The sequence below is a fragment of the Vanellus vanellus genome (genome assembly GCF_965231255.1).
Source record: "Vanellus vanellus genome assembly, chromosome: 7".
NCBI classification, from domain to species: Eukaryota; Metazoa; Chordata; class Aves; order Charadriiformes; family Charadriidae; genus Vanellus; species Vanellus vanellus.
This window is the reverse complement of record NC_138912.1, coordinates 1,766,645-1,837,696: the sequence shown is the minus strand read 5'-3', so window position 1 is coordinate 1,837,696 and position 71,052 is coordinate 1,766,645. Positions and strand designations below refer to the sequence as shown.

The 71,052-nt window shown below is 43.6% G+C and overlaps 2 protein-coding genes and 1 long non-coding RNA gene across 4 annotated transcripts; 2 read left to right on the top strand and 1 right to left on the bottom strand.

Moving 5' to 3' along the window:
- Positions 1–16,773: 16,773 nt before the first annotated feature.
- LOC309674262 (uncharacterized protein C10orf143) lies at positions 16,774–27,147 on the bottom strand. Its single transcript, XM_082486264.1, has 4 exons — positions 27,034–27,147; positions 21,363–21,503; positions 21,166–21,231; positions 16,774–17,419 (listed from the first exon to the last, which is right to left on the bottom strand). The coding sequence occupies exons 1-4, from the start codon at positions 27,097–27,099 to the stop codon at positions 17,390–17,392; spliced, it is 303 nt and encodes a 100-aa protein (XP_082342390.1). The 5' UTR covers positions 27,100–27,147; the 3' UTR covers positions 16,774–17,389.
- A 198-nt stretch (positions 27,148–27,345) lies between these two features.
- Positions 27,346–33,055, top strand: LOC309674083. 2 transcript variants are annotated; one of them, XR_014269360.1, is made up of 4 exons: positions 27,346–27,445; positions 30,469–30,740; positions 32,114–32,183; positions 33,015–33,055. It is a non-coding gene; the product is annotated as an uncharacterized lncRNA (long non-coding RNA). The 2 variants fall into 2 exon arrangements; XR_014269361.1 differs by lacking the exon at positions 27,346–27,445 and having other exon boundaries at positions 30,306–30,740.
- Positions 33,056–36,708: 3,653 nt separating this feature from the next.
- GLRX3 (glutaredoxin 3) lies at positions 36,709–62,201 on the top strand. Its single transcript, XM_082486498.1, has 11 exons — positions 36,709–36,811; positions 42,215–42,323; positions 45,312–45,386; positions 46,007–46,208; positions 53,280–53,452; positions 53,545–53,606; positions 56,166–56,223; positions 58,937–58,989; positions 60,149–60,188; positions 60,271–60,363; positions 61,825–62,201. The coding sequence occupies exons 1-11, from the start codon at positions 36,741–36,743 to the stop codon at positions 61,873–61,875; spliced, it is 987 nt and encodes a 328-aa protein (XP_082342624.1). The 5' UTR covers positions 36,709–36,740; the 3' UTR covers positions 61,876–62,201.
- The last annotated feature ends 8,851 nt before the right edge of the window (positions 62,202–71,052 follow it).

Here is a 71,052-nt window from a genome sequence, read left to right as displayed (position 1 = left end):
AAAAGCAGTCCCGCGGGGACGCTTTCTCATCTGTGACACAGATGGGTTATTGATGATATTCTCTCTTCTTATTTAACTGCTTGAGATCATCTGAGAGAGATGGTGTGGATTGATTTAAATCAGCGAGTCAAGTAACTGCTTTTAATCATGATTTAAATCAAAAAGTGAGAAACCTTGGTTTAAGTAATTGATTTTTTAATTTGCTTTGCATTTGTGCTTTTTCAGTTTCCTAAATAAAGGTCTGTCCCCTTTAGCGATGTAGTGGAACTAAAATTCTCTTTGTAACAAGCCGGGTGAGAAATTTTTTGCCGAAGACTGCAGAGTATCTGCTTATGTATTTTGCGAACATACTTTTATTCAAATTTTATTTTTACATAAAAACCATTTCTCTGCTTTATTTTTATTCCTTCTTGGTTGCATGTGTTTTACACTTCATTGCACCAAGCTACAGCAGGAGAGGCGACTGGAACACAGCAGAGGGACAGAGCAGCATTTTTCTTGTAGACAGTGGGGTTTGTTAGATGCATACCCGAGAAAAGATGCTAAAATATATCGGGTGGTAGCACATAAGGCTGAACTGATCGCGGTTAGTTCTGGGGAAGGCTTTTGGGGTTGCTCACGTGCACCCGGCAATTTGTTCAGGGCTGAGGGGGCTCCGTGCGGCTCCGCAGCCACAGACCCCCACCGCCACCCACCCCTCAGCCTTTGCTGTGCAGAGCTGGGGGGTACCGACCTCTCGCACAGACGTACTCTTTGGAGCAAAGGAAAGAAGCATTACTTTTAAACTCCAACTATTTTCTCAATTTCGGGGGAACTAGTGAAGCTAAAGAAAACCTTTTGGCACTTCCAGGTGGTCCAAAATCACACGTAATTGAAAGGCTGAGGGCCATGGGGCTGTTCAGTCTGGAGAAGAGAAGGCTGAGGGGGGGTCTCATCAACGCTTATCAATACTGACAGGGCGGGTGCCGGGGGGGGAACAGTCTGTGTGCAGTGGTGCCCCGTGACAGGACAAGAGGGAACGGGCACAAACGTGACCGTGGGCAGTTCCATCTCAACCCGAGCAGTGGCACAGCTGCCCAGAGAGGGGGGAGTCTCCCCCTCTGGAGCCATTCCAAACCCGCCTGGAGGTGTCCTGTGCCACTGCTGGAGGTGCCCCCGCTCTGGCGGGGGGTGGCACTGGGGAGCTCCAGAGGGCCCTTCCAACCCTCACCAGTCTGGGATTCGGTGATTAGTGTTGAAGTTTTGCAGCACAGCGGAGACGTATGTGGATTTGAGCACACGTAACTATGGGCATTTGCTCTGCCGAGAGCCCGGGAAGACTCCCGCGCTGCAGAGCCCGTTGTGACAGCGATGCTGATGTGGCCACCAGAGCTGCGCACGGTCCCCCCTGGACCCCCTTAGTTTTGAGCACCTGCGTTTCCTTGGTGGGTCATAGGACTTTTATCTCCTGGGTTGACAGGTTTGTACAGGTCGACAGGTTTAATAGGTTACAGCGAGTTTAAGCCTCAGCTCAGGTGTTTGTGCTTCCAGGTGATCCTGGGCAGCCTGAGAGGTGTATAACGTACATTTTCTAAATGTGTTTCTTATCAGCTCAGAAGAAGGAATACAACCTGAATATCAATGTATTATGTAAATTGTGAGAGGACGGTACGCTGCACCAGCGGTGAGTTGGCGCGAGCGGCTGGAAACCCTTTCATCACCGGGCGGGAGAGCAGTGATGCTCAGCTCCACCTTTGCCACCGGACCCACCAGGAGGGGAACGCTGCAGATTTTATTCCCTCGCATGTTCTGCTGAATATTTATGGGCAGCTTGTTGGGAAAAAAGTGGAAATTCTACGGACTTAATTCCTGGCAAGGATAGATGCACGCTGTCGTTCCCGACTCGTAATCAGCGAGCTGCCGCTGCCTGGCTGGGGAAGCCAGCATCAAATTGAGGAAACACAGGTGGAAAGAAAATCCAGGAAAGACAGAGGTTACGCTGCTGGGGAAGCGGGAGAGCTTCCCCACAAAACGCTCGCTCCGTTCATAAATTATCCACTCGGACCACTTTCTGGTTGTTTTTCTACTTCAGGTGCTCGTCTCCCACGTAATTGCATATCCAGGAGGGGTGCAGCGCCGCTGGCCTGGGATTTATTCATCCCCGCTAATGATGCACCGACAGCAAATTTATGTGCATTTGCTGCCTCCTCACTGGCTTTACTGGTTTATTGTGTTGGGAAACATCGGTTCTTAAAAATGAAAGGGTAACTGGGACGGCTGCAGCGGTGTGATCTCCCCGGGATACAGAACCAGGAGCACATCGCTCCTTGGGGCTGCCTTTGCTGGTGGCCCATGCCCGTCTGTTCAAAGCTTTGAATTTAGGGGGGGGGGGGGCAGAGGGGCAGAGACACTGCCTCGGCCCTGGTGTCTGCCTCTCTGCCCAGGAGGAGTGGAGCCCCTCCACCAGTGCCCACCCTTGCTGGGAACCCCCTTAACAACCTGTCCAGCTCCTCTCCGTGGGGTTTAGGCCCCTGAAAGAGGGCAAAATGGGAAACTGTGAGTGACAGGGAGGGGGAGCACAGGGAGACCAATGTCACAAAACTGGGAGGGGTGGCTGACACACTGGAAGGCTGTGCCACCATTCAGCGTGACCTGGACAGGCCGGAGAGTTGGGTGGAGAGGAACCTGATGAAGTTCAACAAGGGCAAGTGTAGGGTCCTGCTCCTGGGGAGGGATAACCCCATGTACCGGTACAGGTCAGGGGCTGACCTGCTGGAGAGCAGCTCTGTGGAAAAGGACCTGGGAGTCCTGGGGGACAACAGGATGCCTGCGAGCCAGCAATGTGCCGTGGTGGCCCAGAAGGCCAGTGGCATCCTGGGGGGCGTCAAGCAGAGTGTGGGCAGCAGGTGGAGGGAGGTCATCCTCCCCCTCTGCTCTGCCCTGGGGAGGCCACATCTGGAGCACTGTGTCCAGTTTGGGGCTCCCCGGGTCAAGAAGGACAGGGAACTGCTGGAGAGGGTCCAACAAAGGGCTACGGAGATGAGGAGGGCACTGGAGCATCTCTGTGCTGAGGACAGGCTGAGGGCCGTGGGGCTGTTCAGTCTGGAGAAGAGAAGGCTGAGAGGGGATCTCAGCAATGCTGATCGATATCTAAAGGGCGGGTGGCAAGATGGGCAGGTGGGGGGGTCCTAGGCAGGCGGGGGGCCTTGGCACGGAGCCGCAGGCGAGGGGAGATACAGGCATTTGCCCTTGGATATTGGCAGTGGGGAGGGGTTGGCTGAGTTATTGGCATGGCCGAACGGTTACAGCTAACTGCGAGGGGCCGGGGCTCATTCAGCTCAAACTGGGGGTGCTGTGCCTTCCGCAGCCCCTCTGGCAGAGCTGTGGTTGCCCCCCAGCAGCGGGCTGGTGCCACCAGCCGAGGCCCCGGCCACCCAGCGCTTCCTGTGATGTTGAAGGAGCGCTCACCGCTCCACGAAGGGCTGATCAATATTTGAGCCTACCTTTTGTTGCGGCTGACAGCGCCCGGCAAAGGTTACACTTTGCACTTTCCCTCTGGATAAAACACAACATAATGTCTTCTTTCAACGCTTTTCAGAATTGCAAATTGCCCGCTCCTGGAAGTGAGGTCCGGCGTGGTACTCGTAGGCAGCTTTGCCGGCACCAGGCCGGGCTGGGTTCCAGCAGAAACGAGACCCATAGGAACCCCGGTTCCTCCCCAGCAGCCCCGAGCCACGGCCCTGTGGCCTCCCCTCACCGGAGGGAAGAGGACAGAGCTCAGCGGGAACCCCCCGGCTTCCTCGGGGACCCTCCGCTCCGGGCAGCGTTTGAGCTGTGGAGATGCGGTGCTCAGGAGAAGAATTAAAACCGAGTGGAGAAATTAGAGCTGTACGTGCACTGGAGAGCGCAGGTAGCGGGGAGCAGAGCGCAATGCTCCACGAGTGGTGCTGGAGCTCCTTCCTGTGGTGGCAACGACGAGTTACTTGTTGTGTGCCACCAGCTGCGCACAGGGAGGAGATGTGCCCCAGTGCGCATCTGCCTGGTGATGGTCCCTCCATACCCTCCATCCCCTCCATCCCCTCCATCCCCTCCATCCCCTCCATCCCCAGTGCTGTGGGGAGAGCAGCAGCCCAGGGGGGCCGTGGGGAGAGGGGCAGAGCAGCCTGCCCGTAGCCATCTGCTCCGCGGGCTATATGGGCTAACGGGTTGAGTTGTACGGTGGTGCCAACCGGTTGTGTGGTGGCCAAGCACTTGGCTGGCCGTATGGTCACTCGCGGTGTATTCCTTCTAGAACACTATTTGATTACTGCGATCACGCCTGTTTTCCCAAGCAGGAATGGTTAGATAGTCCGTACCGGGTATGTAAGCACGGAGCAAGGGGAAGACAACGCGGCTCAGGTCCCACGGGCGTGCTCAGCGCTCGGCACCGGCCGCGGCGAGGGGTCCAGGGAGACCCCGGCTGGCCCCAGCCCACCGCGGTGGGCGGCCAAGGCAGAGCCGCCCGGCCAAGGTCCTGCCCCCGCTCTTCTCGCCCCACGGAAAGCAGCAGCGATTTGCGAGTTGTGCACGCGGATCTTCAAAAGAACAGGATTTGGCCCTTAGTGCTCTTTTGATGTATTTTTTGTATGTAAATAAGGTTTAATTTCTGAACTTTGAACAGTTTGCAGATTAGTTTATTAGAGTGTTGTATTATTAAGTTGTATACTCCTGGGGTCAGAGCGAGGCGTTCGGAAACCTCAGTGAACATTATTTATATTGTTAAACAAAGTCAAGAACTTCAGACATCTGGTATTCGCCACAAAAGCAGACAGTGAAAACAAAGACATATTTGTAATCATACTCAGTAGCCTTTTTATGTGAAGTAATTACTAAAATAATCTAAAGACATGGATCAGATTATTAATGAAAATTACAGCCCGCAAACTACTGTAATATACATCTCTACCTTTCATAAAGCAGACGGGAAGCTGTAGAAGGTAATGAATAGCCCTGGGGTTGTGCAACGCCAGAATTCCTACTTTGAAATCTGTTGTCTCAGCTGATGAGCTCTAAGGGGAGTATTAGCAGACCTACTGCTGATTGGGCTGGAGATGGTAATTTTGAACTCTACTCTTTCTCGCTGATGTACTGATTTTGCTCTTTTTTGCGCTAAAGAAACTAAGTATGAGTTATTAATGAATTCCTTTTAATATGAGCATTTATATGCGTATAGCTGGGTAAAATTCAAAATAAGGTGGAAAATATCCAGGGCTAATTCGCCTGTACCAACACAGCAATGGCAAGGGGGAGCCGAGCGCACGAGTAGGAGCGGCAGCCTGCACAGGCTTCCCCGGTGGCCGCGGCTCCGTCCAGGCTGTCACCGCGGCGCCCGGGCTCCGGGCCGTGGGTTACGTTGGCTCCGCCGGGCGCAGTCGTACCCAGACCCAACTGCCAGATTGGATTGAGGTACGTACGCTGGTACAGCTGTACGCCAAGCCCGAATGGTGGCGTCCGTGGGGCTGCGCCTTGCCCCGAGAGCCGCGGCGGGACGGCGCACCCGCCCGCAGGTGGAAGCGAACCCTCCCGGAGCACGACAAGCCGAGCAGCGGGAATAAAATTGCCCCCTATTTTCTCGCGCTAATGAATATCTCGCAGAGCAGAAACAGCCCCGCGCTGCTGCGCAGTCTGGATTTTCAGCTGCTCTTTAAGTTTCTCTTCTTCTGGAAGCGGTGGTTGAGGCTCAGCCCCGTCATCCACTTCCTCTTACAACCGCCACCGACTTCAAAGGGAATCCTGCCGGCAAAATAGCTGCGGAATTGTGTCAGTCGTTTATTTGCTCCCAAGATTAGATAATTAATGAAGATAGAATATTAAAGTTACATTTACATAAAGCTAAGGGTAATCTTAAAGCGTTCTATTATTTTGTAAATGACCCGAAGTTTGTAACGCATTTATAATCGTGAATCAGGAGACAAGTCCTTTCAAATAAGGAAGTACAATTTATAATCTCAGCTTCCCTCATTATTTATTCATACTGCTGTTGAATCCGCCGCTCTTCCAAACCTGCCACACCGCGGAGCGTGCTTTACCTGCCAACGCTATTCACGACAAAGTTAGACTAAACTCTGCGTTCGAGTCACTCCAAACTACATCAAGAAGCGAACTCCAAACAGATGGGTTTGCTCGGACCTATTTATTCGGAAATTCTACAGGACTTGTGCTGTTTGGGGTTCCCTTCAGGTTTAGACGTGTTCTACACATGAGTTACTGAAGACAGCGATGGCAAACCCAGACATTTACTATTTTCACCATAAAGCCATGGAAAATACCAATCCCTTTCCACTCCAGTACCGTATTTGTGGCAGTGCCCTGAACAGTTCCCGTCATACGAACTCATTGTTTTGCTCCTTTCGAAATAAGCATCTCTCAGACATCAGGGGTTTGTTTAAAGCCGATTACCCGTTCCCAGGGGCAGTCGCTTTCCCACCCCTGCGATGCTGAGGAGGGATTTCCATCGCGCTGGTGGCTTGTGCCCGCGTGGCCCTCGGTGGCGGCGAGGGTTCAGTAAATCAGGTCTTTAACCCCAAAGCAGCAACAGCAAGAATCCCAAATTCCTCATCATAACGGCCGGCGCTAAAACCAAGTCACCCCACTGCTTTTCAACTTAGACAGCGACATTTTTGTCAAGAAATGGGAGAGAAAAACTTTTAGCCCTTATTCTAACACAGCTGCCACCGCCTCTGATGTGGCAAAGTGATTTGCTGCGCGTAAAGACTGGGCAAGAGTCAGTTTATAAAGGGCAGGATTTCGTGACTCGGCTGTTAGTGGGATTGGAATGGCTTCAACACGACCGTCACCGGAACTGTGGAGTGGATGTAATGGACAGAAAATTCAGAATGTTATTTACTAACTATTCTAAATGATCTAATCTTCGATGAAATAGTATCTCTTTACTAAATTACTCGAAATAGCTGTTTCCCGTTTCTTCCAAACCCTTTTAAAAATTACTCTTCTGAATTCTTTTCCTTCTTGGCTTTTGCTCGGGAGTCCACCTTTTAAAAGCTTCAGAGACTCTCACCTTTGTGAGCTTCTGAACGACGGACTCAGAACGCCTTGCGCTTCCTGGGCACCGTCCAGGTAGAGCTGCTGAGTTCAGGCAACTTTCTGCTCTTTAAGGGCTTCTTATGGCATCGGGAAAACCCCCCTTTGCGGAAGCCCTGAACAAAGCAGCATCCGGGGGGGTGCTGGGGGCGGCCGCGGCGAGCGCTGGGGATCGGGGTGGGTTCCTGGCTCCGCTCCTTGCGGGTGAGGGCGAGGGTGGTGGGGTTTGAGCTGTGCCCCGCGTTGCAGCGAGGCTGCTGTGAAACGGAACGGCATCCCCACGCTCCGCTAAACTCGTGTCTTGTTTTTCCCCGGGCGGGGACGAGCCTGGCCTGGGACGGGAGCGAGAAAGGGAGAGATGGTGTTGATATCTCTTTACTGATTAAGGCCTAATTCATAACAGCGCGTGTTTAACCAAACAACTCGGTGGGTCCCAATCTGACACTTGGGATGTCACTTGCAGAATTGAGGTCTTAACATTTTGGGTGATCTTTTTTTAACAGTTCCAGCTGAGAGGGTGCCGCTGGCATTTAGTCCATTGTAGGTGTGGAAATGTGAAAGCCATCCTGCAGCTTTAATTCCTCTGCTTTGAGCTCTCTCATATTTTCCATCGGTTTCCTTATTTGCTTAGATTTTATAGAATCACAGACTGGTTTGGGTTGGAAGGGACCTTAAAGATCAGCCAGTGCCACCCCTGCCCCGGGCAGGGCCACCTCCCCCCAGCCCAGGTCGCTCCCAGCCCCGTCCAACCCGGCCTTGACCACCTCCAGGGATGGGGCAGCCACAGCTCCTCAGGGCACCCTGCGCCAGGGGCTCACCGCCCCCATGGGAGAGAATTCCTTCCTAATATCTAAATCTCCCCTCTTCCAGTTTAAAACCATTCCCCCTCACCCTATCACTCCATGCCCTTGTAAACAGTCCCTCTCTAACCTTCTTGTAGGCGCCCTTCAGATACTGGAAGGGGCTCTGAGGTCTCCCCGGAGCCTTCTCTTCCCCAGGCTGACCCCCCCCCCACCTCTCCCAGCCTGTCCTCCCAGCAGAGGGGCTCCAGCCCTCCCAGCATCTTTATCCGCTGCCGTCCTGCAGAGCGGCTCTAAGCGCTGCTGTTTTAATTTGGAAATATGCAGATTCCATAGGCGCGTTCTTCCTCCCTCCCTTCACTGGTGCTGGGCCCCGGGGGGCTCGGAGGGGCGTCACGCTGTGCTGGCGGGGCTGGGGACGCGCGGGGTGGCCGGGGACCCCAGCCGGCGACGGCAGTTTGCTTCAGCGCCACAGCAGCAGTGGTGGAAGGAAGGGGTGAAGGGCAAGAACGTAAGAGGAGAGGGATTATACACGGGGCAAAGCTTCAGCGGCTGCGTGTGCGGGTGCTTGCGTTAATGTAATTAAGAGGTGAAGGTTAATAGCCCGGTGTCAGCCTGGAGGGGGAGCCGGGCAGGATCTCCAGCGCACTCAGCTTGCGGAGCTCGGGCAGTTGGGCAGGGGAAGAACGGACAACGGGACCGGCGTCTGATGCTCCGAGAGAGGGGATCCCCTCACCACTGTGCTCCCCACGGGGTCGCCGTGCCCGGCCGGCGCCTTTACTGGCCATCACTGGGTGGCAACAGCGCCGGCGGAGAGCGAGCCCGCGGCCAACAGGTGCCGGGACAGCCCCGGTAGGGCACACGGGGACAAGTCTTCCCCTTCTTCTGTAGGTCTGTATCCATCTGCAGCCTCCCCGAAACTTCACAGGCCTCTCACTGTGCAATTACAGGAGGATTTTAGTCTGATTATACATGAAAAACTCCCCTCTATAAAGAAATTCAAAGATCAGAGACTTTTTCTTTTAAGTGTTACATAGAAATTTGAACACTCCTGCTGCTTATTACAAAATGTTTCTATCAGGCGCTACGGAACTCTCAGCCTTTATATGTTCATTGTTAGAATTCTTTTCTCTATTCAAATGTTAGATCACTGCCACCCATTTTTTTTTTTTTTTACTGCAATGTATGTTAGGGAAGTTTTAATTACAGCCTGAACAGAATGCGTAGTCACAAGTCATTGTTATGGATAGCATTAACAGGACCAAGAGAATCAAAACTAAAAAAAAAAAAAAAAAGACATTTTTGTCCTTCAGATATGTGAAAATGTGAATGCAAATTCTATAGTCTTATTTTTTTCTGATCCCCACTGTTCTCTAATCTTATCAAATATACATTCCCATATTCTGAGTCAGACTGATAAAGCAGCTTGCCAGAAACAAGTTGCATTAGATTCCGGAGAGCACATTTTCCTGGTAAATCCAATTTCACAATCTTTTCCTGGTGACATATTAGCCGTTCCTTAGTATAGAAAATGTTCTTGGCGTATCTCAGCTACCGTGTCGCCCACCGCCGCGTGGCGTAATGCAGCCGCGCTGTACCTACGCTCGCTCTCCGGGCACCGTTCCTCACTGGAAAGGCGGGATCCTTTCACCGCGCGCTCCCCGTTCGCCCTTTCGAGGCAGAGGCCAGTACGGCTCCCAGTAAACATCCCCGTTACCGGTACCTGCCTCGGCGCAGTGTATCCGCACGGTTAGCGGTTGATACCGCTGTTTGTCTGTGAATGGAGGTGCCTCAAGGTTCATAAATCTGTATGCAGTAGTATGGGTTCTCGAACAGCAATTCATTTTAATTATGTGAGACATAAAAAGACCACCTACGGATGAGACAATACAGCTGTAAGATTCTCAAGGTTCCTATGGGGAATACTTCATAACTGAAGTATGTTTTCCCCAAGGAATTATACTACCATTTGATTTAATTTTTAATTTTTACATTTTAATCAAAAATAGATCAAATGGTGGTGTTATCTCCTGGGAAACATACTTCAGATATGAAGCAGTCCATGTTCCTTTTAAATATGTAAAGCTGCCATTTATGTATAACTCATGAATGACACCCTGTGTTGCAAGCAAATATCATGCGGCGATTTCTATATTGTTTCAGTAACAACACTATAATCGTACACAAATATCGCCACACCGGATTCTGCAAAGCCAACGGCATTAAATCGTACGGACTTCAGAAGCCAATACGATCCGGACCCAGTGCCAAATGAGAGCCGCCACCTATTGAACATGCGCACATTAATGCTGGCGGAGACCGCGTCCCACGGGGCCGCCAAGCGCCGAACCAGTCGTTCTTCGGGTTTCTGAAAGCTGTTTTCTTGGGTGGGGACGTTACAGCGCGGAGCGAAGCCCGACGCGTCCGCATCTGGCGGTCACGGGTGGGAGCCCTGCCACCTGCACGGCCCCGGAACGGCCAACGGGTTTGTTCAAGGTGGTGAGGAGGTGTTATTTGAACAGAGGATGAGCTGCAGATCAACGAACGGCTGTTCGAGCTCCCTGCGATTTTTTTTTTTTCTTCTTCTTTTAGTGCGTATTTGAAAGAAGGCAAGCTGGCCGGTGTTCTTCTTGTCGACTTGAGAGGGAGTTGGGAACAACTCAAGAAGGCAGAGCAGCGATGGGTCTCGGTGCCGCCTGACGTGGGACGTTTCGTGCTGTACCTGCAGACTCCACTTTTCCGTAACCGTCACTTCAAGTGACATAACTGTCCCCAACGGAACCTCTCGGGGCGTCTCTGAGCAATATAGACATCCGCGGTGTTAATGTGCCGTTATCCTGAATGGAGGGTTCGTGTGTGACAAAATGCCACGGTGTAACTCTTCATTTCGTAATTACTGCCAGTAATCAAGGCAAAAATAGCATTATTAATGCGTGACTATTGACCCGCTCGTACAGGCTATGCCACTGTGTTCCCAGGAACCTCCGTACGGGGTCCTCAGGACTGCTGCTGAGGTTTTCATATTCATACAGTTTGCCCAACTAATTTAGACATAAACACCACTAATTTTTAACATACTATTTTCAACATATATATCGTGTATGTATAAATTTGTCTCTGTAGTTAGTCATACACAGACTGCCTTTAAACCCCATATACTAACCACAGAAATTTGGGTTTCCATCTTTTTTTTGGCCATCAAGATGGCAAGTTGACACGCGATTATCATCAAATGAATAGTTAAGCGGATGCTCGTACCGTGGTCCATAGCAACTAAACCTAGTACAAAAATTTTACGTAACATAGATAATATATTTATTATTTTCATCAATATTACATTTATCCTCCCTACCCCTTTCACAGTTGCTCCTGTGCTTCTTGCTGCTTCAGACATCAAACCAGGATTAATTCTCATCTCATGCTTCATCTGCTTACCTTTATACAAAATGTATGTACGAGGCCAACCGGCCCAAACCCTGCTCATCTCTGACAGAGAGCTATTCCACCCTCAGTGCATGCAAGAATAGGTGGAAAAAGAAGAATAAAACCATAAGCAAAAAATTATTCCTTCCTCCTCCCTCCCGTGGGTTCAATATTGCCGTTCCCGAGGACAACTGCTCCTTTTCCAGGACTGTCCCGCGTGGCCAAGGTTGGACTCTTCCAAGGCAGACAGTTAAAACCCATTTTCTCCAGAAAGGAATGAAGTGCAAGGGAGCAAGTTAACCCGTACTTATTTACCAAACAAGTTTCGTTTTGGATTTTCGTTTTGGCAGGTTAAGGTAAGGGCTTTGATGGGCAGTGTGTGCCCTGTACGTGGTGGAAGAGCCGCGCTGCGCCCGGCAGCTCCTCAGGACAGCTTTGGGCGGATGATCACCCCGTCCCCAGATGCCTTGGCCACCTCGGGAGCTGGAGGGGACGGGCTGAGGTGAACATGGGCACCGCGCACCGCAGCAGCAGGTCAAGGCCCCGACACCCACGCCGAGCAGTGGTTGGAGGGTCCACGCTCCTAAACTTCGGCTGCCGCGCCGAGCTGGAGGTGCCCAATGGAGCAGTGCCGGGAGAAGCCGCGGGGCAGCTGGAGCCGAGGTCCCAGGGTGGGTTCCTGCAGAAAGAAACCCTTTGCTGTGCGCTTGGGACCGCGTTATCAGCTGCAGCGCCGCACCGCGGGTGGCAATGGGCAGGGGATCTGCCTGAAACCACACTGATATGAAGAAAAATGATCATCTAATTAAAGTCTAAGGAGATCACAGCTTAGAGTCACGAAGGCACTGACACCCGCGTTTCTACTGAAACCCACAGGAACCTGGGTCTGACCCTCAGGTGCCCCAACCACAGGAGGAAAAACCCAATTTGAAGACACAGACAGAGAGGGTCAGTCCAAAAATATTAATGTTTAACTCTCTATTAAACCAAAACTTCAGAGGATTTACTTTGGTTCAAAATACTGATTCTGCATGTCATTCACACAGGTGGCCCGGGAGGGGGAACCCTGCGGGGGCTGCACCGCACACACCAAACCCACCGCGACACAAATGACAAACAGCTTTTATTTACCTTCACACCTCGGTGTTGGCAGAGCGCAATTCAATTATTAACGGAATAACAAACCCAGGCAATTCCAGACTGTAGGCAAAGTGGTGTTTAATGCTTCTGCTTTTGTAAGTAACAATTTACAAAATACAAAGTTAAAAATATTAGATTATATCATTTTAACCTGAATTAAAAACAGACCATGTGCCTATTTTACTATATACACGTAAATAAAGGATCACTCAGGTCATTTTGTGTACAAACCACAGTATTAGGAAATATAAAGAGTATATAATTTTTATCAATAAAACAAAATTTTATAGTTATACAGTGTGAAGAGAAGTCTTACAAAAATAAATTTGTGGTTCTACTGCAGATTTGACACAAATCTGCTTTAAAGCAATATTCACCGTTCCCAACCTGTACGGCATTCACCTGTACCTCTCACAGCAGCTTTATGAGTCTGACTGACAAATCCCGAAACACGTTACACACAGAGTACACCTATTTGAAACACTATAATTAGAAACCTTCAACAGATTAAACCATCAAACTGCAGTTTCTTTTCCTGCTGACTGATTGATAAAAGCGTTCCTTCCCCCGTTAGAAAGCACGGAGTAAGGAATCGCCTCCGAGCTGAAAGATTCGCTTTATCCAGCGGCGTAGGCATTCTCATTTGTGAAAAATCAGGGACGCGGAGGATGTTTCCGCAGAGCTCAGCATGCCTGCAGGCGGCTGGAGGGGTCAGCCGACGCTGCGGAAGGCGCTGCGAGCCCCGGGGGAGCGGGCACAGCGATGTCGCGGGTGCTGCTCGGCCCCGTGACGCGGCGAACGCCTGGACATCGCTGCCAGCTCCCCCCTGAGCGACACCGGGTAGCTGACTTTGGGGCGCTTCACGCGGAACCTCACCCAAACACCCAGCCAGAATGCTTTATTTACCAGCAGTAGCAGTCCCAGAAATGTAAGTAAAATCTGTTCAAGTTTTTGTGAGGACTTATGGCTTCCCGCAACGAGGAAGACTGTAGAACGCTAATATAAAGGTACAGCGCAGTTACCCTTCTGCTGCCGGCCTCAAACTGCAACTCCCAAAGGTTTCTTCTTCTTTTTTGTTAAATATTAATATTATAAGCCAACTCGAGAAAAACAGAAAGAAGGGAGCTGCTACTTTTGACAAATACTAGGGAGAGTATCCTTACACTGCACAAATGAAGTGCGAGCATACACACGCGCTTGAATTCAAGTTATACAGGAACTACTTAAATATTGAAGATACCAATGCTTAATAACAAGAGCAAAGGCAAGTTTCACATTCTCCTGATAGCCAATACATTTTTACATCAACAAACAATAGTGAAGAAAAAAATACTGTTGGAAACTATTGACGTTTTTGTAATTTTTGTGGTATTTGATGTTCAAGGCTTAGCTATGAGGCAGGAAAGGATGCCCGCAACAAAACCTGATATAAAATACCGGTTTTGAGTTTGTAAAACGTCTTTCCCTTCAATACGTGCCTCGTTTCGTGGACCCTTCCCACGCGTCTGCCTGCTACTAGTCACTGGAGCACACAGGGTATCGAACGAGGTGTTCTCCATCGACCCAGTCTGGTGCTTTCGCAGTTAAATAACTAGGGATGATTATCCCAGAAACTGAAATGTTGGGGATGCAAAAATTAAAACACTTGATCGACTCTGAAGGAATAGAAAGATACAGATGAATTTTCACAGAAATCTTTGCTAAGGAAGAAAGGCATCACAGTTCTGTATCAAAAACCTGGGTTTTAATACTCTTTCGTTCCCAGTTGTGCTACGGTGCAGCAGGGATGGTAACTGCCGAGCGCTTTTCATTCCATTTCTATACTACTGTATTTTACTGACAAGACGCAGTAGAACTATGTGACAGTGGTAACTGGGGTAGGCTGAAAATGAGGGGAGTTAAACTTTCCGCTAGCTAATCTACTTCTACACCCCTTTTTGGAGTTCATTCTCAAAGCAGGTGAAATTGGTAGCGGAACGGGGGGGGGTGTGTGTGTGTATTTAAATATTATTATAGAGTGGATCTGACTTACACCCTATATTGTGTTCCTGGAGAATGCACAAGGCTATAGTTAAAAACAAAAAAATCCCTACCATTTTACTCAAGTTTACTTCCTATAGCATAGAATTTAGAAGTTCAAAAAGTTCATCTGAGTAACATAACTACTAATCAGTTAGAGCTGATGTAAACTGCAGCGCTACATTTTTAACAGCGTAAAGGAAGTACAACAGGCCCACGCTCACACTGCAGGTCACTGGGCAAGAAAAATAGGATAAAGTTCTCCTATTTTGTTCAGCTGTGTAGATGCAGTTATCTCCAAGGACAGTCTTGAGAGTCAGGGTGGATAGCGTAATAAAATACCTGCACAGTGTACAGTAACAATGGGAAGACCGGTACAAAAAAATTACATTAAAATCGAACAGTAGTATGACTTCATCAGATTCTGTAATGCAGCCACAAACTATGGCCAGTCCTGTGATTTATGTACAGTAAGAATTTACAAAAATCAAGTAATGGGTACTCTAAAAGGAGAAGAATTAAAAAGAACATGGCACAAGACCTACAAGGACCATAAGGAAAACCAGTTGGTTCTCGTTTTTACCATGTTCTGTGTCAGATTAAGGTGCACTTAAGTTTAAAGCAAGCAGAAGAAATATATGTGCAGGTAGCTGTGAATTCTTAACATGATAAAATTTGAGTTACTTAAATGAAAAGCAGCCTTTTTGGTTTGATAATCCATAGACACATCGCCCGTGTTTTAAACATGATGGTGTACTACTTTGCTCTATATTCTAGCAGAAAACTGTTCCATCGTGGAGTCCAAGTCTACTTTTGATATCCTCTTCTTTGGATACCCTAAATTTTGACCATACACTGTTCTACTAATCGTTACTTGTCATACATTTTACTTGATGAAGCATAACAGGTTTTGAGTCATTTTGCAGTAACAGAACTTTCAAATAACTTCTAGCCTTTTACCTTCAAGCAGCTATTTCAACTTCCCCAGCCATCTTTTTTTTTTTTTTTGGCTGCTATTATTACCAGGATTTTTGAAAAACAAGGCCTGGAAAATGTGAAAATGAACTGCCCACAAAACATGATCTACTTATCTTGGTAAAAACTATCTAATTTCAGTCTTTAAAAAACACGTTGTATTATTATTTTGCATGAGTTGACAAACTCTGATATCAGTATATGGGGATTTACTCATCATACTATTGTTTCAAGTGAGGATACGTTCCTTTCTAGCTTGGATGGGTACTGTGGCTTGCATCAACCTGCACGGGGAGCGGGAGGATTCAAGATGAGTTTCGGATCTTCAAGGCAGCAGGGACAATGCAGTTTCTAAAACAACTGGGTTTCTCGGAGATTTGATCTTTTAACAGATTGTACTGTTCTTGCGATTGAAGACAATTGTGAAGAGTCTGAAAATTTTCACACTTTGAAATATTTATTTTCAATGTAACTAAAATTTATATTGGCTTGGAGGAAACATTCTTTCCTAACGAAACCATATATATGCCAGTTTAGTGCAGGTCTGCTTTATAGACTTATTTCCTCATCTATTACTTAATTGAATTCAGTATTTATATGATAGTCATATATTTAGGAGGAATATCGCCTTAATAACGGTCAACTCAGTGCTAACTACAACTCCACGCGCAATGCGGGAAGCATTCTAGGACTCTGAAAAACCTTTGTCTAAGGATTTTGCAGCCTTATAAACCCCACCGGGAAACCAACCTTTAAAAGCCTGTCACTATGTTTTTGCAACTTTGTAGTTACCATCTTAATTTGAACTGGCTCCTGGCTACTCTCAGAACAGGAGAGGCCAAATGCTGTCATGCCTGCCAGATCTGTTTTGGGTTGAACTCTGCCCAAAAGCTGAGTGGCAGCAGGGCACAGCAATAGCTCAGCAGTTCTCCAGACAGTGGAGATTGCTTTCCCTGTGAACTTTAGCAGGTCACAGCAATTTCCCTCCAGTGCAGAGGGCTAACGCACTGCCATTCCGTTCTGAGCTTTCAGGAGCCTTCTGCCTAAAGCAGGGGAGCCACTGAAGCATCACACCCAAATAGCACAACTCTGCTATCTTAGAGTCTAAAAATCTGGATGTGTTTAAAAATTATATACTCCTATACACTGGCAAAAGATAGATGCAATTATTTGTGACAAGCCAATAAAATTATGTCGGACGACAAGTTCAAGACTTTTTAAACAGGTTTGTTCTAACATCACAATAACTGGAAAGACAGAGTCAGGATATCTTAACAACTTTGTGAGGACTCCACACAGCTGAATTACTATTCATCTTTGCTTTACGGAGGGTTGTTCAAATAATACTCCTTTTTCTGTTAGATATTTACCTGCCATATTCACAAACTCTGCTTGTTATAAACAAACTAGAAGTTTAGCATATAAGATACCCAAATTGGACGCATATTTTGGATTTAAACATAAGTTTCAATAGGATTTTTACTGCCCTTCACAGCTGAATAGCCATCTAAAAATAAAGACATTTCTGGCCTCTCATTTCTGCCTGCGTACACAGGCTGAGCTCAAACTGCAGGCTCGGTACCCGTGTAAATGCAAGGACTGCTTTCCAACAGTATCAGAGAAAGTGAAAAAATCTCTTGTATCAACATGACCTTTGGCCCAGTCCCAGGTGAAGACTGGGCCAAAGGCCAGATCAACTTAACTACTGTAACACATTAAATCAACTTTTTTTTTTTTTTTAACATAGACTGAGCTACCTTAAAAGCAGAAGCATTTTTCCAAGTGTAAAGACAATGATACCTGTAATTGTGCACTGACAGAGTAACACATACAGCAGACTGCTATATGCTGAATACCACGCAGAAATCCGGGCCGTGAGCGCAGGCACAGACACCCAGCTGTACAGGGTTCACAGGTGCATCTTCAGAATTCAAAAAGAAAAGCAGTGTTGCTGATCCGCCGCCTCTCAACTTCTAGAAGCCCAGGATATGATTGAAGTGTCCCTGAAATGACAAAATCTTATGTCACGCAAAATTATCTCATCAAAAAACCAAAGTCTTTTTGTCAGAATATGTTTTCAAACTTTATTGTAAAAGAAACTGACAGTTCCACTAACAGCTTCACAAATATTCCCTTTTTTCCCTGAGGGACTCATGGACAACTAAAGAGTCTGGACAGTAAAGGCAATGTTCAGTGTAGTCTGTATAAGCAGCACCACTGAGTTATGATACTTGTTTTGCACATGAAGTTAAAATATACCCATACAGAATATAGACAATTTTATCACCATACTTATATACCTTATTCTATTCTACCATTAATGTTTAAAGATTTTGAGGATAGAACAGTAATTTACTTTCTGGTTGGCAACTTTTATTTTAAACTCAAGTCTGCATTTGTTTATATCACACTATTTGTTTAAAGAATATATTCACAGTAATGTTTTCAGAATAAAAAAGGCGTTAGCCCTAGTTATCACGTAACACAGAAAAATCTCAAGAATGATGGTGGTGTTCTCTCCACCCAGGTATCCCACCTAGCTGCCTTCTAGTTTAGACCACTTCCTCTTCTTCCAAGTCCCTGCTTTTAGTCAGTAACATCTTAGTCCAAAGAAAGCTTATAAAAAAATAAATGCAACTAAAGTAGTATTCTCAAACTGTGGTTTAACACACATCTATTATTCCTTCTGAAACGTGGTAATCATTAAATACAGAAAAAGAGGTCTAAAAGTTAAGAGAGCAAGCCTAATAGTGATAATGCCTATAAAGACATGTTGAAGTTCACAGCACTTATAGTAGCGACACAGAATTAAGTGTTCAGGGAAGCTGTGATGTTAGTCAGGTTCTGCACAGGACTCATTAGCTCAGTAAGTATTAGGATTTGTTGATGCAAAATACAATCCTGGTAACAGTACCCACACCAATGAAAAACTGTCTCAGCCCAATATGCTTTGTGTTTGACTTGTTCCAGTTTGGATGTTTTAATTTATTTGAATGCCCTTACCATCAGTAGAATAAAGCTTCTTATAGGATTTTAGCATTATTATTATTATTATTATTATGAAAAAAATTACAACATTCTTTATCTTGCTATCTGTAGGCTCCTCCCTTCCGTTCATGTCAGCTGTTCTGAAGGACTTCCATGATGCATGTTAATCACTGTCACAGTCTCCGATTTCCCTGAAGTGAAATTTTAACTGTGAAGAAAGTCATCTGAGCTCTTACTGGCTTACTAGACATTATACTCTTAGTACAAGCTTTTTATTATTTTAAGAATGAAGATAATTTACTAATATAATTCCTACTCAATTTCTTGAAATATAACTGTATTATCTGTTATTTTACTGGCCACAAATAGCTCATTATCTGAAGAGAACACAATTAATAAAACTATACGACCAGTTCATCATCCCCAGGTAGAGGGGTTCTAGCTGAATCGTGCTGTGAGCGCAAGGGCGCTCACACGAGCCGGTTTATATCAGGGTGGTTACGTCAGCTCAACACAACAATTCAGCTATACCAGAACACAATTCCGGCTGCTCTAGTGCTGTCTTTGTGTGGCATTATGTCCAAAGCAGCAAACCCTCCTAACAGGAACTGGGAGCAAAAGAGTCCCTCCTCTCTGCAAGAGCAAGCTACCAGTGCAAAAGCAGTCACATTTTTCTTTTATCCAGATAGTTCCAGCCCCATGACTCAAATAATGGAGAACTGAATATATACGCTAACTTCATTATTCCATTACCAAACACCGTATGTTACTCCTCAAACTCTTAATTATATTTGACATTTTGTACCATACAGGGGTAAACTTTTTTCCCCCATCACAGGGTGTGTCATGGAAATCAGAATATTTAAAATCAGTCACATTTAAAATCACCCTGCTTTGAGCAACACGTTTTCCTTTTCAACTCAATAATATGAGGCTAATTTAGCAAAATGTCTAGCGAGTAGCTGTACAAGGGCTCCAGATTTTTATAACCTTGAGTATTTTTATGCTTTGAATTTCTATATTGAAAGCATGGAAGGACAGTCAAGTAGAAAAATTCCTTAGTTTTGAGATTCCAGTTCTCACCAAGTAAAGTTAGCAAGTTGTTTTCCTTGTTTCTTACAGCTGTAGCTGAAAAGCATTTAAAAGTGAATAGGTCATCCTTTATAACCAAACTTCACTACAGAGATGTTTGTAGTGAATGAATGAAGAGGTGAATGTTACCTTCTCAGCTTACCTGGCCTTCATCTCACGTTCATTACTAGGCCATAGGAACAAAACGTCAGGCTAATCTGACTTCAAATAGAAATGGTGTTATTTGGAATTATGGTATTTGTACTCAGTCATAATTTTCCAAAATTAAGTGGTCACTGATACAGAAGAATTTTACAAACTCTTATGTTGTCACTGTAATTCCAGAATACAACAAAACTGACTTTCCAATGTGCCAATTTGGGTTTTAATCCCAAGATGTTATTTTCTGTTTTGGGTTTTATTCCCCGAGATGTTCTCTATGCCACCAAATATGGTAACACATCTGGAAAGTTCGAACTCGGTAATCCACATAGGTGGTCACACCGGTTTCTATATTCCTTAAGCCAGCCCTGGATCTGGTTTCTATTTTATTTTTAAAGGTGAGCAGAAATAAGTTAACACAGTAAAAGTCTTTTCAGTCACAGCTCCTGACTGATGACAGCAACCTCGGTCTCATAGCATTCAATGGAAATTCTGCCATTAATTCAATCAAATCAAAGACTTTGCTATAAACATTTAGCCTTTCTGAAGAAATGCATGGCATTCCCTCACAACTCTCCTCATTTTTGGCTCTCTGAGGGATTCTGTGTGATGGTTCAAAGGGATGCAGAGGATGCAAACAGAAGCCAAGGGTAGCTCCCACACATTTATGAAACTTCCTAAACTTTGGTTAGACAATTTGCATGAAAAATGAAACTGTAGGAATACCATAACCTCTTTCACTATTACCAGCTGTTATCTCTTGAGGGATCTGGCCTTCTATCCAGGGGAGAAAAAGAGTGTGGTAAAGATCACTGTCATCTGTTAGCGGGAGATGCTAGTGCTACTGCTGCCGTACTACAGCATGCTACACGGTGCGAAATCATAGCTGTGGCTACAGCCTGCATAAATAAAAGAATACAGGTTTTAAACAGCTGACTTTGGATGCCAAGAAGAGCCAATTGGAATCAGCTCAGAATTCAGCACTATTCAGCTGTCCCAAATACTTGCACTGTTTTTCAGAAAAGCCAAGTTGCCCGTGGCGAGTTCTGATTGCCACTGGCCCTTTAGCTAGCTCATTTAAAACTAGCTCTGCTATGTACACAGCATAGTATTTTTAGGCTATGTCTGCTCTTTGGAAAGGAAGTATCCAATTAGAGGAAAAAAAGAGGAGATACAATGGGATTCCTTAATATTTTTTTATGACACAGTAAATCAAGGAAGATATAAAAATGGGGCAGAGGAAGTTGTACATTTCTGTTTGCTTCCGTTGCTTCCTAAACTCTGCTTTTTAGAGTGAATTTGAAAAATGTGTTTGCAGTCTCCATATTTTCCAACTGCTGCTGGAAACATATTAGTTCGTGCTCTGCTGGCGTACCTCAGAAACACTAAATCAATCTGCTTTCTTTTATTTACATGCTTTATTCCTGAGAAGTGTAATTGCGGTTTTTATTAACTTTATGTTTTATGGATCTAATACTTAAGAACAAGTCTATCTTTTATGTCACAGAAAGAAGGTTAATATACTTACAGATTCTCCAGCAATACATCTTGGGCAAGGTTGGGCAGTACCTCTGCTTCCATGGTTTTCGAAAATCTAATGAACAAAAACATATACAACGCCATCAAAAGAAAAAAAAAAAAGGGCAATTATTTGCAATTTTATTATAAAATGTATTTTAAAAGTGTTCTTCTGAAAAATAGTTGTTGTTGACAGTGCAAACATACCATTGAATTTTGCTTCGTCTTTGTAGCCCAAGGACAACAGTCAGTGGAGATTTTCTGTTTAGAATCCAGCTCCATGGCACCATCAACAAAGGGAGAATCAGCCTCGTTTGGAATGGTTTCTAATGGCTTGCATGCTCGCTTCTGAAAGAATTAAAAGCAATATTTACATGTCTTTGCAAGGCATAGGCCATTGAATACAGGCTTTCGGGATTTTATTGTTTATGACTGATAGGGATCTTGCGTTCATTTGGAAGAACAGTAAGTTAGTAAAATGCAGACTACCAGACCCTAGGCCAGAACTGCACAATGTTCTATTTAACACTGCGTGTCTTGCTGGAGCAGCAGGAGAATCCGCAGATCTCACTAAATGTCTCTGTGCCTCAGTTTCATAAACTGGGGATAAAATGCTACTGGGAAAAGAGCACACTTCACCCTCTATTAGTGTATAATTTAGGATGGCGTTTATCAAAGGAGCAGATCAGGCGAAGTTGTGTGAAATGACTAATTACATCGAGGAAACAGAAGGAAAACCCTGAAGCCAAGTCAGACAGCTATGAAGACATATTTTGTCATGATTTTTGTATCTTTCTGTGAATACTGTCACCTTTCTACAGCTTTCCATTGCTATATCACCAATTAACTTCCCTCAGCTCTAACCTGAGCTGTTATCTAGTACTGAATGACGCTTGGGTGTCCCGCGAATCAAAGGCACCCACCTCCGGAGAAAGGGCTGGTGTAAGCAGGGATGTCTTTCTCACAGTGCTCAGCAACCCAACGCAAGATCAGTGGTCCCCAGAAATACTGCTTTACTACTCTGCGAGAACCGGGTTAGGAACTGGTAAGGTTAAGATGCAAGTCAGTGGAAGAGACTGATTGGAAACCTTAAGAAGAATATCCTTGGCCTGTGACTGCTATCCCATGCAACAGGAGGACTACCTAAATCCCAGGGCCTCCTTGAAATTGTAACAGCAAACTAATGGAATAATGGAAAATTTCAAAACTGACACAGACGTTTCAGGATCTGACTCTGAATTCCAAAGAGATACACATGCTTTTGAAATTTTTTTCTGATGCCTTTCTGAATACACTTTGTTTAAGGAATAACAATATTCGATCTCTTTCACAAGCATATAATTTCACAGGCAGCAGATGTGTTGCCACAGAACTAACAGACTATTGAAGCATGGAAACTAAACTTAAAATTTGAATATGTTATGCAAAAATAAAATGGATCAATACAACGGGAACCTCAGCGGAAAACAGTTGAAACGAGAACACCATCAAGAAATACAGGATATTTGGATGGGAAGTAAATCAAAAAGTGAAATATGTATTGTACTAAGAAAGTGAATAATATAATAACAAAAAGTCTGAGAAGGTCCTCCAAAGATAGACCGCCTTCCACTGGGAAAACATTCTCTTCCCTTTGTTGCTGCAGAACTCGTCCTTTATTAAAAGGTACAGCATAGTGGTACAGCAGCGTAACTAGCAAGATGTGTAAGATGAAGGAGAAAAGGGAAAAAAATGACTTGCTGCCATACATCAGAAGAAATTTGGCTTATTAAAAATAAATTCAAGGTATTGTTTTTTTTGGGTGGGTTAAGATACTTAGCATCAGTGACAGGAATGCAGCATGCAGAGCAGATGGCTGACAAACTTAGCGTACCAATGCCAAGACAATTTGTGGAAGTTTCTAGCAGAGGCTGGCATCAGGGAAGACTTCACTCTCTGGAATTCTCTCTCTTAGGAAAGAAATGATCAATACATCAATCCTGCCTGCGAACAGAACACACGTAGTGCAGGATTCAAAGAGCCTGTGATTAATAAGGATCAACGAGCTCGCTATTCAAAAGGCAAGCAAGGATTTCATCAAGATGACTACTTTTGTTAGGGAACGATCACACTGCATCCAGCTTGGAAACATAGTTTAAGACAACCAACAGCAAATCACATACTATCCTACAACAGGCAGAAAACAGGTTTCTCTGCAGAGAAGATATTCTGTAACTTTCTTTGCCAGATGGGAAGTCCTGGAAAAACACATGTGTTTTCACTGATGCTGACAGGATAAAGGCCTCACAGGCACTGCCTTTCATAAACAGTGAAACTAAATTGGTGCAAAAACTTGCTACATTGAAATAACTAACCTAAATGCAACAGAAAATATTTTTAAGAAAGACTAAAACTTCCTTTCTTTTTTTTTTTAATTTAGCTGTAAGGATTGAAAAATCTCCTATAATTTTAATATGTTCTTCACATGTAATTTCTGTTTTGTTTACCGTATTTTTAAAAGCCTGGCTAGCTTCTGTTTTGTGTTTCATAAACAGCTGTTCTATAGGTATAAAACAGGTCTCTGTCCAGCCCAGCTTTACTTAGTTTAGCTCCACAGGATACCTTTACCGAAAGGACAATGACGGCTGCGTGTAGATGCTCCCTGTTATTAGGGCCCAGCTCCCTACTGAAAGAGGTGCACATGGCTCAGTTTGGGAAAGCAGATGGAATGTGAGGTCCACGCAGGCCCTTGTTCTGGGAAACTCTGCTTGCAGTCCAGTCCAAACCAGAGCAGGCCATGTGAATAGCTCTGGCCTAGGAAATCTTTATTCTTTACTGGCCTTCCTAAAAGAGCCAGAGCTTCCTGAGCTCCATCCTAAAGCAAGTTTCTGAAATACATGCAATACGTGATCACAGCCCAGAAGGCCAACTGTATCCTCGGCTGCATCAGAAGTGTGGCCAGCAGATCAAAGGAGGTGATTCTGCCCCTCTACTCTGCTCTGGGAGAACCCACCTGGAATATTGCGTCCAGCTCTGTAGCCCTCAACATAAGAAGGCCCCGGAGCTGTTGGAGCGGGGCCAGAGGAGGCCACAAAGATGCTGTGAGGGCTGGAGCACCTCTGCTGGGAGGACAGGCTGGGAGAGGTGGGGGGGTTCAGCCTGGAGAAGAGAAGGCTCCGGGGAGACCTCAGAGCCCCTTCCAGTATCTGAAGGGTGCCTACAAGAAAGCTGGAGAGGGACTGTTTACAAGGACATGGAGTGATAGGATGAGGGGGAATGGCTTCAAACAGGAAGAGGGGAAATTTAGAACAGATATCAGGAAAAAAATTTTCACTATGAGGGTGCTGAGCCCCTGGCGCAGGTTGCCCAGAGGAGCTGTGGCTGCCCCATCCCTGGAGGTGTTCAAGGCCAGGTTGGATGGGGCTCTGAGCAAACTGGTCTATTGGGAGATGTCCCTGCCCAGGGCAGGGGAGTTGGAACTGGATGATCTTTAAGGTCCCTTCCAACCCAAACCATTCTGTGATTCTATGATTCTATGTAAATAGCTACATCAAGGTATAAAAGGCAAAAGGAAATCATACGTACACACATATAACATACAGTAGGAGCTGAGGAAGAGCACACAAAAACTGTAGGGAATCTCCCACCGTTACAACAGTGAGCACAGCACACTGCATGATTGCAGCATCAAGTAAGAGGATGATTAAGACTTCAAAACAGTTGTCTCCCCAAACCCAGGGATCAGTGGAGCTGAGTTTGGAGCTCCCCTCCCCGAATGGCTGATGCAGCTATATCTCTGCAAAGGCCAGCTACAGCATTCATAATGACTTCAAGCCCCAGTACTGGCAATGGCTTAAAACCCAAAAAGGACAGAATCTCAAGAAGAGTGACAAATCTTCTGATATTAGACCTAAAGCGTAACTCTGTGCAGCATCACAGCTCTATGAGTTACAAGGTAAAGCACCTTGTCTGCATTGCCACCTGGGCCATGCCATTAGCGAAAAATCGAAAATAGTTGTCAATTATTTAGCTAAGAAATCCCTGCACTGCAGTGAGCAGGTACTAGAGGATGGAGAGCACACTTTAATTAGCGTGCATCCCCTCAGCAGTCAGAAAGGTTAAGCGTAGGTGTTTCACCTCGTGCCTGTGAATGAGCACGTGACAGCAGCAGCCCAACTGTTCACTTAAATGCATTAAGCCACGATGACTCAGTTGTAATCTGGACCATAACAACTGCTGTGATAGAAGAAAACCCATCCTCTAATGTCTTGCCTAGGCTATCCTACACAGAAAACACTCTGAACTGTAATAAGAAAAGTCCTTGTTTTATATCTATGTTGCAGAACTTGACTGATGTATTCTGCTATCTACATAGTTGCTGTCATAGAACTTTGAGAAGAATTTTACCGGGGCTCCAGGCAGCTGGCTCATTAATGCTCTCCGTAGTGGACAAACTGCAATTCATGAACCAGAAGAAAGCTATTATTTGCCGCTCTAACCTCAAAAACAGGAGAAAGAGAAATTCCTTCTTTCCTATGTAACCTTGTCAGTCACAGTCAGAAAGTTCACTGAACAGATGTTCCTCCTCTTCAAAGCCTGTTTCTCCGAGAAATGAGGCTAGCCCCTCACTACACAAGTTTTAGCTCAAGTCACACACAAATGGGGATGATCAGGTAACAGTGGCAGAGTGTGAACACCAGGATAAGAAAGATGGGGACAAACATTTTAGCAGGGCCTGTTGCGATAGGATGAGGGTTAATGGCCTGAAACCGAAAGAGGGAAGATTCAGACTAGATCTAAGGAAGAAATGTTTCACGCTGAGGGTGGTGAGACATTGGCCCAGGTTGCCCAGAGAGGTGGGAGATGCCCCATCCCTGGAGGTGTTCAAGGCCAGGTTGGACAGGGCTCTAAGCAACCTGATCTAACGGAAGATGTCTCGGCTCATTGCAGGGGGGTTGGACTAGGCGGCCTTTAAAGGTCCCTTCCAGCCCAGACAATTAATTCTGGGATACTATAATAAGTTGTTGGAACTCTTGTTAACTCTTGCAAAGTTAACAGCTTGGCACTTACTAGGATGAAAGACGCTTACAAGGTGGTGGATGCGAGACACCTTGTCGGAATGCCTCCGACTGGAGAAGTACACACACACGTGCTAAGCTGGAACAGAAAACTATTCCAGAAGCCCAACACACGACTGCTGAACACGGCGTTCCGTGAGGCACAGCCTGCAGCCGGGACAGCAAAACCCAGATCGCGCTCGTAATGGGTAAAAAAGGGTATCAATCAATCAAGAAAAAAAAAAAAAAGGTTGCTTAGTGAAATTCCACGTTAAATTATGGCAGCGTGCACGCGCCCCCCCCCCCCCCCCCCCATCTCCAGGCAGATCAAAAGCACTGACACCGCACTAACTCCCAACGGCGGCACCGCTCCCCCCGCGGCGGAGTCACCCGCCCGCACCCGCGTTAACGGCGGGCTGGGGCGGCCCTGGGGCACCGCCGACCCCCGCAACACCCCGCCGCCCGCTCCGCCCGGGGCCGCCCCGGCCCGGCACTGCCGCCGCGCCGCCGCCAGGGGGCACCGGCCGCCGCCCCTGGGGCCGTGAGGCGGCCCTTGGCCCGGGGGACGTTACTAATGGCCGCCTCACCCCCCACGGGGCCAACGGCCGCCTCACGGTCTCCTCACGGCCGCGGGACCAACGGCCGCCTCACGGTCCCGTCAGGGCCCCGGAGCCAGCCGCCTCCCCGCCAGGCGGAGGGCTGACGGCGGGAGCCGGCGCGGTCGGGCCAGGCCGGGCCAGAGAGACCGTTCCCACCGGTGGCGGGAAGTTTGCGGCGCCCTCCCTCCCCCACCCCCCCTTTCTTTCCCGGTGGCTCCCGCCGCCCCCGCGGGCGGAACTCACGCGCTCCGGCTCCCCCGGCTCCGGTTCGTGCGCGCGCAGCGCCCCCCGCCGCCCCCGCGCGGCCATGGCGGCGGGCAGGGCCGGGCCGCGCCGGGCCCCGGTCGGGCTCCGCCGCCTGACAGCCCCACCGCCGCCGCCGCTCCCGGCGCTGCCGGCCGGCCGGAGCGGGGCGGGGCGGGGCGAGCCCGGGGCGGGCACCGTGCGAGGCGGAACGCCTGACGGCGGGTATTAACGCGGCTGCTCCGCGCTCGCTGCGGCGGGGCCTTAGCGGGGTCAGCGGCTCCGGTTGGTTCTGCCGCCTCTCCCCCCGCGCTGAGGGGGGCTGCGCTCCTCCGGGCGGCCCGACATCGAGCGGGGTCACCGCCGTCCGTCCGCTCCACGGACCTGCGTTCTGTTCGTGTTCCTTAGCTGGGTAAGGAAAGGGTTAAAGGCCGGGCGGCAATTTCAAGCGGTTCTCAAATACCCGGTGACCTTCCATCCCCTAAATCCTCTCCTCCAAATCCTGCCCGCCTGCTGAGTGCAGCGCAGGCTTTATTTTTCGCTTTGAATTTCTTTGGGCTTTTGGTGGTGTTAAAGACAACACGGAAATATTACCCCCGACCTGTGTGCGTGTGACTCCCCGGAATTCACGGGGTGATTTTTGTGCCTCCGGGCTGAGGGGATGCCGAGACGTGAGAGAACTCCCGTGGAAGCGCGGCTGAGGCTGCGCTACGCTGTGCGCTGGAAATGGTTTTAAAGTTGACACTGTAGATGGGGGGGAAGACATTTCTTAGGGAAGAGTCAAAAGGTTTTCTCTGTTGTTAACTGTCAGCGGCCTTTTTATGAACAGCAGTGACACTTCATCGCTTTAGGTAACGGTGGGAGCGAGGCTGTTACCATCAGTGATTGCAGCTTATTTTGTAATTAGATCTTTCCCAAAGATCTAAACCTCCTTTAGGGTCCCAGGAAAGATCAGAAGCCACGTGGAAATTAGAGAAGAGTACATGTGCCCAGCATCGCGTGCGTCACCAAAGCCGGGGAGTACGATGTTCTCTTCCGAAAGCTGACCTATGGCGCTGGGGAGCGAGGATGGCACAGAGGAACACCTTGGCTCGGCTCCTGCTTGTTTTGCAGAAGTTCTCTAAAAGAAACATCTAAATGCCACGTGATGGTGCACCAAAGACCTCTGCATTAGGGAGCAGCTGCAAATTTGAGCAGCAGAGTGTGATGACTTTGACTTTTAGGTTTGGAGACCTCAAACCAGGCACCTCAGTCTACACGCAGACATTGAGGTAAGGGACTGGGCATCACAGGGGCTTGCGCTGCCCCGGCGTCCTCCTGCCCCGGCTGCTACACGGTGTCCTGCTGCTGCCTGGTACACACCACCCCTCCCATTGGGATGACAGGTGATGAGCTGCCCGTCATTACTTCCAATTAAGTCACAGGACAGTACCTGAGTTTCAATCCCATTTCCAGACAAAGTCATTCAGAAGCTTCCAAGGATCACCTGCAAATTCCCACCCGTGACAGCAGAAGACCAAAATCATTTGCACAGGCTTGGACCTGCGAGCTGGCAGCACAAACTGCACAGCAATCCAGAATGCGCAGGTACTCATTTCAGATTCCCTCTGTAAAAAATCAACAGAAGATTCTTTCCCAGAGGATGACCCCCTCCTTTAACGAAGCCAAGGTGTCTTCTGCACCCTCTATCTCCTACTAAAAGGGGGAAAACAAAATGTGAGGGAGGAGGTGACCGAGCAGAATTCAACAGTGCTCGTCAGTCCCTGGCGCTGTACGTCCCAGATAAAATCAGAGTCCTTCATTTCATTTTCGGTGGGTCCTGAGGCCAGCATAGGGCGAGGGCCTCAGTCAGGAGGGTGTAATACACTGCTTGTCTGTTCTGCTCTGCTAAATCAAGCTGTTTTGCAGGAGAGAGCACGTATTGTCAAGCTATCCCTGGCATTCATTCCTTCCAGAGCTTATTCTTCACTAGGGATCCAGTTGCGCTTACAGTATATGCTCTGTCACATTCTTTGAGCCTGAGGGCATATCACAAAAAAAATAATCCACAGATTTTTTTTTTTTTTAATTTAGCATTTGACATGCCTGATAGAAAAATAACCCTAAATCTGAGTAATCCAGTTTGCAGAACATCTGAAGCATAAGTCATTTCAGAGTTTGAACCAAACCCAAATCCATTCACATCAAATCAGATTTATTTAATTATTTCAAAGCCACCTTCCAATTCCACCCCCAGAGCCTATTTATGTGTCCTGCCAGTATAGCTAGCACTGTGGACTGGCTTCCTGTTTATATTCAAACGTTTAGAACAATGGGATGCACTATTAAAAACAAGCATTTTGTGACACATCTGTCTCAATGTGTCAGCACGTGGCAGGGGATCCTCTTCCGCAGGTGCAAAGTTGGGAAATGGCACTTCCATTAGAAAAGTCTCATCTGACACATGAACTGCGGAGTTAAGTGGTACCCGCGTGAACTGAATGATTATCAGCTCTCTCCCTCCATGGGTATTTTTCGGAATAAGAAAAAGCTTAGCTGTGTAAAGAGAATGAAAGCTCACGTCAGTAAGTTGCGAAGAACAGCCATGCAAATCCAAAGGGGTGATCTTGTGATTAATTGCTTATGCTGTGAAGACTGCATGGCCTGAAGTAAAAATGCAAATGCCACCATCACCAGATTTTAAGAGTTCAGTAACAAAGGTAGAGCATATATAATTTACAAACCTTTTCAAGATATCTTGAGAACGAAGAGGCTGGAAACAAAAGACATGCTGATCTTTATATGAATACACCTCCAAGTGCAGTGGCTTATGTTTTCAGTTAGGGATGCGCCCCGTCTTCTGCAGGTGAGACCTGACCAAAAAAACTCACCCTCCAGCAAAGGAATGGAGATTTATTTTGGTCGTCAGAGGTAGCTTGTTGCCATCCACAGACCATCAACTGCATTTGCACTTGCTAAATTTGTAGAATTTTGCCTCTTGGGACTTTTCTGACTTTCATCTGCAGTAGTGAAGTAGCAGAAGTTTCTGAGAAAGAAAGGGTCCCCTCTACATGTTGTCCAACAGACGTTTTAGGGGGATGGCCCGTAGACTGAGTGCTGGGGAGGAGGTACAGAAATGGGGAGTAAAGTTAAACCAAGTATTTGAGTTACATGTTATGGGCACTGTTCCGGCAGGAGCCCCTTGTTTTAGCCTGGTAAGGGTGAGGGGAGGAGGTCATTGCAACGTTAAACCCTGGAACCTGGGCCAAAGGGACCTGGGGTGGGCAGTGGAATGGAACTACCTTTAATTGTTGCATCTCATGATTTGAGTGAATGTCCTGGTTTCAGCTGGGATGGAGTTAATTTTCTTACTAACAGCTGGTGTAGTGCTCTGTTTTGGATTTAGGATGAGAATAACGTTGATAACACACTAATATTTCGATTGTTGCAAAGCAGACAGGGACTTTTCAGCTCTTCATAGTGGCCTGCCAACAAGAAGGTGGGGGGCACCCAAGAAAGAAGGAGACACAGCTGGGACAGCTGACCCCAACTGACCACAGGGATATTCCACACTGTATGGCATCATGCTCAGCATATAAAGCTGGGGGAAGAAGAAAGAAGAGGGGGATGTTTGGAGTGCTGGCGTTTGTCTTCCCAAGTCACCATCACGCGTGATGGAGCCTGGCTTTCCCGGGGATGGCTGAACACCCACCTGCCCATGGGAAGCAGTGAGTGAATTCCTTGTTTTGCTTTGTGCGTGGCTTTTGCTTTACTTATTAAGCTGTCTTTATATCAACATGCAAGTTTTGTCACTTTTACACTTCTGATTCTCTCCCCCATCCCACCGGGCGAGAGTGAGCGAGCGGCTGCGTAGTGCTTAGTTGCCGGCTGGGGTTAAACCGCAAGTAGTTTGCCCCTTTTTTTGTCAGAGAAATTACTTTGTACCACCCCAAAATCCCCTCCTTTAGATTTGGTGTTCTTGTATCCTGAGCAACTGTGGACTCACAAATCTTCTCATTCTCCATTTACTCAATTTTTCTCTTTCCTCCATTAAGCTCATTTGCTAATTGTTTCTCCATGCTTTCTCTGCTGTTAACTCCATCATTTCGTGGAGTACCACGTAATTTAAAAGAATAATTTCACAGAATCATTTGGGTTAGAAGGGACCTCTTGGGATGATCTAGCCCGAGTCCCCGCTCAAGCAGGGTCCCCAGAACGGGCTGCCCAGGGCTGTGTCCAGTGGGGTTGTGAGTCTCTCCAAAGGCTGGAGCCTCCACAGCCTCTCCGGGCAGCCTGCTCCAGAGCTTGGCCACCCTCACACTCAAAAACATGTTTTCTTGTGTCCATGTTTACCCTTAGTAAATAGGTTTACGCAGGATGTCACACCGTCCAGCCTGTTTCTTCGCACATCTTGTTGAGTGCTGTTAGAGAAAGACTCACAACTGCAGGGACTCTGCAATTACAGACATGTTCGTTCTTTTTCACGTCCTTGGTCCAAAGCTAACTGATACCTTTAGGTCTTCAACCGAGCCTTAATTTTACCATTTTCCTAGATGAAAATGTCAGTATTTCCATGTTTGCTGTATTTGATTCCCTGTTAAATTTCCCCTCATTTTGTTTTGTTCTGTGTATACAACTCCTACTGACATTTAATCAAGAAAACTAGTGACCTGTCATAGCCTTTTCCCACTGCTATTATACTAAGACCCGGCCTGTCTTAAAGTGAATTCCTGTCTTGTTTCAGAATATTTGCTCTTTGTTTTGTGGTGTTCATACTACACAATCTCTTCACCTCCCAAACCTATACATTCTTCCAGACCAAACTGTTTTTCATTTTATCTTGTGTCATGCATCCAAAAATCAAAATACAATGCTGGACCGCATATTTGCTTATCACGAAAGGTTTTTTTCACAACTCTATTATGCGTTCCTACTATTGCCAGTGCCCTCTTCCCGGTCCTACCCTCTTATTATGAAAAGTTTTCTATGCTCATCTTCTGAATGTTGTCATTTTCCCCCTTTATAATCATATCACACGTTCTTATCACATCCAAGCTTTTTTTTTTTTCTCTGCATGTTCACTGCTTTCCAAACCCCCTAGAATAAATGGGGACAATAAAGACTCCTTCCACGAACCAACAAGAAGGGTGTGAACACGTGGATGTGCACAGGTACTGAATCTCATCTTTGCTTCAGTGAAAGCAGGTTGTCACCCTTGGATATCCCTTGCTAGACGGCAAACAATTCTGCCTTGATTTGCAACGATTTTTTAAGGAGGGAGAGCACTTTATGTGTTAATCGTATCATCATCAGTCACAGTCAAGGCCCCTAGGCAAAAAAACAACACTCAAAAATAAAAGAATTTTATCAATAAAAGTAATCTGTTTTAATATACATTTTAACTTGACTTTGAATGCAATCATTTCCTTTAACCAGAGGTTTTTATAGGATCAATCTTAATTTGTACAGTCTAGTAAATCTCACCAGTTCAGATGCCCAAGAGGCTGGTTTTGCAAGAATCAAGAAAAATATGCTATTCTTAATCACTTTGTATAAATAAGATGCTAAATCAGTGCGTAATAAGAAGTCTTTTGTAGCAAAGGACAGACTAAATTCCCAAAAGTATAGGCGATGAACAGAGAAAGGATGTGACCAGATAAAACAAGAAAAGGTGTTGCTTAGGCATATTCTAAAGGTATTAATTTTACACTGCGCATGTACTAATGAATACTATTTCTGCATCCAAACATAGCTTATATATGTCCTTTTATATATATCCTTTTATATATATATATATATATATATATATATATATATCAACTTCCAGCTACAGTAATTTCTTCAAAGTGGCATTATGCAGTCTCTCTGCTGTTACGTCTTTGTCAAAGCACAGCTCAGGAAAATAGTATTAAGCACCCGTAACTTTTTTGCCACACATAAAGTCGTGGGTTCAGGGACTGTCTAGAAGGAGAATTATGTTAAAACACATCTGTATTTTACAGGGAATTCCCAGCTTGAGTATAACAGCGTAAAACCCGTGGCTATGAGGGATATCCAGTTCGGTACTTTGGCAGGGTGCTACAATATGGTAATTAGCACATGTAAAGCCAAGACACAATTCTTTTGTGAACCGACTGCTTCACTCAGGGCTGGAACACACTAGTGGCACCCGGGAGCGGCCGCCCACGCCACCGCGCTGAGCCACGTCTTTGGGTTTTCTTTCACCCCGGTTTGGGTATCGCCTCTGCAGTCAAGTTCTTTGCAGCCTGAGGTGAGCAGTAGATCTCCGGGCACTATGGGAGCCTCGCCAGAGTAATTTGGCCCGCTGCCTGTTGTTCAATCTGGAGTCATTGAAGCCCCGGGTTTCCCTGGGACCGTGCTGCCAAATACTCCATATGGGATGCCCAGAAATATAGCCTAATGTTAGGGAGATTTAGTTCTCCTGCGTCTCAATGGGCCTATACATTTTTAACAGCAATCCTTGTTTTTACCTTCCAAATGAACCTTGAAAAGGTCTTGTGAACCTTATTGAAGAACGAGGCTTTAAATTATGCGACATAGCTGTAGTTGACACAGGCTACAGAGGAAGACATTTATTTCCCGAAGTTACATCTGTCCTACAGCTGAAGCAGGACGAGTCCTTCCCAAAGCATCTCCGTGTCGCCAAGCTGTCACCCTCCATCCTGGACCGCGCTGACCCGAGCAGCGTGCAGGCTACGCCGTCTTCTGACCTCCTTCCCAGTGGAAATGTAGCTCCGTTGGCTGAAAATGGGTCAGGCAACAGGACCGACGACACGGACAATAAATAATCAAACAAGAGTCAATCAGACTATGACAGCGTGTTTTCTTTTTGCAAAAATTAGTCTTTCCCAACAACATAAGCCTGTCTTTAATACAGCAGAAATGCTTAGATCAAACAGAACGCGCGATTTGTGTGGTACTAGGGAACATAAAAGGCAAAAGAATTTACAACCAGAAAATAGATTTGTTAGTGGAATTACATATTTAAGTCTTATTAATGGCACAGCGCTGTGTCCTGTGCCACTCTACACAGTCTAGTGCTTTTCATTAGTCACGAAGGAGCTGCAGGAAGAGGTTATATGCAATTTGCTTGATGTTCTAGATTATTTAATATGGGACTTTTTTTTTAATGATCTGAAATCTAAAATAAAATTAGGAAATTGTGGGATTTATTTATCTAACACAAGAATTCGGAATTTAAGCAAAATTATTTTCTTTGAAACAAATACCTCATAGGGAAAAAATACTGTTTCTTTCTTGTTTTGTGACTGAAAGGAACAGTAGGTTTTTTAAAAGCTCTGAAACTTAGCAAAATATGGTATAAAATCCCAAATATGCTTTCCCCAAAGATTTTCTATTCTTATAAATTTCTGATTATGCTACTGATTTTCTGTCAAGTTAAAATGTCAGAGAAAATACGTAGAATTAGACTTTCTTCCTTCCACTAATCCCAAATCATCTGAGAGGTGTAGCAATCAGTAAACAGAACTGAATTTCTCATACTTCTTATCGTGCATTTTTGAATTGCTGCTTTTATCATGACACCAGTTAAGACAAACATATAACTGTTAAGATGAATAAATTGTGATCTCGCTTCGTGATCCATACCATTTGTTTAGAATTTCATTAAAATACTTCTAATTTATTCTGAAAGTTTGTTTCTAAACTGTTGCTTTGTTTTGTTTTGTTTTTTTCCTTCTCTGGTAATGTAGTCAATTAATGAGCATTGAACAGATAAAACAGTGAAGAAGACTTTATCAAAATTTTCAGATACATGCTCTGCTTGCTGCTTTTCAAAAGTAATAGAAAACAACTGTATTGTTGAACAATGAAGATTTAGGGTGGTCTGGGAACAATCTTAGAGTTGAATCTATTTTTAGTTGGCCAGTTACTCTGCTCTGGTGTCACACACTGACTTCAGGTCTTTCCCTGGAGTGGCTGTTGGTGCAATGTGGTAGCAACGTACATTAACAGAGCATGTAGTTTTACATCTTACTTTTTCTTTGTTTTCTTCAAAAGTATTTACATGCTTTTGTTTTCTTAGAAATATTCCTTGAGAAAAGAGAGTAACTCAATGGAGTTATTAATATTTTATTTTGGATTAGTTTCTGTTGTGCTTTTTGAGATTTCAGATAACGTATTGTTGATTAACGTGTCAAAAATTTACATTAAATTTGTAAGAACAGTAAACATTCTTCAGGATCCCTTATGACCATCTTTTTAACAGCACAGAGATAAGACTGTACCTTGGATTAAATTCTTTTCTCTCTTTCTGCATCAAAAGGACATAAGTATTATTAGACAAAACAAAATAAAATATTCACTCTTCTTATCCTGTTTCATTTCTTCACAATGTGATTCCCCATCACCAGTGGTAATCCTGGTTCCAGTGGCATGAATTGTAACAGCTGCATATTTATGGGCAGTGAGCTTGAGGAGTGAAAATCTAATTTCAGGTTGACATTGTATCTGATTCTTTTCAATAGACTACCTTGGCAAATATGAAGGGAAATGGTAATATGTTAGTCCTGAAGAGCAACCTGATACGAATGGTAAGAACTACAACCGATCTGCCCTATCGTATCTTTTGTTTCTTTTTTAAGAGTACAGTTTAAATGACCTGCTCTTACTCTATGGTGTGAGCGTTCCTTTGTCACGGTCCTTGGACAAATTACTGCCCTGACGCTGCTTTCCAAGCAGATTACGTGCCAAGGAGAGCGCGCTGCCTGCCGAGTCCGCGCACGGAGAGCCCTCTTACATCCAGATTAGTCTCTTTTCCAGCTTTATGCGCTAATACATGGAATTTTATATACTATAAACTTCTGGGTTCCTTGATTATGCAACTTAGGTTGGATCGGAATCTTTAAGCCGTTTCTTCACTAGAAACAAAAGGTGGTAACAAAAGTGTTAACTAATGATAAGTTTAGAATGGTGAAGACAAACCAGAGGTGGTGTTTGAATTGGTACATTCTACAAAACTAACAAAATTATTCAAGATGTGGATTTTCTAGATGACAGTAAATCCTTTTATGGATATTCTCATACAGAATTAAAGTGGTCTTAGTTTCGTAATTGTATCATGAACAGGAACCTTTTGAGTACTGGAGTAAGCTTTAAATTTAGATAGAGCACTGGCTAAGCTTTTTGATTTTAGTTAAAAATACCCCTCAGGCATGCAAAACACAGGACACAAACGATAAAGCAGTCTGAGGTTTTGCTTTCAGCTGCTGTTACCAGTAGATTACGGCCATGCAGAGCCATTAACACCTGCAGCAAGGCGGGGATAAGGAAACACCGGCCCCATTACCAAAACGCCTTCATTGCTGTATACGAGTGTATCATCTTCAGATTTATGTTCCTGAATTTCTCAGCGCCACCACGGGCTGTGAAGGGGCAGGGAAGCGGCACCCACAAATCACAGCCCGCGGAATACCCTCCTTTCAGCGGGCTGAATATCGACCAGATATTGGAGTAAAACTGGACGGCGAGTCCCCGCTTGCCGCGTCCCACCGTAATCGGGGCCCGCCGGGCTCCGGCCCGCCCCGGCCCGGCTCAAAATGGCCGCCGCCGGGCCCGTGCCGCCACGGCGCCTGCGCGGGAGGACGGCGCCTGCGCGGAAGGCGCGGGCACTGTGGCGCATGCGCGGAGCCGTCCCCACGTGACTCGGTGCTTCTCCCCCTTCCGGCGGCGGTGGCGGCGGCGGGGCCATGGCGGCGGGGGAGGTGGCGGTGGCGGACTCCGCCGAGCAGTTCCAACAGCTGCTGCAGCAGAAGGATGGGTGAGGCAGGGCGCCGGCGGGGATGGGGGCCGGGGTGCGGCCTGCCGGGTGCTGAGGGAGCGGGGTCCGCTGCCGCCGCGTGTTTGGCCCGAGCTCTATGAAAGGCGGTGACTGCTGAGGGGAACAGGCCCGGTGCTGCCTCAGAGCTGAATAAAACCTTCGCGGGGAAGTAAAAAACACAAAACCCATAGAGCTGAGAAGGGCTTAGTTTTTTTTTTTTTTGGCAGATTGTTTTTTAAGCACCCCTTTCCTCAGGTGGAGCTTAAGAGTCTCTAGGAGAGCTCAGGCGCCCGCCGGGGCGGGGGTGGGGGAGCTCTGCAGCTGCAAAACCTGCTGCAGGGGACGGGAAGTTTCCATGGACGGATTGGCAGGAAAATTATGCAAAACAGAACTTTCATGCAAACCGAGTTTATTTTTTGTTTCTTCTGAGCCAGGAGGTGTCAACAAAACAATGACCGTACAGCATTTTCAATGGAAACAGCAGTATGAGGTTGTTTACGGAGAAACAATGCAAAACTAAGTTGTTCAGCTCCCATGTAACAGGGCTGTTTTCTCATTAATCAGGTGTTCTGCTCTAGTAATGAGTAACAGAGCTCTCTTCCCATTGGTGTCTCAGCATGGACCACTGATTCTCTGCAGCCACTGGGCAGTGGCTCTTGGTCTGGTGCTGGAAGGCTTGGGCACTGATCCTTTGGGGGAGAACCATGCGCATGCATCACTTTGGTAGGAAAGTCACAGTAGCTACTACCGCAATTAAAGATGAGCGGGTACTCGGGTGCCTTACTGAAGAAAGACAGGTTTGGTTATGAGCTTTGCTTGTTTGTCTTGTTGAATCAAAGGTGTGGTAACTATTATTATATCTTTTAATTCACTAGCTGAGTATGTATTTAATTAGGTCTTGTAAGGCACATTGAAATAAGATGTTGTATGAAGAACATTTCCATGTCACTTGACAGCTGCATTAGCAAGTGGCCTTTAAACAAATAAGGAGAGAAAAGTGATTTAAATGAGTGGTTTAAAAAGAATGATGAAACTACCAGCATCACATTCTTAGAGGCAGCATAAAGAAACATGGGGAAGTTTTGATTATGGGAAGAAGAAACTGGTTTCTTTGAAACTTGCTGCATGACCTTCAGTTTTCTTTTCTGGAATTACTATTCAGCTGCATTGTGTGGGGACATCCCAGCGGAAAGTCACACTCTCACACTCACTGAGACATATTGAAATGAAAATATTTGAAATGAAAAAAATTTGAAAAATTTGAAATGAAAATATATATGTATATTATATATATTTGAAATGAAAATATATATTGAAGTTATTTTCAACAAAGCCCTCAGTAATTTTCTCATTCCTTTTGTCCACATAATGTCATTCAGTTTTCTCTTTAACAGACTTGATTATTTTATGCATGTGTTTTTGGTCCTAAGAGGAATTGATAGTACTGATAACTCTTTGCTTAATTTCAAAATATTTGGTTTTGTTTTCTGTTACTGCTAAGAAACCCAACAAAGCTGCACTCGCAGAGCATAACAAATCCATCAAATCATAGATTATTATTTTTTTTTAATGATCTCCCCATTTCTGGGTGGTGGTAGAACTTTAAAAATATACATTAGCTGACTTAAGATACTTTCTATATTTAGGTTATCAAATGAATTTGAAAATTAATGGTAAAAAAAGTATTTTAAAACATTCACTTAGTAAAGTGGGAGAGGAGAAAGTTTCTTCAAGGAGGTAAGATAGATAAAGATAAAGCTTACAACAAAAAATCTGCAGAATTTTTAAGGCTAGGCTTAATTCTGTTTTACTGGTTTTTGGTTGTGTGTTTTTGGTGTTTTTTTTTTTTGTTTTTTTTTTTTTTTCTTCCAATGGGATTCCTTATTTTTCCAAACTAATAGAATTGTCATTGCAACTGCCAGCATTTTATGTTGACACTTAATTTCACAGCAGTTCTTGTTTTGGAAAATGAATCTTTCCGACATCAAGGTATTGGGAAGCTTTGTGTTATGGAATAAGTGTAAATTTCAGGGTTTAATTTTTTTCAAAATGCATCTAGATTTTACGGTTGCAAAAGATGAACTGAGCCAATGTCTTCAAAATTATTGAACCACTTCTGTTACTGCTCTGTAATCTATTGTGTTACTTAGACTATGTTTTGGGAAAATGAACTTGTAAAACCAAGTAACTTGGGTTGCCTGTCAGAGAGATTATAAATACTTAGAAAATACTACACTACATACTATAGAAGACTTTGGGCTTCTTATTTCATCATGGAAAATGTGTGGTATGTCCTTCTGATTTTTCTTCCGCTACTAAAGTTTAAAAAAAGTTATATTAAAGTTAATTTTATTTTGGAGCCCACAGCTTTTCTCCCCAAATGTGAAATATAAAATCATACGGGAAGAGAAACTCTGGGACTTGTCATAAGCTTTTTGTAATGGTAGAATGTTTAGAAATATCTTGATTGAATGTAAGAAATACTTTGTTTAGAATCACTTATGTGCTTCATTTTGCTAACTCTGTTTTCTTCCTTTCGTAATGTTTTGAATTACTCTTGATAGTTTTCAAGTTTAAATTAAAGTACAGAAATGCAAAGAGGGGAGTCTAGTTGCAAAATTAGACTTGTTCGGTAAATGAAGCGGTCAAAAAAACCCTAAAACCCAAACTCTTGTTGCAAATTAATTTAAAGTATGTTCTTCAAGAAGATAAAACTTAAGTGCATTGCAGCTATATGCTGGTAAGGAAGGAAAAGGCTCTGATGGAATGAATATTAAATAACCATGTGATTATTCCTCTTCTGCTTGTCGTGAGCTGACATTCATGTGGTCAGAGGTGTCCCACTATGCCTACTAAATTAAATGGAGCACTTGTGAAATACTTCTTGGTAGTAGGGGAAGAGCATGCATTGCTGCGTTCAGTTAGTGGAAGGAAAATGCATCGAGTTATTTATTAGGACTTTGGCCTGATGTGTAGCCACTATACTACTTTTATGTTCTCTGTTCTCCTTTCTTCAACTGTTTGTTTTTAGCCAGTGGAAGTATTCTCTTGTCTTACTTGTAGTCTAACAGATGTAAAAGTTATATTTGTAAATATACAGGCATTTTGCAGTTGCAATGACAGCTTGACAACTTCATTCTCTGTAATTATAAAAGCAGTAGTAGATCTAAGTAGATTAGCCTGTTTTGTCATAAAAATTGATTTAAAGAAAAAAGTATTTTTGTTCATCCTTGATCCGTTTTTAACAACTTCTCTGAGCTCTTCACGTTGTCAGTGAACAGTGCATATGTTAAGAATGATATTGGAGGAGGTCTCAAAATTGGTATTTCAAATGATGGATGTGGTGTGCAAGTACAGGAAGACCAGTCCTGGAGCAAAGCTCTTGAGAATTCGCTGCATCAGAGCTTGGTCTGTCTTCTGAAATATTGAACTTCTGTTGCTTTTTTCATTTTAAAATTTTCTGTTTCTTGTGACTGGATATTCTCATATATATAAATAACTCCCTCCTGTCTCCCAACCTACCTAATTATTTTCACCTTGTCACTTTGTGGCAAAAAATGGTGGTTGCAGCATGGGAACAGCAATTCCAAGTGCTTGTTGCCGTTGGCTCAAAAGTCTTAATTAAAATGTGTCTGGATGAGGTGACAGCTGTAGTAACGTTTGGAAGAGGTAAAGCTTCTGCATGAGCTACCTGTGCTATTATCTGCCTCTGTATTTGCTCTGTAGCTGGGCTCTGCAAAGAGCATTGTTATAAAAGTTTACATGCTGAAACAGAGTTCTGCAGTTAGGGTTGTACTCTGAGCAGTGAGCTGTAGTCTCAGCTTTCTTAAGAAGTCTGTATCTAATCCCATTTATAAGTAAAGAGTAAATCACTTAACTGAGCCTTTCCTAGTGTCAGCTGTGAGCAGTGAAATAAGTTCAAAGCAGCATGCAGCTACTTTGTTGTAATTAAAAAGAGATGGTTTGCCTTTGGGATCATTGCTGGTGGTGACTTGTATACAAGAGTGTTGGAAGAATCTATACAGATGACAGCATTGGAAAAGGTGTTTTGAACTGTTCCTGAGCTCAGGTCTGAATTTGCAAGACTGGCACTTACAGAACAGGGCAACTCTTTTTTTTTTTTTTTCTGCAATTTCAGTTTTTACTGGTCTGTAAACTCTGCCAGTTTCAATCAGTTTAAAAGCAGAGCCATGCTATGACTGATGGCATGATGAGGAAAAAAAAAAAAAAAAAGAGGCTATTCTATTATATTTTTACCAAAACTTCTTAGAATTGCTTTGGGAAATCAAGTTTATGAATTTTAAAGTTCTGTGTCTGAATTGAGTTTAGCACTGTATTCAGAGTACGTGGTCAGATAACACAGCTTCTGTTCCAGTATGAATGTCATGCTGCCTGCATAGCTACTAAAAATGTGTACTGAAGTTCCATTATTTAGTAATAAAAGACCCTAAGTAGCTTCTACTGTATGGTTGTGTTGATTTCTATATGTCTTTCTAAGTAGATTAAAATTAGTACATTATATGTCTTTTTATTCCTTACCCCTATTATGTAGTGGTTTTGGCTTCAGCAAAACTGGAAAACGGAATTGAAAATTAGATACAAATATCTTGTTGCTGTTACGGTCAAAGCAGGTTTGTTTAAGCTCATGAGGACTACCTTGTGGTACCCGGTTTGATGGGATTTCTGTTCACACATGTGACTTCACATCTTTAAATGCTGTGTATAATTAATACCAAACGTGCAAGGAAACCTTAGTGAAGCTGGAAGAGGAATGAGAAGTTGAAGTTAATAAAAGCAGAAAATAATATATTGGCGTAAGAATACTGTATCTTTAGAAAAGTCCCAGTAGACTTGAAAAGTTACTACCTTATTTCCTGGACAAGCAGTAAAGAGGCAATAGTGGGACTGAGAGGAGAAAAGCAATGGTGCAGCCTCTAGCGTGAAGCTGCTGAGCTCTGGAGCTCCCAGAGCTTCTGAAGATGGAACTCTTGCCCTGGGAAGAGATGTGGGATGCCCAAGAGCCGTTCCGAGTGTTTGGCCTGCGTCCTGTAGTGTATGACTTCATCTTTAGTGTTTCTGCTTTTTTTTCCTTCCTGGCTGACTTTCTTATGGAATAATCTCTTATTATCGTAATTCAGGATGACGTTTTTCTTTGTATTGTATTACTTTAACCGTGCTGGTTGGGTTTGGGAATGTTTCCAGAAAAGTTATTAAAGTCCTCCTCTGTGCAAGTCACAGAAAACATTCCTGGTTTTGATTTTCTTTTTTTTCAGGAAGATGGTGGGGTTTTTTGTTTATTTGTTTTTTGTTTGTCTGTGGGTTTTTTTGGCATGGCATATCAAACTTTTACATTGTGTAATTCTGTTTAAAAAATAAATGCTGTTACTTTTTTTTTTTTAATAGGTCCCTTGTAGTTGTCCACTTTTGGGCACCATGGGCTCCTCAGTGTGCTCAGATGAATGAGGTTATGGCGGCACTAGCAAAGGAACACACGCAGGTTACATTTGTGAAGGTAAGTCAGGGAGTTGAGCTTGTTTTAAATAGAGGAGAGCCATTATTACAAAGTGTGAGTAAAGTATTACAAAATATGGGTAAAGTTGGTTTTGAAGTTCCTTTATGGCTTCACGTTTAAAGGTGTGAGTTGAACATATGTAAGAGATGCATCGAAAATCTGTGGGATGGAAGGTCTACGTTCGTATTTCCAAACTTCGTATTGCAAGCATAAATGACACCTTCATTTTATTGTGGTGTTTAAAGAAAAAAAAAAAATTAGAAATCGGTCTGCTAAGATACAATGATGGAGTTTTTTCACTAGCTACTCCATCTAACAAATAGGCTTTTAAATTTCTCTGTGCCTGCAATGTCTCAGTCCCTCAGTTCTGTAGATAGCCACCTTTTTAAAGCATGATTTTTGTGTGTGGATTTGAGATTAATTTGGCAACACTGTTCTTTTCATGTGTGCTGGAGATCTCATTTGTTCCCGTGATGTTATTGCTTAGCTAAATAGATCGCAGAATTCATAGAGGTTTTCTCTCTGATACTTCATTATCAGAGAGGTTTACTCTCTGATACAGTAATCTTCATGAAGTTTAAAGGAAGGTGAATTTAAGTCAGTGCAACATTGTCACTCATAAGATGACAATGGTATAGTGCTGGATGGGATAAACACAAATGAAATGCTATATTTTTGTGAGATCGTCCACACGTCCTAGTTAGAGAACCAGTGTGGAGGGAAAAATGAATGCACTTCAACATGCTGTTCGTTTTAAAACAACTTTCTCTTGTTAATGAGACACTTCTGTGATTATGAGGGCAGGGAGTAATGGAGCAGCCAGCTGTGTGTGAGTGTTTTAATTTGATTTCTTACAGCCTTTAGGTTTTGTGTGGTTTTTGTTTTTTTTTAATGATTCCTCTCTCAGTTGGCATTTCTCTCTGTGGAACAGGACAGAGCTATTTGAATGGTAGTATTTTATTGTATAAAGCTTCAAAAGGCTAATTTTCAATGTTTTGAAAATTCAAGATGCTTAAATTTACATAGAGCTGGTATAGCTTGTGGTAGGCCCAAGAAAATTTGAAAACTCTCAGTTGCCTCTTTATTATTAATATTAATGTATTATTTATTTATAACCCTTATTATCCATCTGTAAGTTGTTTTTTAATAACAAGGTTCTGAAGTGATCGAGTTTTGCAAAACGAAGATAATGGCAACTTCCCCCCCCCCCCCCCCCCAGCCCCAATATTACTGGTGTACTTGTTTAGAGAAAATAAGCTACTGAAAGACTTGGGTGGATTTTCTTGATATGTTTTTTTTTGGGGGAGGGGCTTCTCATGGGGAGCGTATTTGATTTTGGAAGATCTTTGTGGGATTTTGGTCTGTATTCCAGAATAGCCAGAGTCTGCCTTTTAATTGGCAAGAACTCATCAATGGTTACAGATGACCACCAAGAGTAGTGTACCGCCTTGCAAATCATAAACACATTCTAGAAAAGAGCTAAGTAATAATGAAATGAACTTCAAAATTGTCAACAAATCTTGAAGTCTTTCTGAATTCAGTTTCTCATTTTAGTTGTTGCATAGCCTAACTCTAAGATCCTTGCCGTGGTTACAATGAAAGTGTGTCTATATCCAGAAACAGAAACGTTTTTTTTGAAAGTTATACCAATAAGAGCAAGTTACTGAAATATGAAATTAAATCTGTTCTGTATGTGTGAACCTCACCAGAGTGGAACATAAGTATCCAAGTAAGTAGGAAATTTTACTGGAAAAGAAAACGAATATTATAGGTAGAAGTAATTTAATCATTTGCCACTTGAAAGAGAATAGATAATTGGAATCTGTTTACAGTTTTCAATTTATACTTTAGTTTCTCGGTTGATCCTGTTGGAACATTGTTTTACAAAAATAGAGGTGAAGCCTGAACTCTTTTGACTTATTCTTCTGGGTTGCTTCTGAATTTAGTGAGTTCATTAAGAGCATATATAGTTGGAGCAAATTGAAACATGGTGTAATACTAAAATATTCAGAGGTTCACTGTGTTTTGGTTAATAGTGAGAACAGTCACAGTATTTTCTAAAATGTGTAAGGATGGACAGGGGCAGGCAGGAGCAAACTGTTCAGTAGTTCTCTTGATGCTTGTTCATGAAATGTATGGTTTGTCAAATAAGAATTTGAGGCTTTTTCTTCTGTACACTGAATTGCAGGCTTGCTTGAAACAGATCTATTACCACTTCTTTAACCATTAACTCTGCAGCTGTTACAGAACTAGTGTCTTAATCTCGTACTAGATCTTCTGTCACTCAAGTAAGCTTTTAGCCTGTGCATGGAAAATCAAAAAATTGAGTTAATTAGAAGATATATTTTCTTGGCAAATTACTACATTATGTAATTTCAAGGTACGTGTTTGAATGCTGAATGATTTTAGAGCCAATAATCTCAATAAGCTTGCCACTCAATACTCGGCAGCCTTGCAGGAGTTAAAAATAAAATTTAGTAGACATCAATAGCTTATTGAAGAAACACTCTCTTTTTTTCTTCATAATTTGCAGAAGGCTGCAAATGTCAGTCGTGATGTACTGCCCCTTGAAATTAGTCAATAGAGCAAACAGCAAGAATTGCTGTGGGCAGAAAATAAGCACTGTAATCATGACATAACTGGGGTCAATGATTTATGGATTTCAATATAGTAGTAGCTGCATATGATTGAAAATTTACTAGGTCACTAGTGCACCAAAAATTTTATTCGTAGCCTTCGGGCATCTTTTGAAATGTGCAACAAAATAAAAACCTCTGAACCTGTTTTGACACTGTGTAGGCTCAGTGGATGACACGCCAACCCAGTGAGTATCATTTAAATGCAAATGTGTCACAAACTTCTGCATCAAATCCTTTTTAAATGTATAAAATGCCTAGAAGAACATTCTAGACAGGATTGACATCCACAGTCAAACTTTAAAGAAGATTACGAAAATAATCTTTTTGTTTTGTTTTTTGTTTTTTTTAGCTGGAAGCTGAAGCTGTGCCTGAAGTATCTGAAAAATACGGAATTAGTTCTGTTCCAACGTTCTTATTCTTTAAGGTAAGAGAAAATGGATTTAAAAGAAAATGGATTCCATATGGGCTGTTAATATGTATACCTTTTTAATACTACTACCAGAAGAGCAGAAACTTAAGAACTTTCTCAGTGAAGAAACTTATGTTTCTAATTTACATCAGTCCAGTGAAACCTAAACAAGTAGATAGAAATGGTTCTTGCACTTTAAATGTAATATTTCAGAGCTTCCTTAATTGCTTTGGGATTCTTATATAGTTATTTTAGCTGTCATACCTTATATTGGGTCAAAAAATTTTCAGTAGTGTTTCCTTATCTAGCTATAGTTCTACAACATGGCAGAAACCCAAGTAAATAATTGTTTGATAGAAATTACAAGCCTATTTGGGTCACGCTTGCCTGCAATAATAAAATTCAAAATATTTTTTTTAATAAATTCTTCTGATAGCAAATTCACTAGCATTAGCAGTAGCCAGCCAACAGAATGATGTGAGTCTTGGAACTAAAGTCTGGCTAAAAGATCAATACACTAATCCATCCTGCATCTGAAAATCTATACTTTATATAGTGGTTTTACTATTTTTTTTATTACAGTACAGATTCTGAATTTAATCCTTTAACACGAGCCTGTGTTTTGGTTTCCTTAGAATTCTCAGAAAGTTGACAGATTAGATGGTGCACATGCTCCAGAGCTGACCAAAAAAGTGCAGCGCCATGCGTCCAGCAGTTCTGTTTCTGCTGGCTCTAATGACAGTGCAAAAGAAGATCTTAATGTGCGTCTAAAGAAACTCATCAATGCTGCCCCTTGCATGCTGTTTATGAAAGGGTCGCCAAAAGAACCTCGCTGTGGTAAGGATTTTCTGAAGTTCGCGTTCAGTGTGACAGCACTTGCTTTGGGCTACTTGTCAGATTTACTCAGTTTTGGGGAGGTACACCTAGAAACATTAATGAGAGTATTGTCACATTGCTTATAAGCAGCTAGAGAATTGCTATTCCCTTAGTTAAATTTTGAAAATGGAATCACAGAGATTAGGGGCTTTCTAAAGAGTATGCGATGTGCAATGCTATCCTTGAACTAGGACACTGTTCCCAAGGTAGCTCAGTGTTTGTTCATGACATTTTTTGTGCATTAAGTTACAAGCTGAAAATGTAAAATAGTCTGAAGAGAACGTTTCAATGCAAGGAATAGCAAGAATTGACTAATATCTGGGATTACTGTTCCCATTTGGAAAAAGAAAATAAAACTGTCCTAGCTGGTAAAATTGAAAGACCAGTAGCATGTTTCTGGTACAGTGGAAATGCCTTTTTCTTAAACCTAGTGCTCTTGACCCTTGCTCACTGTTTAGAGTGCTTGGTTCCTACCTAACTTGAAGGGTTGATCTATGTCGAAAGCAGATGAACAAATGTTAAAGCCCAAATTTTTTCAGTACTGTGAAGCTGCTGTCCTCCTGCTCGTGCAGTCCCAGGAAGTTGCATTACAGAACTAATTTTGCAGGGTCTTCTGTAGTGAGCTGCAGGAGGTAAACAGAAGAGCAACAGTGATGTAGGATGGGGATTGCTCGACCAAACAGCGCTATTGGCAGCCCTTGTCTGGTTATGGCTTCCTCCTGTTCCAGTGTAGCTCTGGGGGCCATCGTTTTGGCAATTAACAACACAACGCTTTCCAGGTTGTCTACTTGCCTGCCTTTGTTAAAGTTTATCTTTGATTGTCAGCCTGCTTCTAACCCACCCATGGCCTTTTTCTACTGGTATCTTACAGAAGTGAATATTAGCTGCTAGTTTCTGTGCTGTTTTTTCATATACGCTTGTTCCCCAAGGCCCACGTTCCATCTTGAAAAAACAAGGAACAAAAAGCAGTGTGGAAAACCAACCATTCCTCATCTCCAGAGCTTCACTTAAAATGAGAAGATTGAAAATGTCTTATTCTGAGGACAGTGGCAATAAGATATAATTATAAAATTCTGAAACTGAGGAGATGGAAAGGCACTGGGGAAAAAAGTTGCATTGACTTCTTTTACCTCCTTTCTCTCCCCAAATTGGTATAGAGATCAAATGTTACAACTTCTACAGTTACTTCTCTGCAGGAGATGATTAAGATTGGATTACTTTTCTAAGCAAATGTGTATCCTGTGGGATAGATCATATCAACTCCATTGCTGGGCCAAAGAGATGAAGGGATTGTGAAACATAACAGGAGGATAAGAAAAGGGTTAGCAGTAGCCAGCTCCTCACAGCCAAGCTCCTGAAGGAAAGGCCTGTGGCATATATTTCTGGAACCAATAAAGAGATGATAACTAATTAAAAGCTAAGTTGCCATGCAAACCCTCAATTATTTGTGTCTAAAAGCAAATAATGAAATACTTGTTTTGTCCCATCTGTGCCTGAATTACAGTAGCATGCACAGGCTTGAAAGATTCCTCATAAATTGTTCTATATGATGGCAGACACGCTCGTGAACTAAATGAGTTTAAAACACTTTGAGGAGGGAAATGAGGATTCAAGGAACTATTCTTCTTGACCCCCTTGTGGTATGGGCTCAGCAGGGGCACCCTAGAGACAGCAGTGCTTCTCGTGTGTGGTCAGCAGTCCATGAGTGCTTGGGTTGACCTGTTGGCATGCTGTGGTGATTTATTGATGCTATATTCGCATAATTGCCAAATATCTGCAGCGTGCACGCACTGCTAATGCTCCAGCCATGGAAGATCTCACCACAGTTTGAAGTATTAAATTCAGTTAAGTTTCAAGTGCAGACATCGCCACGTAGCTGCTGCTTGTGCTTTCTGTTGGAGTGTGTCCAGGAAGTTTCCAAAAGAAACTGTGTGGTGAACTATGCAAAGGAAAATGGATAAAATAGTGTAAAAGGACCTAAAAGAAACTGATTTTACACATTCTGTCTATTTATCTCAATCTGGAAGGCCTCAAACTGTAGTATCACCACATACTCTTAAAAGGGGGAAAGGGAAGGATAATATGCGACGCATTGATTTGGTGAAGTGAGAATAATGCAGGTTTGTGATACGTGACTTGTCAAACAGCCTCTTCTATTTTGCAGGGTATCTGTGAAGGCATTCTACTGCAGGAGAGCTATTTATGTCATTCTGTCTGGTTCTAGTTATTGAAATTGAGGATTGGGTTTGTAGTGTAAATAAGAACCTTCTCATTAACTTCAGGTAGTTTTGAGTCAGGACCGACACTTGCCAGATGCGGGAGCTGAGCAGAGTGGTAACAGTGGTGAAGCTGCAGGGTGGACCCAACTGGGTTGGAGCACAGAGAGAAGCTTTGGGCTGATATAGTGTATATTGGGCAGGAAAGGAGGGAGAGTCTGTCTGTCAAGCGCTGTTAATTAGAGGGAGGTTAGTATAGTGCATGCTGCCCTTTCCAAGAAGGAAGAGTGATATGTAAAAGTCATGAAACAGTATTTGAAAGAGAAGTAGTGGTTAAAGCATGGCAAACGTGTCAGTGTGGGCCATGCACAGTAGAGGGTAATCCTGCCCTGGCAGTAAGAGGAGTCTTCCAACTCGGTCCAGGCTACTTCAGGTGGTTGAAGCACTTACTTGCAGCTTGTGTCCACCTTTTCTTATTGCCTCTGCCCTGAAGTGTGCTTTCAGCTTCTTTTAAAATGTTTGTATGCTATTTTACAATCTGCTTTTTCAGATGTTGCTGTAAAATGGTTATAGCAATATGAGGGCAGGTGGAAGATCCTGTATGTACTGAGGCTTCCCATACTGTGTTAGGCTTCTAACTGTATTGGTATCTGTACACCTTCCCCCCCCTCCCCCCCCGTCTTTTTCACTGTGTAGTTTCAAGGCTGCTGTTTCATTTCAATGCATTAGTGAGTTCCAGAATCACTTCAGTAGAAGCAGTTTCAGAAATAACTGCAGACTTCAGAACTTTGATTGCGCTGTTGTGTATTAGCTTGGGATTCTAGCAGTTTGTGCACAGGCGTTTGCTCCTGTGTAGAGCTGATGAAGTTCCAGCTATTTATGTAAAGATGATTCTGTATTTGTTTATTATGTAACAATATGGTTATAGGTGCGTGGAAGCTATATATTACCATAGGGATTTATATATAATTTTCTAGGAATGGAAATTTTGGCTTATTGTGAAGTGCATCCATTGATGCATCCTATAATACTGTATGTATAAAGCCCTGCTCTGATGAGCTGCTGAGAGATTTGTAAGTACCTTTGGGGTGTCTACAGCGTAGGTCACTCAGATACGTGTGCTTTAAGTTAGGCTGCATTGGATGCTTATGTAGCACTACTGTTGGTGAACCTGCTGTGCTTGCACTGTGAGTTGTTTGGCAGGTTCCTGGCAAGCTGTCAGCGTGGAGCGTGGTTCTTGCCATGTCGGTGGTGACCACAGGCGGTGTAGGCAGTGGTGAGTCTCCCCCGAACTGCTCCTGCGCCCCGGCTCTCCGTTACACCCGACCCAGCCTCTGCCTCAGCTTGGCAGTGCTGGCACACCGTTTCTCCTTCGGATTTCTGCGGGTGCTCAGCAGAGAGCTGGCTTTCTCAAGGGCGTTGAGCAGAACGCTAGGCAGATCTTAACGCTATGTAGAGAAAAAGATCATTTACTGTTTTTCATGTGTTTGAATTTCTGATGGGAGAGAAGTGTGAGGCTGTTTAAGAAAACCACACCAAAACCCAAAATGATGTTGAGGCATCAAAGGTTAAGGTTAGTTAGGTACTTTGTCATAAACTCAATATGGAAAGTGACTTAAGAGTGTAACACGGGTTCATTTGCATGTCTTAATATGATAAAGTAGATATTTCTTCAAGCTTTCAGTTCTTACACTTGATCCTGAGTAACCCATGAAAAGTGTACAGGAGGTACTCACCTAAATAGACGTATGTGTTAAAATTGGAGGTATTAAAAGGTAGTGAAATGAAATCATCTGAACTTACAGCTTTTAGTTTTGCAGTTAAATACCGTGCCTGCTTTGGACTGCTGTGGTAGTTTTGGCAGTAGTTGAGAAATGTTAGTAAGTTGGGTCCATTAAACTTTCTAGAATAGACAAAATCTTTTTCAAGATGAAGGTAATTTACCATTTTGTCAAAGATAATATGGATCTTTTATGATAGCAGTAGGAATAATAAAAATAGAATTAAATAAAAGGAGCCATGCTTGTTTAAAGGTGAAGATGTTTGAATTGTGTCTATTTTGATACAAATAATAAATGTTCACTCGAGTCTCTAGTGCAGTTGGCAAGTAGAGGGAACCCTCTCCAGCAGTGTATTTTGGGATCTTCTTGTAGTTCGTAATTTCTTCATTGGAAAAGTCAGCGAAGCATAGTGCAAAGGAAGGTTTGTCTGCTCAGCTGTGTGTTTACTGGCAATCGTATGTGGTTGCTGCATATGTTGTATTATTTCAGTAGATTCATTTGGACTGCGGTAGTGTTTGTTTATTTGTTTCATCAATACCATAATTTATTTAGGGTGTTTTTTTATCATCTGGAGTGGCATTTGTGATAGTCTAGATAACTGCTCAAATCGTTTTGTTAGCAGTTTAATTATTCCTTGTAATGCATGCATGGCATTTCTTCAGAAATTCAACTTAAATCTTTTGTTATGAAAGTAAAGCTCTTCTGGCACTTTATCCCTAAGCATAACACTTCCAGACTGTTACCATAACCCTTCAAAATGAAACACAACCAATCAATCTTTCTAGTTTGCATGTAATTGCCTACAGCTAAAATAAAGCTTTTTTTTTTCCCCAGTTCCTTACAGTAGAAATGAGTTAATATATTGGCGATGGAATAACCATCAGCAATCAGCCTTTAGCTGTTTACTAATGAACTCCCAGATGTATGAAAAATTTCAGAATCTGTGTTTTACTTCAGGCTGTACATGAACTTAACACTTCAGTTGTAGAAAGAAAAGCAACTAAGATGCCATACATATAAATACAGCTACTTCATATCTCAATAAATTGCGGATCATGAAAACTGCAGAAAGCTGTAGTAAAAATCCATATTTCAAAAACTAATAGGTGGTCTTGCAAGCTGAAATCAAAGGTTATTTTTCTATGGCACTTTGATTCTTTTTCCCATTTAAAGCTTCTTTACTTTTTTTATTCCTTTATTAAAGCCTTTAAGCATTGTCTGTCTTTTTTTTTTTTTTTAATATTTGTATAGAGGTTTTCATTTGTCTGCCCAGCTTTTGTTGGGATTCTTTGAGGGAATTGGTAGGACTGCAAGGGCATTTGAATCCAAAACAGAATGAGTTGGCAAAGGTATAAATCACACGTTATTATCGCATTGATTTATGGCCAAATTCTCATGGATCCTTTTTGCAAACCATATGATAGTGTTGTCTAGGAGGCTTCAATGTCCTTAGAAGGGGTGTGCATGAAAGCCAGTGGCAGGTGTTGAAATAATTTAGGATTAAAGACCACACGTTAGAAATGAAGCAAAATTCCAAAATCTTTTAATGTGTTGCAATGCACTTAGCATTTTTTTGCTGATTGGCTTAATTTTCATAGCAGAGCAAATAGGTTGTGGAGGCATAGCGGAGTTGCGAATCAAGAGTTGATCATTGGTCCTAAAGATCAAGTTGTTGCCTTCCTTGCGTTCTAAAGTACAGCAGACCTCTTCTCTTCTGTTTTCTTATGGAGTAAATACCTGTAGTATGCTGTGAAACCTCCCGTAGGCTGATATCTTCTCTGGAGGACCGTTTGGGCTTCTGTGGCAATACAAATGGACTTGTTGGCATAAAGGGTACAGCCTAGGTGTGTGGGGGTGTGTGTGTGTGTGGTTTGGTTTTCAAAGTGACTTTGAAGACTTTCTGTAGAGACTAATGCTTTAAAACCCGATTTATCTTTTTTTTTTAATCATTTTAATGTTTTGCTTTAATAAGAATGGTGAATTTAAAATAGAGTAGAAGGAGAATTGTTTGAAAGTGAAATTTTGTGGGGGTTTCCCTCTTGTGTAAGAAGATTTAGGTGATTATAGACTGTAAAATCTATAGTACTACAATTCTTATACATACAACTTTTTACCAATAACGTAATAATTTTCTTAGGAAAAAGATGCTTAGTTCCAGAAGGGAGAAACTTTTTTTTTTTTCCTAAGGTCAGCCACTTAATAAACTTACAAAATCTGGATGTTTACATCATAATATTCAGTGCTTAATATCCTGCTGAGATAGTGTTGTCAAGAGTAGGACATAATGGAGGTCTGTCATGAAGGTAAACAAAACATGCTGTGAAAGTGTCACACAGGTACTAAAATAACATTAAGTACACATGTGAACATAAGGAGTTTAAAAAAAATGGAAAGGAATCTGCCTTTTACCGTGAAGTAGGAAAGGACATGCTCTAAAAGCAAAAGTAGTAGAAACTGTTATGAACACCAAGTTTCGAAGTTAAACTAGTGACACAGTAGTGGGTTTAGATCCTGGTTCCCACTTTGTGTGTCCGCTTCCTGCAGGTTTGGTGTAGGAGAAGTTCAGCAATAGCTGGAGGAAGAAATGACAGGGGCAGGGGGCGTGATGTGCAGTTAGAGGAACGAAAAGAAGGCTGCTGAGGGTGCTGTTATGGTCATTGAGATGCTTTTCTTCTTTATGAATGCTAAATGAAGAAGAGCTGGAAAAGACAAAAAGGGAATGCATTTATCTTTGCTTTAGTTGTATTTTGGAACAACAGAGACCCGGGTATGAAGGTTACTGTATAGCTGTCTAAATAGAGAAGCACCAGACTTACCAACCTGTCCATGTACTGTGGTTTTGTAATTCCAGTAATACGTATGGGTTTTACCCCTTTATATTATTAGAGGATATTGACAGAGCAAAGAATAACATGTTAGAGCTGTTTTGAACTTACTATCTAGCAGAATTTCATTTTTTAAATGAAAAAGGTTTAGTACAGACATGGGAATGCTTTGTTTAAAGTTATGTGTAATTCCTCTTTTTGTGTTTGCAGGTTTCAGCAAACAAATGGTGGAGATATTGAACAAACATGGTATTTCTTTTAGCAGTTTTGATATTTTTTCTGATGAAGAAGTTCGTCAGGGGCTGAAAACATACTCTAATTGGCCAACTTATCCGCAGTTGTATGTAGCTGGAGAGCTTATAGGTGGACTTGATATTGTCAAGGTTAGAAACAGACATTCTTAATCTTGTTAGTTGTCAGAAGCACATTTTTCTTGGGTTTTGTGTCTGATTTTTCTTCTCCCCAATCTCCCTAGGAACTTGAGGCATCTGGAGAGCTGGACACAGTCTGTCCGAAGGCACAGAAGTTGGAGGACAGGTGTGATGTATTATGTTGTTATTTTAAGGGTGTCTAATTTTGAGGTTTCCTGTATGTCCATTTATATAGGGGGACCCCCCTATATAAATTCCTCTTCTTTGACTTTGAGAAGCGTGTCAAGATTTTTTTTTTTTTAATTACAGAACTCCTGCAGTTGTTTAGTATGTTCCATTTTCTATACAGTAAGCATCACTTAATATAAAGTTATACTGTTGTATATGTATTAAGCTGTACTGTTCCAATAGGCTTTAGTTACTATATTTGTATCTTGTTAATTTTTAATTATAGCAAGAATATATAGATTCCTTCTTGTCTCTCTTTTAAGAATTTATTCTTTAAAGATAACTGAAAAAATAATCTTTTAAACATTAGTAGCTTTTGTTAGCTTCATTTGGTATAGACTTCACAACTGCGATGTCACTGGAGAAAATACCTAGGCTTGTCTCCTCATTTTTCTTGATTACTCATGTCCTTCAGTTCCTATTTTCTTTCACCTTGGCAACATGAATGGATGGTGCATCGGTAGGAAGTGTGTTGCTTCCTGAATCAGATGTAATATCTAGAAACCAATTTGTCCTCCTCTAACCTTCCCATTTGAAGATTCATTCTTGTTTGAAATTCTGACGTGCCCCAGGCAGTCAAGCTCCAGATATCTGACGAGTCATTCAGCTTGAGAAGTTACTAGTAGTTGTGGCTTTTTTTTTCCCCCCTAGTTTTTATGTGAATAGTGCCATTAAGATGTGCAAAGGGGGGCTGGCTTATCAAGAAGGTGGCTTGTACCTCGAAGGCAAATATGTTAGCATAGATTCCCTCTCGCTGTCTGAGGATGCTAAGAGCAAGTTTTGCAGTGCTTTAGCTGGGACTGGCTCTTGTTCTTTTGCCTTCTCAGCACAGTAGAGAAATAATGTAATGCAAGCCGTTTCCATATGGTGATAAAATATACTTACTTTCACAGCTGTGTATTTAGTAATTCCCTTTTTAATTTGTTCTATGGCTGAGGTTTACCTTCCGTTCCTCTAGTAGGGCAATTTGTAAATTGTTTCACCAAGGCTGCAAAAAATGGTCATGTTTTGTAGTTTGAGATTAAATTGCGGGCAAAGAAGAGATTGCCTCAGTGTGGCCTTTTAAAAACTTATTGAAGAAAGCTTCCTTTAGTCTATTCTTTACTTTTTGCTAACTTGCATAAGCTGCAACTTTATTGAATTCATACATAGTTGTTTTTTTTTTTTGCTTTGCTTAGTCTTCTTTTGGGAAAGAGGGTAATGTGAAATGCTTACCTAATGTGTTTTAATAGATGAAAATTGTTGGTATAGCTAAAGGTCTCCCTAAAGGAGCAACAGCAGCATCTTTTGAATGGCTCTGTGAAGTTTTTATCAATTGTATCAAATTTTGATGTAGAAGTGGCCTGAAGGCAGACTGGCTAAAAATTCACCAGGCTAGTCACACGTAGCTGCTATTGCCTGGTTTGTTCTTCATCTTTTAGTGGGAGTTTGTTTCTTTATTAGCTGAGGTTTCTTTTCTGATGACAATGGGAAAGTTCTTTTTCCGTGACATAGCTTAGTTTTTCTTTGTAGCTAATCTCATATTGACTTCTGAGCAACTGACGCCTCTTTCAAACTACATTCACTCTGTCAGTCACTCATAAGGAAAACCCTATGCGGTAGTTATTCAAACATGTTAAGACTTAAAAAATGAAGGAATATCAGTAGTAGACTCTATTTAATGGTAAATTATGTTCCTTTACCCCATGTTTGATCTCTTCCCATCAAATAATTGTGTGTTCTTAAATACCCTTGAAAATGGATGCTGGAAGTCAGCTTGGGTTCGCAAAACAGATCCAGCAGCCAGGGAACCAGCTCAGATTACCGTAGCTCACCCTTGCTGGAGAAGTTAGCGTCGCTGTTGCTTTTTAACCTCGAGACAACTTGGTTGGAAAAACTGGTTTGAGGTTCACATGTGCAAAGATTGTAAGTCACCAACAAAACTTCATTTAGTTTTATTTTGCAAGTAGCCTGGATTCTCTAGTCTGGAATCCTTTTGCGTTGTGCGAGTCACGCAAAGCGACCTTTTACAGAACACGATCACCTGTTATGCATTTTACAGAGGGCCATTTGCCCTTAGCAGGAGACTGTTGGACAGGAGTCTTTGCTAACTTTTGCCATCAATTGGCATAGAAAACCTTTCCTGAAAGGAAGGCAGTTTGAGGGTTGTGTGGGTAGACCAGAAGTCGACAGGGAACAATGGGGCAAAAGAGACCTACTCCTGAATTTCAGTAGCGGTAAGTCCTTAATCCATAAATCCATAGGTCGTCTTATGACTGCTGGACAATAGGTACAGCTCTTACTCTGCAAAAGACATTCCCTCATGGAGAATGAAAAATTCTAAGTATTACATTCAGTATGTGAAAAAGCAATATGTCAGAAAATATAGACATTGTATTTAAAATACCCTAAAATGATGTTTCTCCTTAAACTTATAAACTCTTTGTTTTCCTGTTGAAACAAAGCTTGAGGTAATAACTGAGCTGGTTTATGTCTTTCTATTTCCTGCCTTCTGTAGGCTTAAAACCTTGATCAACAAAGCTCCTGTGATGCTTTTCATGAAGGGTAGCAAACAGGTAAGATTAAGTTATATTACACTATATTTAAACAGCTTTTTAAACAGTGACAATTATCTTCTTTTCCTTGCTTAGTGAAGATTAATGGTGCTGGGAAGTTAGTTCTTTGTCTTTTTATTTGGTGCTTCTAAAATCCCTATTTTACCTGATGGAAATATATTGCTAAAATGCTGATAGCTGTGTTTAGAGTAAAATCAGGGAATTTGATGCCCTGCAGTGATGTCTGTTAATTGATCTACAATTCAGAAATGACTGGAAGAATTGTGTATGTCCTTTTGGTCTTGGTTATTGATTGTCTTTGCAGATAATGGATTTGCTTCTGATGTTCTGAGCGCTTACCCCTGATGGCTATCTGACTTGAGGCGTATGCTTTGACTGTTGCCCAAAACTTTATCTCTGGACGCGTATTTCTTGAAACTTCCCTCTGTTGACCTAATTGGGCTGGGTGTCCTATCCCCTATCCTTTTTAATTTCTCTGATTTTATTATGCTTTCACAGCTGCATTCGAAAAAAGCTGCTAGGTATTTTTAAGGCTAAAGTATAATGCCACATACCATAAGTGATCCACTCTTTTTCTCACATGGTCTATGCCAGGTGTCTTTAAGCTGCACTTAATTATCCTGCTCACTGAAATAAAGATAGTGACTGAAGACAGACAACTGCTAACAGTGAGGATTAAAATAATAACAAATGACTGTAAGCCGAAAGGTCAGTCTATTGCTTTGTGTTGCATACTCAGAGTAACCAGGGGATAAATTGTTCCCTTTTGAACATCAAGGCACTGCGATTCTTCCTGTCAAAATTACTTGAATGGCGCCTAACTCAGACTTTTCATTGAAGTGGTGTACCCTAAACAGTAATTGTAGTTAGTGATTGCATGCTGTGAGAGTCATCCATATGGTATTTTTTTTAAAGGGGTACAGGGGTAGGGGGATGGAGCTCACGCATGTGTCTTGTCTTTCCATTTAATTTTCTCATTTGTTCCCAGAGCCTTCTCTGTGTATTAACAACAGATACTTTTAAGAGTGTAATAGGCTGTTTTACTAAGTCGTTTGGTAGCCACTGGAACCCTGTGGGTTATGCTGACTGAGGGAAACAGAGGTGGTGAGCTGGTTGGGTGTAGGTCTTCTAAACAGTCTTCTGTCTCCGATAAAACCTGTGTCTTGCCTGAAGAAAGCAAGAGTTTGGGCAAGTTGCTCAAGAGGTTTGATTTTGCTTGAGCTACTGATGGACTAAAATCACCAATAAGAAGGGATAGTCTGGATGAAAATTTCAATGTCTAAAAAAAATGATGGGTGTTCTATGTCCTTATACTGTTAATATGAAGAGCTTGCAGTAGATACTTTCAATTCATTAATTTCAGTTGGGAGTTGCTGTCCATGCAGCCTATTTATCAGTTGTTCATAGGTTGCTACTCTCACCAGAATGGAAAGTAAAGGGTATTGTATGTCTCAAAATAAACCCTGTCTATTTCACAAATGCATATAAGGCATTTACACCATCCTACCTATAGCTTTGGCTTTTTGAATGTTCAGAAAATAATCGAGCCTAACTAGTTTTCAAGATAGTATTGTCAAACCTGGGAAAGAGGTTCACCACAACTAAGGAAAGCATTTAATATTCTCAATGTTTTCATTTAACTGGGAGGGGTGTCTGACACGCAGAGGGTTGTGCTGCCATTCAGCGTGACCTGGACAGGCCGGAGAGTTGGGTGGACAGAAACCTTATGAAGTTCAACAAGGGCAAGTGTAGGGTCCTGCACCTGGGGAGGGATAACCCCATGTACCCGTACAGGTCAGGGGCTGACCTGCTGGAGAGCAGCTCTGTGGAAAGGGACCTGGGAGTGCTGGGGGACAACAGGATGACCATGAGCCAGCAGTGTGCTGTGGTCGCCCAGAAGGCCAGTGGCATCCTGGGGGGCGTCAAGCAGAGTGTGGCCAGCAGGTGGAGGGAGGTCATCCTCCCCCTCTGCTCTGCCCTGGGGAGGCCACATCTGGAGCACTGTGTCCAGTTCGGGGCTCCCCGGGTCAAGAGGGACAGGGAACTGCTGGGGAGGGTCCAGCAAAGGGCTACGGAGATGAGGAGGGGACTGGAGCATCTCTGTGCTGAGGACAGGCTGAGGGCCGTGGGGCTGTTCAGTCTGGAGAGGAGAAGGCTGAGGGGGGGTCTCATCAACGCTTATCAATACTGACAGGGCGGGTGCCGGGGGGGGAACAGTCTGTGTGCAGTGGTGCCCCGTGACAGGACAAGAGGGAACGGGCACAAACGTGACCATAGGAGGTTCCATCAACACATGAGGTGGAACTTCTTTGCTGTGGGGGCGGCAGAGCACTGGCACAGCTGCCCAGAGAGGGGGGGAGTCTCCCCCTCTGGAGCCATTCCAAACCCGCCTGGAGGTGTCCTGTGCCACTGCTGGAGGTGCCCCTGCTCTGGCGGGGGGTGGCACTGGGGGGGCTCCAGAGGGCCCTTCCAACCCCCACCAGTCTGGGGTTCTGTGATTTATTTTAGCAGAGTATGTGAAGAAAGAGACATTCAGTACTGTTTAAAGCTCAAAAAATATAAAGAAGAATTAAAAGGAGATTAGCAGTATTGCTCTTCCAGTAAGGTCATCACTAGCAATAAATTGGTAATAGCTGTAGTGTAGCTTGAGGACCTGGAATTTTGTGGATTAAATATAGTAGATATGTTTTAACACATGTATTTTGCATTCTAGGTGGCAAAATGTGGATTCAGCAAGCAGATTATAGAAATCTTAAATAATACTGGGTACGTAAGTGTGTTTTTTTTCTTTTTTTTAAATTTAATTCAGATAGCTAGTTCTGTTTTAAAAACTACATTTTATAAATAAAGAGTTTGGAAAATATTGGTAGAATACTTCCCCAAATATAATTTTCTTTGTTTAAGAGTATTTTAAAGTATCTTTTTTAGAAGCCCATAGTTTAAATCACTGCCTACACTCACTTGATACCAAGTCAAATGTGGTGTGTCAGATATTGTGCTGCTGTAGCACTGCGATGTAGTGCCTGTCTTGCTTGGATTGAGGAGTCTATTGCAACAGTGAATTTTTTCTGATTTTGCTGTGATTGTTGACATGAAAGGAACCCTTCCACTCAGATAAGCAACTCTTCTTAGAGAGGTCCCTCTTGATCTGTTTCCTTAATCTTGGAGCCTCTCATGTTACCTAGCCTCAGTTTGCCTCTTCAAAGCGGTTCTTTCTGTAGTGAGGGAGATTAGTAGCCTCTGCCTTTGAATAAACTCCTGTTTCCTTTGTAGTGCTGCTTAGAGGTTAAGCAGTTCTCTTGATTACTAGATGATAGAATGGGCTTTTTGAGATAATGGATAACTGTATATCAATATACAACTTGGAAATAAATAGCAGTTACTCAAGTCATTGTTCCTTGCCCCTAACCCGTGCCCAGTTGCAGGAATCTACATTCTTGCTGGTTACTGAAGAGTCCTGGTTCTTACAATACTAGGAGTTGCATACCAAAACTCGTACATGAATCGACCAGAAATCAAATTTACACAGGCGTGTGTGAATTTTTGTGGTTTTCCACAAGTAGTATATGGAGATGGTGAAATAGCTGCAGCTGGTTGATTCCTTAATGAAAACCTCTGAAGTATGTGTGTCGTTTTTTTTTTTTTAACTAATATTGTGTGAACAGAATTACTTTGAACACACTTTTGCCAATTGGAGCCTAAGCGACATGGCTTACTGCATTACGCTGTCATCATGTGTTTCCCATGAAACTACACATTTTTTACATTACAGTTCTTGGTGCATGAGTCATTGGCTTTTTACCTCTTATTACCTGTTAATTCTGAGTGATTTGGAAGCAGTCTTGTAAACATACCCATTTTGATTTTTTGGGGGTCTTGCATTGCAAAGCTCCACAGTAGATGACTTTGTTGTTGTTTTTTCTAGTGTTGATTACGAAACATTTGACATACTGGAAGATGAAGAGGTAATTAAGTTTTTCCGTCATTAACGATTTCGTTGTTGCTTTCACTGAAGTTGAAGTTTACATTTAAGATTATTTTTTGTAGGTGCGGCAAGGATTAAAAACCTATTCAAACTGGCCGACGTATCCTCAATTATATGTGAAAGGTGAACTTGTTGGAGGGCTGGATATTATTAAGGTAGGAATGGGAGAATCTTGTTTGAGATGTAAATTGTCCGTTTGTTTAAAACTGGAGAAATGTTTTCTGCCCATAATATACAGAAATTCCTGTGTAGTGACCCCAGATCTTGAAACCGAATGACTTGGTTACTTTTACTGTGACTTCTATTAGCTCAACATACAGTTGAAAGGAGCTCTAAATCTCTAGCATTCTCATATGCCAAGATTTAGCAGCGAAATGTATTTTCTTGACAGCAGTCAGTTACTGTTACTGTAAAGACCATTTTTACCCCATGGGTGCATTTTTACAGGTTTCTCTTCCTGGTTTTAATTCTGACATTGCTTTTCTCAAATAAGGTGGGCGAGACATTTTTTCCTAGCGAACAGTCTCATTCCTGGAAGAAAGTAAGGTTTATTGTAGTTGTTTGAACAGACCCTGAAGCAACAAAAATAGATCTGCATCTGTTACTGTGGTTTTTGATTTTTGTAACAGAGCAGGCACAGTGTTCTAAACCCCAAATACTCTTGAGCCCATTCTTGTCTGAATGTTTTATAGCCAATTCCTCAGACATTGGAACTCCTGGGAAGATACAATCAATAAATCTCATTTAGTTCTAAAAATACTGGTATTACTTAAATTATATAGATTACTTTAATTTTATTTATTTAACAAGTGTGGGGGTTATTTCAGTGATCAGTAAGTATAGTCTTAGGCGTTGCAGAGATGCTGCAAAAGACTTCTCTCACTGGTATTTAAATATGTGTATTTGCATTGTTGGACTGTATTCAGTTCACGCTGACTAACTTTACGGGTAGATGAATGTTGTCAGTATTTTAAAATGCATTCTGTAATTAAAGCATGATACGGAATAAGATTGAGACAGTTGTTTCTCTTGAGATGCGGGAAAATAATATATACTCCACAACATGTTGTTTTAAAACCATTTCTGGTGTTACCTGTCTCTTTAGTAAGTTAATGGCTTTATAATTTGGATTTAAATCATCAAGATAACATGAGCAAGCACCTCTTATTTAGAACTCTTACATAATCTCTTACCATCTTCGGGTTTTTTTATTGTGTGGTACTAACAAGATCTACCTATAGATGGTCATTTTTTTGTTTTATGGGAGGCATTTTGGATGTTGTAAAATTTTGTGTATGCCTGAAATATATCTTGAATTACACCTGGAAGGAGAGATACCAGGGGATTTACCTGGTAAAGCTGATGATACACCTTCAAAAAATTGGTTATCTTTTCACTGAATAAGTTCCCTCTCTAACTAAATAGACACAGAATTTAAATACAACGTTTTGAACTTCAGTGTCTTGGTCAAGAGGGACCTCTAGTGGGTCATCCCGTGCATTCCCTTAATAGCCAGAGGATTGATTTCCTTCCCCGTAAACTGCGCCTGTTGAAATCTTGGTAGCATGATCACAGAATGTACATAGAGAATAATCGCTCTGTGTATTTCTTTACAGGAACTAAAGGAAAGTGGTGAATTGTTGCCTATTCTGAAGGGAGAAAATTAATGGAAAAGGACATCAATGGAACAGAAATACTTTGAACAATTATTTGTTTATAGATTATATTGGAGCAATATACAATTTAGCCCTGTGGAACTGATCAGGATTAAATAAAGACAGTTTATGTACTGTGTATTTCACAAGACTATGCTACATATGAAAATGTGTTTCCACTGAAGATACAAAAATGTCAAGGTTTTCAAATTCAATTAAAATACAATGCTGAAGAACTTTGGGTTTGTTATTGCGCTCGTTCTGTGTATTCATTGCATCTAGATGTTTAAGATGTGAGTAATGACAGCACTATCCATTGCAGTACTATATAGTACTAAATTGCATGTTTTGGGGGGGGGGGGCTCAGCTCTCATTAGGAGAATATTAATGGGTATACCTCTGTGGTATGGAGCAGAATAATTTTCTATCCCTGTTAATAATTGTTTTCATGTCTAGTGAGCAAGAAAAATACTATTGAAACCTTAATCCAGTGCACCATTAGGAAGTTGTTATTAATGAGTTTCAGCTGTACACTATGCATCTTCATTATCTAAGTAGGTACAGTAATTGTTAATTTCAGATGTTCAACCTATTTTAACATAGCTTTTTGGACATATTTAAATTACGGTGGAAATGAGCCAATAAACACAGTGATTAGGCCAGTCTTTTGGTGTATACTCAGCGCTCTTTCAGTGAGATGGAAAGGTTTACTTTCTGGGCTATGACTTTGTCAGTGTAAATCATCGCGTTAGTATATGAATCCTTCAGTTCTGTATTCAGAAGATTTAATTTGCTTTTAATCCTTCTCTCGATACCTGTAATGCTCTGAAATATAATGGGCTCTAATAATGGGCCGACCATCAAAGCAGCTACAGCACAGGTGTACTTGCAAGTATGCAGGAGGGGGGTTCTCTTTAGGAGTAACATTTTTTGCTTTCATTTCATTTGAGTTCGTAGCATCTGTGCAGAGACTGATCAGGTTTTTATTTTGGAAGGTGGTTTTGTGTCTGTGAAATACTGAAATAGTTCTGGTTAATTACATAGAGACTGCTGCGTGTGACAGCAATATTGGCTACTAAATTCTACCTGCGAAATACTGGTTTAAGCTGTTTTGAGCGCGTTGGCTATACGCAGTGAGAGGACAAGGACACCGTATTCTTAGGGAGGTCTAGAGACTGAAGAGGAGCCAGCTCCCTTTATGAAACCCAGCAGATAAAGCACTGGTGAGCAGAAAAAGTGCCTGAACCTCACCAGTAATACATTTTGAGCAGAGGTATTGCTGAAAGCCTTTTCCTCGCTGATTTTTGTGTTGGTTGTGCTTGCAGAGAAACGCCTGTGTCTGCTCAAGGTTCGTGGCCAGAAACCCTTTGGAGGAGTTCCTTCCTCTTCAGGAGGGGTCAGGACTGACTGCGTGCTCTTCGAAACGTGCCTGGAAGAAGAGATGCCCGATGAGTTAGGCGGTGCGAAGTTTAGGCAGCAGCTGAGACGTAAGGTTTTGGAAGGGAATTTGGGGCATTGTTGCTTAAAGTCTAAATATAGTCTAAATATACTGGAACCTGAAGCAAGACTGTGACTGGACGTAGTCCCAAGCTAGTAAAGGTTGACTGCAGATAAAAAGGTACTTATGTAAGTTACAGAATTCTTAGTGATTGATATTTAATTCAATCCAAGTATTAATTTTCTAGGAATAATTTTAGTAATTACTATTAAATAGTATATGTTACAACTTCAAAACCAATTTTAATCGCTACAAAAAAAAAAATCTTCTCCCTCTCATGAAAACAAGCCGTAATTAATCTCAAAGTGAACTGAAATGCACCCAGGCAGTTGTCAGTAGTAATTGTAACCTACTTCATTTAAAAAAAACAACCCCAAAACCAAACAAAAACCCCCAAATTAATATCCCTGTGGTGAAATTAGGAGTTAGAAACTAATTAAAACAAGACTAAATAGAAAATGATTTTTCTTCTGCAATAGCTTTCCTTCAAAATTCACTATAGTGGAGTTTAACTACTGGAGGTTTATAGAGTCCTGCTAATATAATTATAGAAGAGCAACAGACCACCAGTGAGTAACAGTTGTTTCTCTCACAACTTATATTTTTATATTCCATATACTCCAGTGCTACGCTTCTTACGCCAGTACAGAATTGGTTCTTGAAGTGAAGCTCCTGTGCTGCTGTTTGTGTTTGGTGACCATTCCCTTAACTTTTCACCGTGCTCATCTGAGGGTCTCCAGCTTTGGTAATTTGCAGCAACATTTGGTGTGCTTGGTACTTACTCTTTTGTCTGAATTCATTGTAAAACTACTCTAGGTTAAAATGGCACTGTGGTGTTTCTTTGGACAAACCCAGGTGCTGTGGGAACGAGCCCTTTTAAAAGCAGGGTTTGAGGAGCGTGTGTCGGACCGCGGTGGCCGCGAGCGCAGCCGGTGGCTGGCTGCGGGGTGCTAGGGGGGGTGCCCGCGCATTGCCGGGGAGCACGGCGCGGGGAGGCCCATCCGGACCAGGGTGTTCAACGTGGCCACCCAAACATCGGCCTCCAGCAGCGCAGTGGTGCGAACGGGGCGTCACACCTGAATTTACCTGCACCAGCCTGAAAACGCTGTTGAAAGTGCCCTGTTTGCGCGCGGGGCTTGCCCTGCGGCGTGGTGTAGGGACACCCCTGCAGCTGCGCGATTGGAGAGTTTGTACCGAGTATGTATATGGGCTTTACTGTCCCGTAGCTGTAATTTTGGTTAGGTTTGTGTCTGAGGAGCTGCAGAACCGTCGGCTCGGAGCTGCCTTGGCGAAGGGAGGGATGTGTGGGTGGAGGCTGCCTCTCCGTGGCAGGAGAGCGAACAGTGCTGGAGCGCGGCTGGCCTGCCGTCCCCTCCTGGCTCAGCTGTGTAAAACACGCCTGGAAACCATTCCAACCATATGGCCAAAACCTTAATTCAAGGGACTGCTGGGGAGCGTGGCTTGTATGCTGCTGCTGCCGCCTCGCAGGGATAACTCCCGCCCTTCCGTAGGAACAATACATGATCCTTCTGCCTCTGGAATAGGCTGCTGCTACCCGAGGAAGGAAAAGAGGGGAGAGAAAAAAAAAAAAAAAAAAGTCTGGCTTTACATGGAATGGAAGAGGTGGTGGGTGTGTAGTTTGTCAGCTCTCGTAATGAGGTGAAGGTGAGATAGATTAATGCATTGAGGGGTGAGAGGTGCCGGGGGAAGTTACGTGGTTGTAGTACCGATTTGGTATTACACACAGGGCTATGGCTTGGTGTGCCCTCACTGGATAAAAGGGAGGGGGGCTGGTTCTTGTTTCAGCTTTCCACATGCACACTCTCTCACACACATTGCCTTCCACAAATGCATTTCTTGGTACTCTTCCTGAAATCACTCCTCTTGCCTACCGGTAGAAAAGTGCAGACTGAGTTCCTGAACTGGTGTTCTGTGAAGTAGAAGGCTTTGGGCAATACGGTTAGATGGTATCCACAGACCTCTAAAGCTGACGGAGGGGCCTGGGGTGCTGTGCTGGGAGACATCCAAGGGAAAAATGCGTGTTTTGCACAGAAGGTGAAAAAAAGGCAATGACATGTTGGAGCTGCAGTCCTCCAGGTGAAGAGGTAAGTGAGGGCTTGAGCTTTTATGGCTGCTAAAGATGGAGTTTTGCTTTTTACTGGTGGAGAAGTATTTGATGTTGGTATTTGGGTGCAATTAACGTAAGGTAACTTATATTCTACTTATTTGTATTTTTCTTTTGCTTTCTTTTCCTTGCTTGTCCCAAGATTTCAGTTAGATTCTTTTTTTTCCTGCACTTTAATATTAGGGTATAAGGAAAAAAAAAAAAAACAAACACATGAGGATGGTCCAACCTCATGGTTACCTGGGGAGGTTGGGGCTCTGTGTCCTCACGGTGGAAAGTAATCAGGACTCAGCTGGATTAATCTCAGAGAAACCCGATCTGATTTGGTCCGCTGTTAGCAACAGGTTGGACTAGATGCCGTGCAGAGGTCTGTCCTGACCTGAATTAGTCTCTGCTTTTGAACGACACAGTAGTGAAGTGTTAGTGGATAGTGGCAGTGTTAGTGAATAGATTGCGGAGCAGCACCTACAGAGCCTTTGAGTGGCCAAAATGAGAGTGCCACTGCAGTGATTAACTGCTGTATGGTATTAACTATATTTAATAACTTTGCTTAACAGATAACTGTCACCTCCTGTCACCCCCTCTCTGCTTGAATAAGAAGTACTTTCAGAACACTGTGAAGTATTCAGTTTTTTAAAGGCAAGTGTCATATAGCTGAGATGGGTAATGTAATATCATTTTTAAATTAAAAATTAATCTGGCAATATGTGAACATTGGTTAAAGGCTTCTGACAGTCCAAAGAGAAATTTGATGCAGTTAACTATTTTAATTAGGGGAGTATTTCATGGAAAGTAATCAGAAAGATACAGTATCTCATGTCACAGTACTGAGGCAGAAGCGGAGGAAAGCGGTGACTTTTTTACTTCAAGTTGTAGTTCCAGGCAGCTGATTCGGATGAGACTATGGAGCTATTCAAAGCATGGATGATGAAAGTGGTTGGAAAGAGCCTGGTCACGGTCTTCCTTTTCTCCTGGCGGGTGTGGTGAGGGGGAGCAGAGTCCCTTTCCAAGCTGGGGAAACGCTTGGAATTAAGGGGAGAGGAGACAGCCCTTCCCTCCTCCTTCATAGGAAAACTTGCATCCACTGTTAGTTCAGGGTCTGTGAGTCCTTTGGCCGTGTGGTGGTTACTCTGTCGCAGTGTTGTTGGGATCTCTGTGTGTGTGTGAAGTGTGTCCCCCTGTACAAGAGCAGTTTGTGCCCAGCCATACCTGCAGTCGCGGGAGTATTTCTACTGACGTAATTGCTTGTGCACAGAAATGGTTAAAAACTTCAATAAAGGGATTCCTGGTGTGTACTGGAGAAAGAAAAGACCTTTCCTTTCTGCATGTGCTGAAGACCTCGGGGTGTAACAGGACCGATGCTGTGGTGGGACTCTGAGGTCCAGCTGAGCTTCTAGTTTCCTAAAAGCCTGAACAGGGAGGGATGACATCCAGCATGTGAAATTCTGCCTTGGGCTTATTAAAAGAAATGCTGGCAGTGCTGCCTCACCTTGGGTCCCACCAGACACTGTCCCTATAAAGGGTCTTTGGGCACCCAGCGCCTCGCCGTGCCTCATGGGCAGCCCAGGTTCAGGTGGGCTCCTGGGCCTTGGCACACGTGGCCGAGATGCAGAAGCAGCTTTGGCTGGTTGCTCTGGGCACAGGAGCCTCAGAGAAGTGTGAGCGAGAGGTGAAGGCATTGCTAGAACTCTTGATCCGAGACGAGCAGGGGCTGGGAGGATGTGGTTCATGGTTCATCAGAGCAGATAAGCGGGTTGCTGTGCTTCATAGCCTTTTACTCTCAAAATGCTTCTCCCGCTGACCCATTTCCCATTGTATTTCCTATCTTAAATTGAGATCTGTTTAAGCTCTTGTCTTCGAAGATGTGAAGGGAGGGGGAAATACGGATCACAGACTGTTGCAGCCTTTTCTCTTCAAACCTACAAAGGCGTCCTGTAAAAGTGGAAGAGGAAGGTGCAGCCTGAGTTCGCATGGTGAAAGGCTGTGGGGTGACCAGTTCTAACTCCTTCGGTTCTCCTGTGTGAAAGAAAAACGTGTTTCCCAGGGAAGATGCTTCCTCCCTGTCCTGCATGAACACTGACCGTAAGGTGGGGCAGCAGCAGCTCCGGTTGTGTGGTCGGCTTGCTGGAGTCCCCAGCTCTGCTTTACGGTGGCCCAAATGCCAAAGCGGACCCCGGTGAGGTATGAGGATGGGGCACGTGGTGGAGTGGGCTCGGGGCCAGGCTGCAGGGCCGATTCACCATTGCCTTGGCGCTGGTCCCTGCCCCTGTGCTGCTGTGTCTGTGGGAGATGCGATAACTTCCACAGGCACTAGATGGTTTCTTGAGATTAATTTTTAAAAAAAAATGCAGACTTTTGCTTCTTCCAAGTCATTTCATTGAATAGAAGCTATGGTAGTACAGTGCCTTTCCTTGCCAGTGCTGTGCCTAGCTTGGGGTTAGTTTGCAGCATTACTTTTAGTAATAGTCAAGATTTGCCCCAAAGACAAAATCTTTAGAAGCGACTGCCACACGTTGCTGGTTTTGTGATCTGAGGGAGGGTGTGCCTTCGGTCAGCATGTTCTGCAGCATAATCTGGAGATGAATAGTTAAAACTAGTAAAACGGTGAATAGCTAAAGGTAATTTGGATGTGGATGTGCTTCCCCAGCGCTCCGGAAGGAATGCCACCTTGTAAGTGTCCAGCAGGACCACTTGGTAAAGGTGATTGTAGCCGGGAATGCAAATGCTGAGCAGTCTGGTCAGTGTATTGAAAAGCACAGACTTTGGGGGGAAAAAACCCAACAGGGGCAGTGATCACGGCTGCCCATGGAGTGGTGTGTGTGTGGGGGGTGCTCCAGGAGCCGGGGGTTGTGTTGGGGGGCTCCCCAGGTGGTGGTGGGGGATAATGAAGTGCAGTGTGATGGGCTGCTGAAGCGCAGCTGGAGGGCGCTTGTTGTGCAGGGGCTGCGGGTGATGGTGCTCAGGGGCTCGTGAGGTGGCCCTGTGCAAACCTCATGAAGTTCAGCAAGGCCAAGTGCAGGGTCCTGCATGTGGGTCGGGGCAATCCTAAGCACAAATCCAGGCTGGGTGGAGAACGGCTGGAGAGCCGCCCTGAGGAGAAGGACTTGCGGGTGTCGGTGGGTGAGAAGCTCACCATGAGCCGGCAGTGTGCGCTGGCAGCCCAGAAAGTCACCCGCATCCCGGGCTGCATCCCCCACAGCGTGGCCAGTGGGGCGAGGGGGGGTTGTGCCCCTCTGCTGCGCTCTGCTCTGGGGAGACCCCCGGCAGTGCTGCCTCCAGCTCAGGGGGTCCCCACAGCAGAAGGACACGGAGCTGTCGGAGCAGGGCCAGAGGAGGCCCTGGAGCTGCTGGGAGGGCTGGAGCCCCTCTGCTGGGAGGACAGGCTGGGAGAGGTGGGGGGGTCAGCCTGGGGAAGAGAAGGCTCCGGGGAGACCTCAGAGCCCCTTCCGGTGCCTAAAGGGGCTCCAGGAGAGCTGGGGAGGGACTCTGGGTCAGGGAGGGGAGTGATGGGATGAGGGGGAATGGTTTTGAACTGAAAGAGGGGAGAATCAAATGAGTTATCAGGAAGATATGCCTGTGGGGGCGGTGAGCCCCTGGGGCAGGGTGCCCCGAGGAGCTGTGGCTGCCCCATCCCTGGAGGTGTTCAAGGCCGGGTTGGACGGGGCTGGGAGCACCCTGGGCTGGGGGGAGGTGGCCCTGCCCAGGGCAGGGGGTGGCACTGGATGTCCCTTCCAACCCAAACTGTTCTGTGATATTCTTACCTGGTTTCATTGCCTTTCAGCCTGGACTCTAAGCCTCCAGGTGGACAGCAAAGCAAGCATGGGAAAGCACGGGCAGGGAAGTCCAGTTATTTTGCTAGAAGAACTTAAAAATCCATAGCATATTATCGACTGGCTTTTTTCCCCTCTCCTCCTTTTCCCTGGGATTCTGTGTCTGTAACACTAGATGGAGCCTTCTGTGCGCGGGAGGAGCAGAAGCGCTCGGAGAGTTCGGAGCAATGTTCTTCACCTCCAGCAGTGTCTCTACAACACGTTAGTGCCGGGATCGCTGGCACTAAGGCTGCTGTTCTATGGGAAGAACCTGGTGGGAAATTCTCTCGTACACCTACAGAGGGCAGAAATCATATGGTGTTTCCCTTTTGCATGAAAAATACATCAGAGTTAAGAATTAGAATGATTATGCCATTAAAGATGACGTGCGCATCATTTTTGAAGTAATTTTTGAAGTATATGCAGAGGAAGGGTTATGTTTGTATCTTTGAGAACATGTGCCTACATCCACATATGCGTAGAATTGTTTCTGTCCTTCAGCTGTCTGGCTTTCCACAGCCATTTGCAGCTATCTTTCTTAGGAAAATCATCCCAGATGTGATGAGTTTTGACACTTTCTTAGTAAGCTGATTATTATTTTGTATTAAGGCTTTGGTGGCAGTGCTGTAGCGCACTGGCTGCTCATCTTTGTGCGTGACGCAACGCGGTGGTGGTTGCGTTGGGGAGCTCTCTCCAATGTTACTCTTACAGCAGCAGAGGGGCATCAGCATTCTGCGCACATCTGCAGCCTCCGAAAGCAACCCAGGGAGGAGACTGCACAACACTGGTTTCCAAGAAGATGAAATTGCAACATCATTATGAAACGAACCATGTCGTCTTAATTATTCTTCGCAAATTTTAGGCTGCATATAAACAACTGGTACATCTCGATGACATCCGGAATGATTATAAGGTACTGAGAAAGTGCAAATATAAAACAAATTTCGGGCAAATCACGTATGTTTACGCTGAGAATGATGACAGCCAGAGGAGTTGTTGTAGAAGACTGAGCTGCGTGCACGGTGCCATGCAAAGGACAGGTCCTCGGAACCAGAAGACTGCCAACAATTCTCAAACCTTGCATTCACCTTGATGGGTGAATGACCTCATTCCGCAAATATTTATGCGTACTGCTTTAATTTTTGGCTCAGCTGAATAGCTCTCGATGAATTTACTAGAATCAATTCGTTATAGCATCTTTAGTGGAAAAGCAGAAAGATAATTACATCTTTTGTACTCCTACGTGTACGGACACGCTTTTAAAATCCTGATGTTTAAGCAAATGGGCACGTGCTGCTTAATTGTTTAAAAGAAGAAAAAATTGACATGTTTAGAATTAAAGTTCTTTCCTACCTGCTGCGCGCTGTGTAGGACACTTGTTTATTTGCGTTACTGCAGTAAGGGATGGAACAGGAGAGGCTGCCGTTGGCTTTCCAATCGCTCTATGAAATGGGCTGATGGTCTCTTTTCAGTGAGAAATAATCACCGCCTGTAATCCCCCTCTCGCCAACCGACCGAGAAACACTTTGTAAGGTGTTGGTTGATGGATTCAATCCAGTAAAATAACACGAATGAGTTGAAAACAACAACAAAATCATCCGCAGTATGATATTTTTGTCTTCTAAATGAAATGCAGTACCAACAGGATGTTAAAGTTTCAGCGAATTTCTGTAAGTAATTCAGAGCAATGATACCTCTCCTAAACCACCGGCATGAACCTCCGCCTTTGGGCGCTTTGCATCATCAGGTACGCGGGC

Excerpts from the sequence above, each read along its gene's own strand:
- LOC309674262 (XM_082486264.1), bottom strand. The coding sequence starts at position 27,099 with ATGGCCGCGCGGGGGCGGCGGGGGGCGCTGCGCGCGCACGAACCGGAG. Across the intron at positions 21,232-21,362 it reads AGACGAAGCAAAATTCAATG|ATTTTCGAAAACCATGGAAG; the intron begins GTATGTTTGCAC and ends TTTGTTCATTAG. Across the intron at positions 17,420-21,165 it reads GATGTATTGCTGGAGAATCT|GGACACTTCAATCATATCCT; the intron begins GTAAGTATATTA and ends TTGTCATTTCAG.
- GLRX3 (XM_082486498.1), top strand. The coding sequence starts at position 36,741 with ATGGCGGCGGGGGAGGTGGCGGTGGCGGACTCCGCCGAGCAGTTCCAA. Across the intron at positions 53,453-53,544 it reads GTGGACTTGATATTGTCAAG|GAACTTGAGGCATCTGGAGA; the intron begins GTTAGAAACAGA and ends CAATCTCCCTAG. Across the intron at positions 53,607-56,165 it reads GCACAGAAGTTGGAGGACAG|GCTTAAAACCTTGATCAACA; the intron begins GTGTGATGTATT and ends TGCCTTCTGTAG.